This window comes from Camelus ferus, chromosome 9 (genome assembly GCF_009834535.1).
Source record: "Camelus ferus isolate YT-003-E chromosome 9, BCGSAC_Cfer_1.0, whole genome shotgun sequence".
Taxonomy (NCBI): domain Eukaryota; kingdom Metazoa; phylum Chordata; class Mammalia; order Artiodactyla; family Camelidae; genus Camelus; species Camelus ferus.
The window spans coordinates 27,874,830-27,946,918 of record NC_045704.1 but is presented as its reverse complement, the minus strand read 5'-3'; the positions used below and the strand labels follow the sequence as shown (position 1 = coordinate 27,946,918).

At 41.7% G+C, this 72,089-nt stretch overlaps 1 long non-coding RNA gene and 1 pseudogene across 1 annotated transcript; one reads left to right on the top strand and one right to left on the bottom strand.

Annotated features, from left to right (window-relative positions):
• Positions 1-30,850: 30,850 nt before the first annotated feature.
• On the bottom strand, positions 30,851-59,581 carry LOC116665732. Its single transcript, XR_004322382.1, has 4 exons — positions 59,564-59,581; positions 57,314-57,315; positions 43,575-43,589; positions 30,851-30,990 (listed from the first exon to the last, which is right to left on the bottom strand). It is a non-coding gene; the product is annotated as an uncharacterized LOC116665732 (long non-coding RNA).
• Positions 45,724-57,150, top strand: LOC102506984 (annotated as a pseudogene).
• Positions 59,582-72,089: the final 12,508 nt, after the last annotated feature.

Genomic DNA, 72,089 nt, shown 5'->3' with positions numbered 1-72,089 from the left:
GAATTTCTTTAAAAAATATCATGATCATTGTTTTGCTATAAAGAAGGAGCTTTTATAATGAAGATGCTGAATAAAGGGACATAATTAAACAGCAAAATCAGAGAGATTAGATGCATAGAAGAACTCCAAGATTGCCAGCAGGGTTCTGCACTGGGGAAAATTCCCAGGAAGGAAGGCTGTGTAGTCCCCACTGGGTGAAGAAAGCACAGGATGTGGGCTGCAGGGACAGAAGAACGAAGACCATGGCACGATGGTGCTCAGGGCAGCACCTATTCTGGCAGAGGAGAAGCTGGCTAGAGGTAAACTGGCCAAGAAGACAAGCACTTGATGGAAAAGAAAAAGGAGAAATGAGAGAAGGGGAAAGAACGCAAATTGAGCTTATCGTGTTTACCAAACTACTCATCTATGATTAATTATACTTTGAATTTTTATAAGAGGTTGTTTGGCAATAGGGAAAAAGGAATTGCAAATAAATATGTATAATGTGTAAATACATTTAGAATAAGACACCTGTGAGTGTCTAAAGATGCCAGAGGTCTGAGAACACACAGCCCTCTATGAGGTGTGAGTGATAATAGCAACTCAGCCCAACCCTAGGCTAAATAGTTCCTCACTGGTATTGCTTGCTAATTATTTCTGGAGGCGACTCAGGATGGATGGCAATAAAAGTTTTGGGGAATGTATTTTTGATTGACCCCAGAATGATTTTACTGCAAAATTAAAATATGGTGAACATAATGTGGAGTTTATACTCCTCAGGAGAACTCTGTAGATGTTCATATCCCATTTACATCAATAGCAAGATAATTTATCTTGATCACAGAGTGTACTGAAGGAAGTAATTGTCATGTGCTGCTTATTATAGTGCTTCCAAATAAATTAAAAACTCCAAAGATAGAGAGGTTTTAAAACCAGCCACAGGGCATGCTCAATAACGTTGGTTTTGATAATCAATAGTAAATGATCCATGCATTAGAGATGCCTTCTTAGAATGAGCATGATGGTTTTTATTCCTTTCCTTTCCAGCTCATTAACAGTCAGCTTTTAAAAACACATCTGAACCTGGGTGGCACTTTCCCTAGAAGGGGCTGCATCTGTGAGTCTCAGCCCAGGTGCTGACTGCTGGGCTGGTGCATGGCCCTCTTGCTGTCTCAGAAGCTCACAGTGGTGGCCCCTGTCTGTACCAGATCCAGTCCTCGGGTGCAAATGCACCCTTTGCACACAGGTTTTAAAAAATCTGAATTATTTGCCAATATTTAAAACTCAGGAGATTTTACAAGAGAAAACATACTTCTGGTTTCTTTTTAAAAATTGGAAAAACTGGAGACACTGGGTCTGATTCTCCCACAACAGAGTCAGCTAAGGCTGACAGTGACAGTCTCTCTCCTTGATGGAGATGAGTTCTTCACAGAGACTGTTCCCCATCCTGCCTGACCTACTCATGCTGTCTATCTTCCTGGCCTCTGCAGGCATTTGAACTTGGGGTGATTACTCCATCTCCCATCAGCTTTTATCCTTAACATCCCCACATTTATGGGATGAATTGTGTCACCTCCAAAATTCATATGTTGAAGTTCTAACCCCCTAGTATCTGAGGATGGGACTGTATTGGGAGATAAAGCTTTTAAAGAGATAATTAAGGTAAAATGAGGTCATATGGATGGGCCCTAATTCAGTGCGACTGATGTGAAGACCATGTGAAAACATAGAGAGAAGATGGCCACTGAAAGCCAAGGAGCGAGGCCTCAGAGGGAACCAATACTGATGACACCTTGATCTCAGACTTCCAGCCTCCAGAACTGTAAGAGAGTAAATTTCTGTGTTTTAAGCCACCCGTTCTGTGATTCTGTTACAGCAGCCCTAGCAAATAATTACACCTGCTCATCACTGTGCTCGGCAAACTGAAGGCTCCTCCTCGTGGCTTTTTCTGTTAAGAAGCAGAGGGCTGTGGGGAAGAGGCCGTCATCATCATCGTCCTCATTATCCTCATCCTATGTCACCTCCTAACCTGTGTTTAGCCATTTGGTCTTTCCCAAGCTCTTTGCCATATATTTCATCAGAATAGCCGCTGGACAAGCCTGTGAGACTACTGGTATGTTCATGCCTATTTCTTTCTTTCTTTTTCTTTTTTTAACACCTTTTTTGTGGTACGGTTCCTGTACAGTAGACTACACAAATTTCAAGTCTGATGAATTTTGATAGGTGTGTACACCAATGAAACCACGACCTCAGTCGAGGTAGCTAACATTTCCATCACTCCCCAAGAGGTGCAATTTTTGAATTCCCAGTTTATCCCTCCCACCCTGTTTCCCCCTGGTAACTGTAAGTTTGTTTTCTATGTCTGTGAGACTGTTTCTGTTTTGTAGATAAGTTCATTTATGTCCTTTTTTTTTTTTTTTAAGATTCCACATATAAGTGATATCACATGGCATTTTTCTTTCTCTTTCTGACTTACTTCACTTAGAATGATGATCTCCAGGTCCATCCATGTTGCTGCAAATTCACGCCTATTTCTTTAGATGGGAAACCTGAGACCTAGGGAACTGACAGGGCCCAAGCCAGGATGCCTGCCTCTCGCAGTACAGCAACTTCTTGAAGCACTGCCTCCTCCCTTGCTTCTCCTATGTTTAAGAGGAGAGGTTTAGCACTTTCAGATGCCCCAACAGATTGCTCTGTGGTGAGGAGCCCCACAAACCTGGGACGTGGTCAGGAAATCTTCCCCTCTGACATGGATGCCTCTGGGAGACTGCATAATGGCTGAGTGTAGCCCTCTGAGGAGGTCGTGAGACACTTGCAAGTGAAAGGGTATTTGCCAACTCTGCAGCAGGAGGAGAGTGTGTTTCTGGAATGTGTCTGTGTCTGGAGGCTCTAAGTATTATTTGTAGATGACACCCCAGGTGGAAAGAAGTGGCCTGTAGTCCTGATCCTCAAATCCTCACACAGGCTGGACCCGCTGGAAGCGACGCTGCCAGCAGGGCCCCAGCCCTAGATGGACAACTGGTCAGAGCAGCCTGCTGTGTGCCCTTCTCCTCAGCCATACCTGGGTCCTGCAGGCTCTGCCCTTTCTTGGGGGACTCCATCTCATCAGTCCATGAGCATTGGAAGGAGATGGTGCAGAGAGCAGGGAAACATTGCAGTCATTTTGACTTATTATCATTCATGTGCTCGACAGTTCTCGGTCACCTCCTGGGCCCGCATCACCTCCTCTCAGCCTTACCTGGATCCAGCCATGGCTCAGGCCCACGCTTCTATGTGTGTCCACCTACTTCACATGGACAGTACCTCACTTCCAACTTGTGCTCTTCTTCTGAAGGCTTTGAGGGATGAGGGTTCTATTGTGAGGAGTGCCGGGAGGGTTCTGCAGCTGCCCAGTGATGCCCCTTAGTCACCATCACCCCTTAACTACTCCTCAGTTCCCATTTTCAGGGCTCCCTCTCTTTGGCTTCCCTCCAAATCTCTATCTCAGTAAAAGGTGATGGAATAAATGCAGAGGCATAATGCGGAAGTGAACTGAGGTGGCAGAAAGGTGGAAAGGGGAAAAAGGAAGGTACAAAAAGGGAGATAGAGGAGAAAAATCAAAGGGGAGAGACAGTGGGAATGAGAAAGAGAGAGAAAGAGAGGAAATAAGCAATAGAGAGAGAGAGAGAATATTAATGAATGAATGACAGGGAGATAGAACTGTCTTCCATTTATTTGGCTGCTGGTCTCCATAGTGATGGGATGCAGTGATAGGAGGTGGGTAGATGACTACCCTTGTTCTTCCTGAAGGGAAGCAGCTCAGGCCGCAGCAACTGGGACAGAGCCTGGCTTGGTGGACTTCTCTCCACTGGCCCCACCCTTTGGTTGGTTGCCCAAGTGGGATCAGCTTTGAGCGGACTGTCTCTAGCTACCCTGGGAGACACGACTGATGACCCTCCCTGATTAAGCCAAGGTTGCCTCTTCTGTCTTTCCAGAGCTCCTGGACAATGAGACAGGGAGGCTGGGTGGGGCCAGTGGCAGGGGGGCAGAGAGAACCCAGAAGAGAGCCAAAAGAGAGAAGTGAGTATGGGGGTCCAGTCCTCTCCCTCCATCATAATGTCCTCATGATCAGGGAAGGAGTCTGTCCTGCTTCTTTCAAGCAGCATTCACATGATTGAGTCCTGATCTTTCCCTACAATGTTAAAAGCCACGCCAGTGAAATTAAGACAGAAATCTAGTATTCATGAAGTACTGATTACCCACAAATAGGATATGGCATCAGAATTGCAAAGGGCTTTGATAAATATGCATGTTTATGAGCCCATACAGAAGTGAAATAAAGTCTAGTTGCTGAACAATTCCCCATGAAGATGTGAAACAGAGCCTGACACAGTCCATTCGTGACTGGGCGCGCGTTCGGTTGGGTTGTGATTCTTTAACATAAGTACACGTGGTGTGCAACATTCATGAAACGCCACAGCCACCCTGTCAACTCGGGAGAGGGAAGGGCTTTACTTTGAAACTTGGCAAACTCCCGAATTATTATTTAGCTTTTTGTAGTTCTAGTCTGAGCCACTTTTCGTAGGTGCTAATTAGGATATTCAGAGTGCCTGCTGAGGGCTGATTAGGTACCTACTGGAATTCAAAGTTTTTCTCCCAAGCGGCAAATGAACTAGACATTGTTAAATAAAACATTGTGAGCTAGAAATCCGTTATCACTCGTACCTAGCTTGCATTTAGTTTTTCCTTCATATTCCAAATCCTTTGGAGGAAGTACCAAGAAAATGCATTTGAACAAATCTCCGCCCAAAATATTTTCCCCTTGTGAAACCAATTGCATTCTGCCACATTATTTTCCATTCATTAAAAATATATCTTGTATGACTGAAGGAGGATTTAATCCACAAACTCTAGATGAATTTCCTCTCCAGACATCTGTGTGTAATGTTTCTTAAACCAGCGATCTCATCTGCTGTTAAAGATTCCCAGCTCCCAATCTGAGACCAGCAAACAAATCTGAAATCTAGAGATGCTGAGATTCTCTCACTTTTGTTGCAAAGGAACATGGGGAATTTGCAGAGAATGAGGGAGAGGAGGACTCAGCTCTCAGGGGGACACAGAGCAGTCTCTGGGTGCTCCAACCCTCTCCCTGCTCTCCGCCTCCTCACTGGGCTTTCTTTCTCCAGCAGTTTTCTCCTTTCAGGTCACCCGACACAGAACTACTAGATGACTTTTTTTTTTTTTTTTTTATATATAAGTGGAGCTTTTGTCACGTCCCATTCAGGAGTAAAGTCCTTCTCTTTAAGATCCTTGTCCTCCTCTCTATGGCATCTGGCCAAACTTCTGCTTCCTGTGTAGATACAGACCTGGAACCTTCTCCCTCTGTGGCTTTGCTTGGATCCTCCACTGCCCAGAAGTGGAGGGTCATCACCTCTGTGCAGTCCCAGACCCCCAACCCTCCATGGATCTGCCCTGGCTCCTTGCTGTGGAACCCAATTCGCCTCTTCACTGGCAGTGTCCTTCAGTCAGAGGCCACCAGGAACACACCCATAGTTGACAAGCTGGGTTTCTTACTTGAATCAGTAAGGGAGAACGCCCACCGTGGGGAATGCCTGGGGCGGGGACGGCGCAGGGTGTCATAGTAACAGCACATTAGAAAAAACTGTATTAGAGTCTGGCAATTTGAAGGGGGATATAGAAAATGGATGTTCTGGACTGAGTGCTGTCAGAAAACAGGAACAATTTTAGGACTGAGTATCTTCATAACTCATTGATGGGCAGTGTGGATTAGAGCTCCGACAAAGCTGTGACTGGTAAAGAAGTAGCAGTCACTTATCCTAGCCAAGAGAGGGGGACATCGGGTGTCGTGAGGGTTGCACAAGTGACCTTGTTTTTGTCTAATTTGAGCATCTCGGAATGATCTTGTCTGATGCTGGTGTTCTTTGAGATTGTTTCCACCCAGCAGGAGATCAGCATGGTCTAGTGGTGACTGTCAGGCCACTTCCCAGATGCCAGGGTCTGTTTTGTCTTCTCATTTTCCCCAGAACACCCAGTCAACACTGTCTTCTGGCACCCTCCACCTCATGTTTTATGCAAAAGTCCTCTGTGCCATGGCTTTTTTCTTCACCTGATTCTGTGAGCGCCCAAAACCAAGGGCACCTGATCCACGTCTGTCCCTCACAGCCGAGCTGAGGCCTTTCCTCTGCAAAAGCAGATGCAATTGTGCAGGAGGTCAGCGCATGAGTGGGAAACCTTAAGGTGGGTTCTGTGGGGTGAGGACCGGCACAGTCGACCAGATTGCCCCTCTCCACCCTGACGTGGATGGTGGAGGGGTGGATATTCTCTGTTTGCCCCAGCTGACCCACTTGCTGCCCTTCGCTTTGCTGGGGTCCCAGGAAGCTAACTTGTAAGGACTTCATCAATAGGCTGTCCGGCCCTCTGGCTTTTGGTTGGTTTTGGCCAATGGGAAGCAGCTTTAGGAGACTGGAGGGAGGAAGGTGAAGGGGTTGGGGAATTTCTTGCCGAGGTTTCCTCCGAGCCTGGCGACAGGTGGCGTGTTCTGTCCGGTGGGGCGGCCCCCCCAACTGCTCTCTCTCTAGGTTATAGTGAACATACCCTCTCCTGGCCCGTGCCTTAACCCCACACACAGCCTGAAAATGTCCCTTTGTTAAATTCTCCTTGGAAACTCCATTGGAGTACTGTCTGTTTCTGATCAGTATCAGTATGGACTGATACACTTAGATCTTCAAGTTAGCTCATCAGGGAGAAGCCAGGGGCCCCGGTCGCACAGCCAGGAAGCCATGAACCTGGGACTAGAGCCTCAGCCTCATGATTCCTAGTGTCATGAACTTTTCCTGGACTCTGATTCAGAGTGGGGCTAGTTTATCTAGCAGTCAGCTCGTGTTTCTCCTTGTAGTCTAGATTGGTGTTTTTCAAACTGTGGAGTTGTGAAATTGATTTAAAGGGTCATGACTCAGCATTAAGAGAAAACAGGATGGAAACTATTAGACTGCATCCCATGTAGTAAACGTAAGTATTGTTTTATGAAACTTTGGCTTTAGTTGTGAGTGTGTGTGTATGTGTTTGTGTGGTATTTGTATAGAGTTGCAATGTAAAGTGTATTTATTACTGGGGGCCACAGCCTAAGAGTTAGAAAGCCATTGTTCTAAAGACAGCAGCAAAGCCTTCTCAAGACCTAAGCTGGTGATGCAGCTCCAGCCTCTGCAAGTGTAGACCCGCTCTTGTAACTCCATGTTCACTGTGACCCTCTGAAGGTGAGTATATCCTGCAGGTTCTAGGAATGCTTGGGACCAGAGAACACACTTAGTCCAAAATGCATGCTGTGACCTTGCTGTTCAGAGGGCTGCACTTTGGGAAACAGTGCTTCTGGGAGAGATGGATTGAGGAGGAAAACCAGGTCCTGCCCTTTGGGTGACCCTGTGCTGATGGAGGCAACCCAGGGAGGCAGCAGGCTGGGGAGGAGGGCAGGAGCAGAAGGAGGGGCAGTGATGGCCCGTGGGTACCATGTCCATGCACTGCAGGAGGCCCCGGGGCTGCCTTACAGAATCTTGGAATCCCACACACGAAACCAGGCTTTCATTCATCCTTGTGTCCTCAGTACAAGTGTAATGCATTGGCACTCAACACATAAATATGTGTTGAGTGAACAAATGAATCTAGAACACTGTTGTGACCCTCTAAGGAGGCAGCATGTTGTGATGGAAAGAGCATGGGCTTTAAAGCTGCACCTACTTACCAGTTTGCTGCGTTGGGATGTTATTTAACCTCTGTGAACTACAGTTCCTTCACAGGCAAAATGCAGGCAGTGGTATTTTCCTTAGCGTTGTTGTGAAAGGGCCAAGCAGAGTGCCTGACACATGACTGATGCCTTGGCAATATTACTTTCCTTCTCTCCCTTAAAGTCCTTCTCTTACTTAAACTCTTTCTATAGTTTTATCACTTGTTGATTGTCTATTATCTGTTTGCATACTTCCGTGGACAAGAAGATCACTACCTTATGTTATCAACTCCTTCTAGTTTGGGGAGATAAAACTGTCTCCTTGTGGTCCACATTCATTGTTCCTGGTTTTATTTATCTAGGCTTCTTACTGCTCCTTAAGGAGCCTACATATTAGGAAAAGGAGGAGAAGAGTTAAGAGCAGAGAGTGAGTTTTTTCCCTACCCTGCCTCCCCCTCAGACCAAACTGGACTGTTGGTATCTGCAGCATCATTTCCTGCATATCTTTCCATCTCCCTCTCCATTCCTTGGTGGTAACAGGCCGCAGAGAGCCGGCACCATTTTAGAGCAGACTTCTCATTAGAAATGTGCAAGTGTTACACTTTCCACTGATGGTCGTACTGAGAAATTACACTTTCCGTTGATGGTCGTACTGAGAAATGTATCTTTCTGAGAATGTGGGACTTACTTGAGGACAATAGTTAACAGTGACAATCTTTATGCCCACCTTTTTTTTGGAGGAAGCAGAAAAAAATTAAATGTTCAGGGAGCATTAAGGGGGCTTCAGGCCAGTAAAGGAATTTGAGTCATGGTAGTGTGTGGGTTCGTCACCAGTTGTGGGTTCTGGCCATCAGAAGTCCCACTGAGACGGAATGAATTACTCAAGACTCTGTGGAAAAGTCAAGATAGCGAGAGGGAGATGGGAACCAACTCCACGAGCCTCTCAAATCTCTCATATTTATTGAGTACAGTCAAAGGAGGAATGCAGGAATTTAGGGGAGGACAGGGTGGGATCACAATGAGTACAAAGGCTTTGTTTATTGTTGGTGTTTGGCTCAAGGTCAGAAGACCGTTTTTGGTGAATCATGTTAGTGTTGAGCCTTTCAGCTTATCAGGGCGGAACTATGAGAATCAGCTGCTTAACAGCTTGGACTCAGGCGGCTGTGCCTGTCTTAGGTTGCCCCCGTCAGGGGATCTTACCTGTCATTGGCTAACTAGCCTTCTCACCTCTGAGTCTGCAGCTTTTTATAAGCTGTTTACCATTCCAGCCCAAGGCTGTTTTGGGGATAGACGACTAACAGCAGGCATGCCCAGCGTTTATAGCCTGGGGCCTGGGTTGTCGCTTTGCAAGGAGCAGAGTGCTATCTAAAACCTCAACTATGCAAGCAAGGCAGTTACTAAGCACATTTGCTCTTCTTGAAGGAGACAAGCGGCTGGGGTCTGTTACAATTTGTTAACCCAATCATGGGCTCCCACAGTAGTGCACAATGCTCATGAGAATGAATGAAGGGACACAGAGGAGGGAAGAGTCTGTAGGCAAGACAAGTAAGCAGAGTGCCCTGCTGTCCCTGGGCTCACCCTAGTGATTCTCAGGACTCAGGGTCGAGACTGAGCCTGGACCCTCCCACAGTGGGGTCAGAGTCAGGCATGGAGCCCAAGGCAGGGCAGCTTTGCCTGCTAACTCCACGGAAACTTTGCGGTTGTAGTCCTGGCTCAGGGACCTGGGGGCCTCAGGGCCTCTCTGGAAAAGACAAAGGTGTGTCCAGTTCTAAAATTCCATCTCAGCTCATGAAGCAAGATAAGGCTCCTTTGAGCACCTCTGTGCTCCCATACCCCTTGTGCAAACCTCTGCTACTCGATTGGCAGTTAAGGCCCGAACTCTGGTTCTGTGTGATCTTATTCTGTGCCTGGTGGGCAGTGACAGCTGAAAAATGTTCGTTGAAGGACTGACTCTATGAACAAATGAGTGAGTGGAAGGAATCAGGTCTGCGAGCCCCAGGTGGTGCTGGGAGTCTGAGTCTTGGTGGATTCTGTGGTCCACACAGTGGCCATGCAGTGTGGTGTGGTTCCCTAAAAAGCTGACTGGTTTTAGCTCAGCCCCTCTCAGAACAAATGGGTGGAGTTCCCAGGTGGCAGGTTGTATGAAAGGCTGAGGGAGCTCCCTTGATGTCTCCCTTTCAACCAGAGAGATCATCTGTGTCGTGAAATGGCCCTTGGAAAGCTCTCTGTGAAAATCCTTGGTCTGTATGGGATAAAACAAGAGTTGAGGACTTGATCAAGGGCAGTGGTGACTCCTTCCAGTTAACCCTGGTGGAACCCCTCCTGTGTATGGGTGGGTGGATCAGGTGGTGGTCAGCCACACCCAAGCTTGTGAGTTTTCTTCCAGCCCCTCCTGAACTGTTCTCTAACCACGCTCTGTAATCTGGGCTCTCCCGTGGGCTGTGAGCCTCTTGCTGGCTGGGGCCATTTCTAAACCCCTGCAGACCCAGCATGCTTCTCACAAGGCTGGCTTCTTCTCAGTGTTTGCCAGGTGAATGATGCTTTTAAAGGTGAGCAGTTTTCCATCATTTTTGCCTTCTTAGAAAGGCTGGAGCTGGAAATCTTGAGGTCTTTTCCTGCGTTTGATTTCCAGGGGCAAGAAGAGAAAGAACATGTGGTAGTATCCACTGACAGCAAACCAAAGGTCATTATGGTTGTGCTGACGGCAGGCTGTTTTTCGCTTGCCCAAATGACCACTCCCATCATGCCATGCCCATGTTAGATTGTTCAGAGAAACAGATGACACATGTTTTAATACTAAATAAGCTGAAACTGTGCCAGGCTAGAGGCAGAAGGTGTTTGTTTCTTTTTAAGTGAAGCATGGTACTTTGAAATGACTCATTGTAGTGGAGAAAGAGGCATGGAGGGGAAGGCAGCTTGGCTGTAACAGGAGATATGAATTAACTATTTCCCAGACATGAATGGCATCTGACCCCTCAGTTACCTGAAGGGAGACTCAGTAAGTCTGGACAGAGAAGTCTTGGTTTCCAGGTAATATTAGTTTTTCTCCCGAGCCTCTGATGTCTCCATCAAATGTAGCTGTTTAGCAAACTTTTATTTTAGCACCAGCAATATGGCAACATTGAGCTGGCCACATTGCTCAGTGCTACACCCTTCTTTGGCTTCCCATAGCTCTCATGGATTTGCTGTTTGTCCTAACTCATTTGACAGGCCATGTGTCCCTCCCTGTGCCCATTCTCCAGGCCCGCCTCAGGCTCCTCACCCCATTACTCACCAAACTCCTGCCAAGGCCTTTCCTGTAGCTTCACTGATATTCCTTCTCAGAAAGTAACACTGTGCTTCTCAGCCCCACCTGGGCATTAGAATCACTGGAAGAGCTTAAAAAACTCCGAACACCCAAGTTGCATCCCAGGCCAATGAAATCAGACTCTACATGGATAGGACCCAGACACCTTTTTGAAAGCTCTCTGGTGATCCCAGTGTTCAGCTAAGGCTAAGAACCATCCTCTGGACATCATGGTAGAGGTGGTCCACACTTCCTCAAGTGACCTCTTGGAACTGTCCAGGTGGAGTGCAGAGGGGCCAAAGATCATCAGAAGTCACCACGACCTGACCCTGCGGGATTGCTGTGGGAGGACCTCACCTCATCCTGCTGTCCTGTCTCTGCCCTGATTCTGGAAGGTCCCTGTATGGTGCTCTCTTTGTTTATCAGAGAGAGAAACAGCCCATGGATCAGGCATCTCAGGCAGCTGAGGCTTCGTATGTAGGAATGAGGTAAAATGTCTTGTTTAATGTCATCAAGACAGCAGGAGAAGTAGAGGCCAGCACTGAGGCTTTAGGATTTTCTGGTGGGAGTGCGGCAGAGCAGGGAGCAGTATTGGGAACCTGAATTCATTTGGAAATGCTATCACAGGCAGAACATGCACCTCTAATTTCGTTTCAGACTCATTCAAGCATTTACTCCCTTTTTATGAAAACCCCACTTCTCATTAACATTACCAGTTTAAAATTACTATCTTCTGTTGAGCACATCCAAGAAATGACCTTTCTTCATTCTAAATGCTATAAAAATTAAGCTTTCCTAGGCTGTGGGCTGCACTCTTGGGACAGAATTTCTTCTCTCTCTTTTTTAACACACTGGATATTGCTTTCAAAGTTCTCTAATTGCCTAAATTAATAATGGATTTTTTCCCCCTTTGGCTTCTGTAAGAGACAAGTGAATTTGAATCTCTCTATAGAATTGAATCTCCAGCTATCTCATTCTGATTACTTTTTGGATTCATTATAGAATTTGAAATGATCTGCAAGGTCACCTCTTTCTACCCACTCCACACTCCCTTAACTCTACCCCTTCCTTCTGGTCTTCAGCTCAAACAGCTTGGTTGGCAAAAGGAAACAGGAGGAAAGCCCTGGACTTTTCTATCCCAGATTGGCCACAAACCCCAAAGGCCAGACAGTGTTCATTCGTTGGACGTTTGGTTTTATTATAGAAGGAAGCAATACTCTTTAGGGAAGTTACAAACAGGCAAACAAATATGAGCACTTTATATTTATTGTTAAATGAACAAAGTTTTACCATACTTTTAAAGATATACTTTTCAAAAATACCTGGTTCTTTTTTAAAATGTGCATGTCATGACTAGTGGGACCTTAGTAAGAAAACACAGAAATGTTTTAAAAAAACAGAGATGCAGAATATACAACAGCAACAAAACTCTGTCTTCAGTCTCCTCAGGAAAAGGCCCGGTAGTAAGGCTGACAACATTTTTAGATGTGTGAGATGTTCATGTGAAAAGAAATGGAGTCTAGTTATTGACTTTGAGATTTATAGCCATTTACTTAATTCAGAGGTTGAGTCTTTGCTAAAATGGGCAGTTAGGCTGATGAAAGAAATTGACTTGTGCTACTTAGTGAGCAATTTCATCTTTTTAATATAGAAATAACTGGTGCTATGGACAGCCTTTTTGTTCTTTAAGAACCCCATAACTAAGAAAGCTTTTGAATGATCATTATACAATGAATGCCCTGAGGCTTTGAAAAATATTTATTTTTTAAATGATCATAAGCTTACAATAATTCACCAATGCACAGAAGAAAAAAGCAATTAAATGTGAGGCTGTATGCTCTGGCAAATTTTCCCTGCTGAAAATAATTAGACAGATATTTTTTCCTTTTTTTAAGTAATAAAGCCCAAAGAGATTTAATGATCTTATTGCTTATAGATATGGGGCTTAAATATATTTCTTATCTTAAATTTGATGTTAGAGTAACAAGATTATAGCAAATGACATAATGTGATTGGGAGAAGTATAGTTTCATTAACGTATAACATACCAAATTAAGTATCATATAAATTCTCAAAATCAGCACTAGGTTCTGAATTTAAATTTTGTGCTGTGAGAAGGGATATTTGGAGTAAGTTACACAGGTGGAGGTATTTCCTATGTGCTCTGCACATTTCCCACATTCCTTGCATTTGGGGGGTCCCACCGTATGATTAGTTCTGACCAATGGGCTGTAAGCAGAAATACCAAAGCATTGAAGAACTGACCCACAGTCCCCAGTTCTCTACTTTCCTTTTTCGGTGACCTGGAAGTCAACTTTTGAAATGGTACCACAGGTGTGCAGGCGCTGGCTCATTGAGTCACTGCCCAGAGGACAGCTATGCCGCAGAACTGTCTGGTCAGTATCATAATTTACATTAGCAAGAAATCAACTTTTCCCACTACGGTGGAATAGCCTAGGCTCTCCTGACTGGTAATCCCATCAGATTTGTCGAGAGGCGCTGATGGAGTTCAAAGTCCTCTTTGCACAGAGCTTTGTAGTTTTCTGCCTTAAAGAAAGACTTGCTCTTACTGAAAGATCACCAAACCTGCACAGTCAGGCAAAATACCCACTTAATGACTCCTACAGAGAGGCCAGATAGCTAATTCAAGGAGAATCAGTGCACCCTGTGCTGCTTTCAATGGCAGACTTTCACGCTCCCACCTGCCTTGAGTAGGTAGTCTGTTCACTTTGCTGAGGGTCCCTCTGAAGCCCCATGGTGAGCATCACTTTGGCACCAAGACCACCCTTTAAGACTTGAAGGAAGAGGTCCTGGTCTCTTGGTCGTTGCCCCCATGACACTGCTATACGACTATCACAATTTCAGAGGCATGATGAGGTTCCAGGCACTGGGACGGCCCACTAACTTGGAGAGGCCATATGCACATTCTAACCAGAGGCCTTTTTACCACATTCATTCCCAGAATCAACTCTTTTTTTCATGTCTAAACAATTTTGTTTAATACCTCCCCTCCCCCTAGTGAGGAACAGAGAGGCTGGTTGACTTCCCCCTGGGGAGCAGAACATAATATATCTGCCTTCTCTTTGAATTTAAACAGCTTTGATACAACTCTTATGTGACTATATGTCCTTGTCCACCTTCTTCCTATTGAGAGATTTTTAAGGGGGTCTGACTTCAGCCATTAGTAACAATGAGAAAAATTAAAGTTTAGATTTCATAAGTTATTTAAAAATATAACCAGGCTTACCTTATAATTTAATAATCAGCAATGCAGATATAGAGCTTTCTAGAACTGAATGATTCCCTTTGGAAGTAAACCAAAGTGAAAACTACAAGTTACATTTGTTTAAATTTTTCTGCCATGTTATTAATGGCCAGACTTATTTATTTATTAATTTTTTTGCTATATATGAATTGGCTTTTATTATTAATCATAATTACTTGCTGCACAATTTATTGAGGACCTACTAAGCACTGTGACTACAATGACTTTTAAATTGTAATAATAACTACATTCATAATTTTCTTTTTTTTTTAACATTTTTTGAATTGAGTTATAGTCATTTTACAAAGTTGTGTCAAATTCCAGTGTAGAGTACAATTTTTCAGTTATACATGAACGTACATATAGTCGTTGTCACAATGGCCGAACTTGTAACCATTCAATAAACAAAGTATGATGGTGAAGCATGTAAAACCCTGGGCTCACATCTAGTCTCCTCCATTTACTGTGTGATCTTGGCCACATCACGTCACCTCTTTGCATCTTCACCCTCTAACTGTAAAAGGCTGCTAATAAGACAGCCTTCCTCAGAGAGTTGTCAGTTAATCATCATCTTTATTAACATACTCAGAACTGTGCCTTGAATGTGGAAGCATCAGCAGCTGCTCTTATCATTATTATTATGTTGGAAAGATAGAAAAAAAGAGGCTAGGATGGTTTATGGTAAGCTGTTATGAGAAAACTAAGGAAGTAAAATGTCCCCATGGCCATTCTTCTTTCATTTTTCCTTCCTACTCTAATTGTGATATGGAAGGCAAAAGTGTGCAGAAGCTCCCCTGCTCTGCTTGTGTATGTGTGTTGTATATGTGCCCCTGTGTGAGTGCATGTACACACAGAAGGGTGCTCTGTAGGGCCTGGCAGTGGCAGGGGAGGTGCCATCTTTTCCCATAGGTCTGAAGGCTGCTGCTGGTGTAATGAGCAGTGATTGGTTATCGATGCAGTAGCTCCTGGGCTGAAATGGTTGAGGGGCCCAGATAAAATCGGTTATCTCCCTCGTATGTTGATAAGGTGATTGGGGGTAGATAGTGAATAGCAGGCTTGTCAGGAATTATAACAAGGGGGAAAGGCCTCCTGCTAGTGCCAGACAGTGTGAGAGTCTGCGAACAGGAATGGGGATCCCTCCTTGTCAGCTGCATATGCCTTGTCACTCTGGGGAGGCAGCTAAACTGAGATCTACATTCGAAAAGACGTTTCTCAAATCTCGTTTCTAGTCCTTTTGGGGCGTAGGAGATGTGGACTGATTGTTTCAGTGTTGGGGGGACCCTGCCTGGACCTGTGTTGCGAGCAGGGCAAGGAGAGGGTATTTCTCTAGAGCCCTCGCCCTGTATTGCAGTGTTGGAATGCAATTTGCAGAGCCTGGAGGAAAAGTGCAGTGTAACCTCGGTACCCTTGGAATGACAGGAAGTGGTAGAAATCAGGTTGGAGAATCTTGTTTGCTATATGGGGGCAGGAGTGGGACAGGCGTGCCTTTTCTTGTGTGCTAAACTTGACAGGCATAAATGATGTGGTGTGGATGAATGTACAGCTTAGCATCTGCCATCTGGGAGGGAAACATAGTCAGGCATCTTATTAACCACGTGGGGATTAGCCGAGTGGTAGGATAAACTAGGCATGACATTTTCCAATGCTGCTCGTACTGTTGGGGAGAACGTTTTCAGTTGTACAGAGCTGCTGCCGTCAGAAGCTTCAGATGTAGCTGTTGGAAAATTAACTAACCCAATACAGGGTCTATTTACATATTTGAAAGAGACTGGATAATAAACTCTCACATTTGTGTAGGGTGCTACATTTTTGCAAGGGCTTTCCCTTTTAGTTCCTTACATGATTCTTACACAAACTTTTGGGGCCTCCAAGCAGATGTTGCTGCCCAGTTCTCTGGATGTGAAGAGAGTTTTGTGTGGAGTACTGGATTTGCAATTGAACTGTGCAACCACACAGTCGAGTGTGTCACTTACTGCTCTGTGCGTCAGTTTCATGTCCGTAAAGGTCAGGGGTTGGACTATTGACATTCCCAGGCCAGGATAATTCTTTGTTGAGGTACCAGCCTGTGCACTGTAAGATATTTAACAGCGTCCCTGGCCTCTACTCACTAGATGCCAGTAGCATCCCCTCCCCCAGTAATGACAAGAAAAATGTCTCCAGACATTTCCAACTGCCCCCTGGGGAGTAACCTCTGTTATAGACAATGCCATATTAATGCACTAGGTGATCTGGATTTTAATTTTTCTACATATCTGCCACTGGGAGTTACCGGGGACAGGCAATTTGCTATGTCAAAGATTCCAAGCAACCAATTTTACTGAGCATTTTTATAATGATAGCTGACATCGAGTACCTATCATGTCCTTGGCACTTGCTGGGTATGTCTTATACAGATGTAGGCATTCTTTTTTTTTTTTTTTTAATCTCAATTTTAACCTTTCTTAATCTCCATTTTAAAGGTAAGGAACCAAAGGCTCAGAGAGGATGTGCAGTTTTATTGATGTAAACTGGGATTCAAACATGGATCTGTCTGATACTGTAAACTCTCACTCATTTTCATGTTGGCGCGGTTAAAGGTGTGGCAGGAGCCTGGCTGCCTGGGTTCAAATCCTGGCAGATAGCTCTGTGAGCTTAGGTGGGCTATTTAGCTTCCCACCAAGCCTACGAAGTCACTATTACTATTAGCTTGATTTTACTTATGAGGAAATTGAAGCTTTGAGAGGTTAAGTGACTTAGTATTTGTAAAATGTAAATGTGTACAAAATGTGAAACTGTGACTGGCACATAGTAAGTGCTATGTCAGTGTTTATTAAAAAATAAACAAAGGACCTCTCTATCTCTAATTTTGCTAATACCTGGTCGAGTCACAAAGGAAATGAAAGGCCTGATTTCTAGGCTACTTGGAGTAGCCAGAGTGGTTGGCAGGAGTTGGGCCTGGTGCACATGGTCCTGCAGTGGATAGATGGGTGCTTCCCCCGGATCCCTCCCGGTGAGACCACTCTTCGCCATCTGAACTTTTCCACGTCTAATGGCCACACCTGTGTCTCTCTGTGGTGACCCACCGTTGGGCTTTGCTCACAGGTGTGCGGTGCTGGGAGTGAGATTCTTGGGGGTTCTTGTCCCCCAGCCTGGCCTATAGCATTGTCTCTTGTGTTGGACGTGGAAGTTCAGATGCTTTCATTGCCAGTCAGGATATACTCTAAGATGTACGTCATACTTCAGAGTTAGGCCACAGAATCGGGCTGAGAAATCAGGCTCATTCTTGGTTTCTCCCCAGTCTCTGTCCTTCTTCTTCAGCTCCCTTCCTGGTTCTCCTGAGAGCACTTCCCACAAATTTATGGCACAGAAGTCTTGCTTTTGGGGAGCCCAACCTCAGGCAGGCTCCAGGGTCAAAGGGCGGCCATGAACAGAGAGGCTGCTTTTCTACTCTCTCTGGTTCACATGCATCGTTAGTTTATTGTAGCTACTCTCTAGGCTGATGTTTGATAAGCAGGATTCAGTCTGAAGATGAGAGAGCTATAAACTGTGAAGTGTGGCTCCTGGGTGCTTGGGTGTCTGGAGGGAGGCCATTCTGGACCAGGAGATCAGAGGGGCTGGGGCTGGGTGGGGCTTGGCACCAGGTGGAAGCCACAGAAATGACCTCCTCCCTGCTGAGCCAAGGGGCCTCTGGGACTGGTGATCTGGTGATGCAGAAATTCAAAATGTGTGCATCTGATTTTCATCCTTTTTTTCAGGGACATTAATTATGTTTGTTTACTTTATTTATAATGGAGGTACTGGGGATTGAACCCAGGACTTCATGCATGCTAAGCATGTGCTCTACCACGGAGCTCTACCCTCCCCGCCTTGATTTTAGTCCTCTCTTGGCATTTGCGTAAAACCAATTGAGCCTGAAGTAAAATTTTACAGTGCTCTCTCAGAGAGAAGTGGCCGTGGGGGCCGGGCTCTCTGCTGCCACTCTGACAGTCACCCCCAGTGCATCTGCTCTTTGTCAGACTCAAGCCCTCCGATGAGGTGGGGGAGCATCTTGAGGGCGAGCTGAAGGCTGTGCTGAGTTTTTGCCAGGACTGAGAGACCTGGTCTCCTGACTCTGAAACAACAGCTGTTATCGCCACACTTCTGTTTCTATTTATTTATTTATTTATTTAAACTCCTACCTTAGACTTCCTTAAGCTATGGCACCAAAGTTGGTAAATTCATTGTTCTCTTTTCTTTCACTCTCAAATCATCTACTGTGTGCCAGGCCCTGGGTAACGTGGAGAGAGCTATGTAAGGGGGACGCCCCAGGGACTTCCCTGTGAATGTGGTCGTGAGTACCCAGGGAGGTGGGGAGTCACAGGGGGCCTTCTGCAAAATGCTGTGAAGCCAGGCTTTTGACCAGTGGTACTGATGAAATGGTAGTGGCTCATGAAGCATCCCCACTTGAACTTGGCTCGGTAGGGGTCACAGATCTTTTGGAACATTTTGAATTTACTGCCTGGCTTTTATAAGTTGGGAGTTTTCACATTGCATCCAGATTTCCAGTGTGTCTTGGAAAAAAAATGGTAATACTAGGCCTGTATTCCACTCTGTATTCTACTCTGGGTCTAAATAGAAGTTGCTTCCTTTAGGTCAGAGCACATGCATGCCAGTTTGCCCCAGTCCTCACCACTCTCTGTGGCCTTATGCCTGTTCTGTGTCACCCGTTCTGTCTTGCCTGGAGGCTGTAGGCACTGCAGCATCAGGACCAAGAGACATGCTTGGCAATTTGTGTATTTGAGTCCCTGCCTTTCTGCTGCCCTGCCATGTGGCCTTGGGCCAGTTGCTTTATCTTTCTGTGCTATAGGGTTCTCATCTATAAAAGGAGGCTAAAATAGAGCCCACTACAGGTTGTTGAGGGAAGAGAGGAGTTATTATTTACAAACAACTTAGAACTGAGCCTGGCACACTGTCCACACTCAGCATGTGCTCTCCCTCATCCCTCACCCACCCAGGGTCAGACTGTGGCTGCTACTTGGCAGCCACTCTGCACCGTGGTCTCCTTGGGACTTTGGTAGGATCTGGTAGTAATGACTGAGCTTGTTTGAGCTACCTCCTGGGCCTCTGGGAAAAAAAGATAACCTCTCTGAGTCCAGATCCCTTTTTGGGAACTGAGGGGTAGCATATGGATTCATGTCTGGATGCCAAAGGGGACCCGAAAGCATGTAGACTTTCCCCCAAAGGGGACTTGCCATGTAGAAGCTCAGGAAATACCTATAGTGAAGAACCAGGTTAAAAAAAAATAGTTTCTGACTTGCTCTCAGAAGGATCAAATAAAAAGCTGCTTCTAGAAGTGGGCAAATCCATCTCCTTACAAAACTGTCATCTCTCTTGGTTCTGGAAGGAAGAAGGAAGATAAGAAAAGGCAGAGAAGACTGACAGTTTGTTTGTTGCTATTCTGGCGGCGTCCCCTCCTTGGGCAGTCACATCCATTTCATTCCACCCTAGTCAGTCTATTTTCACCAGGCAGTGATGCAAAAATGTCTGCGTACTCCAATTTTATTGTAGTCAGGCAGCATTTACGGATTTGACTTTCAACTGACCATGGCAGGAATTCTGAAAGCAATTATAACCGACACCTGCTCTATCTGTGCTTTGGGCAGCCAATGACTGATTCCAGGCCTCACACACACGAGTGTGTTTCCTATCAGCTCAGAATAATGGCAGTGACACCTCGCTTCCTTGCTCTCTGATGGAACTCACTGCACTTTGCTCTGAAAACCCTCAAATGATTGGCATTTCTTTGGGTGAAGATATCAAATTAGTGACTGGAAGGGAAAAATGTAGAAGATGGTTATTGTTGCTGTTAAAAGACAAGTTTAAACCGCTTCCACTGACCATGTTTCATAAGTGGAAGGTAGATAAAACTATTGACCCAAAATTGAACAGACTCTGAATTTAGACAGGCAATGTTTGTGGTCATGAATGTGCCATGATTGAGGCTGGAGAAAGGACACGGTTTCTGTAGCAGTGATTTCCATCCAGGATGTGTCTTGCTAGTGTGCAAAATGCTTTTTGATTTTGGGCAAATACCTATTTCCACTTGCTGTCAGGCTTTGCTGGAGAGCTGAGGGACTCTGGGAGGATGGGGGCACCTAGGGGCTGGGCTGAGCTCAGGAAATCATGAATAAAGGGCTTTTTTCTCACTTGGGGGCAGGCCAGGTTCACAGCTGTCCTGTGTAATAATAACTCCCAGGCTCTTGCTTCTGAGCCTTGGCAAACCTGAGTCCTAAGGGCAGATGAAGGTGAGAAACACAAGGAGCTCAGGGCACTTCTTGGCTACTGTCCTGCATAGCTCGGTTTTATTTGGGCCCCAGTTTTACTGTCCTTCTGTTTTACAGGAGCCAAAAACAGCTATACAGAGGGCCAGATGGGCCACAGCCTCTAGGTGGACAGCTTGGGCACAGCAGAGGAGAAGAGGGAGAGCAGCAGGACAGAGACTCATGGCTGCGAGGTTAAACACACAAGTTCTGGAGGTAGCTCTGCCTGGGAGCACCCCCACTGCATTTCCCACCCGCCAGGGAACAAGGGCTACCAGGCCCAGAGTGTATCTTACATGTGCTCTTGAATCTCAGAGTAAGAGTTGGGCTGAAAGTGTTTAAGAACAAGGAAGAAACTTGGCCTGTGAGTTCACTCTCTGATTCAGACGTTTCAAAGAGCTTCATGCTCAGACATTTCAATACTCAAAGCCCAGCAGGGAAAGTGAACGACGCCATCTTCCTCCTCGTCCCTTCATGGATTTCCAAGGGGCCACCCTGAGCTGAGGACACTTAGGTCAGGTTTAAAGATGTCCTGGTTCTGAGGGACTTGCTGTGATTCCTTCTCTCGTAGGAAGGCTCCATTTCTCATCTTGTGACAAAAAGCAGTGCACTGAGGTCAGTGAACCCGCACCTTTCCCCATGACCTTTGCCCTCCTCTGGATATCCTACTCACCTGCAAGTACTGAACCACTCGTGTCCTGAGGTTATTCTTCTTTCTAGCAAGAAACATCTGAACATTTTTCAGAACCTTTCTGTGTCCTGGATTCCCGTTTTCTGTTTTTCCAGCTTCAGACATCCTACACACCATGGTGCGCAAACTCCAATGCCAGTAAACCCAGGAAGGGAACATTAGTGAGTACGGTAGTTGTAAGTGGTAATAGGGGGCGGTGAGGACTATGACCGCCTGAGGAGCCCATATGCTGTCTAAATGGGACAACTCCATCTCAATGTTGCCATCTGGGAATAATGGGCCCAGTCTTGCAAGAAATCCTTATTTTAATGCAAAACTTCCCAATTACACATAAAATTAATTCAACATTGCAATAAACACTCAATAAGCCAAAGAAAACCTGTTTTCCAGACATTCAGTGTTTAATTTCTGCTTTGGAAATTGAAGCAATTGTAGGGTGCCTGGGGAAGAAGGGACATAATCCAAATGGCCATGGATGAGATGAAGCAGGGGCAACTAGTTATGAAATGGTGTCTGAATCATTCTAGGGAAAAGATGGTGAGGGCCAGAAAATAATAACAAAGAGGACATGGATTCAAAAAATATTTCTGAAAATTATTGAGCTTGGGGAAGGGTGAAGAGGGATAGGTTGAGAATGGCTCTGATGTACAGTTCTAGATCCATGACCCCTGGCCCTCAATCAGGCCTGCTAATACCCTTCTATGCTGCCTAGTTCTCTTATCCTTGCCTAGTTCCCTTAAGTTATTGTTGCTGCCATTCCGGGAGCAGCCACCAAACCCAGGCACTTTTTGCAAAGACAAGAACATGTCCCTCTACCACAAAGAGCAGGTAGTTTCAGGATGATGGATCTGAGATACCACGGAAAGCAAATTTGTCACATTCTGCAGTGCACAAAACATGCTGTCACAGCTAGGACTCATAATAATCCCTCAGTTTCCTAAACTGCTTTACTGCTGCTTTTTAAATTAAGACCCATTAACTTGTCATATATTGATAACAGGGATGACCCTGAAATAGATGGATAAATTAAAGCTGTCTTTCGTTCCATGCTTTTATATGAATGTGTTAATTATTTTTGTCATTAGGGAGACTGATGGAGGGATGGAGAAGTACCAAACAGATTTTGACAAAGTGTTGGTGTTTGCAGCTGGAAATGCAGTGTGTGTCAGATGTAATCCTTCACCCTTTAATTTCACAGTCAGTGCCAATGGGCCAAGCTAGGATTTCTCGTACTAAGAGTCCCCATTGCAGAGGCAAATGGAGGGCACAGAGGACCCACTATTGTTGTAGTGGTTGCCCACTGGCATTTATGGGAGACCAGATCTGGTGTTCAGATGGGGCTTTGTTTGCATGCACATAGCTTACACAACTAGGTTTTTCTCCTTTTTAAACTTTTTTTTTTTAAAAAAAGAGTTTTATTTACTTATTTATTATTGTATTATTTAATTATTTTATTTTGGTGGGGGAGAGGTAATTAAGTTTATTTATTTTTAGAGGAGGTACTGAGGATTGAACCCAGGACCTCATGCATGCTAAGCATGTGCTCTACCACTGAGCTATACCCACCCTCCTTAGTTTTTTAAATAACATAATTATGAACTAACATCTAAAGACAGAGAGATTTAAAATAAAAACCTGGATTTCTAGCTTCTGAAAAGTGTCTGAAGGTCTAACATTCTTGAGCCTCTACTCCTGGGAGGCAGTGAGAGCCCAAGAGTGGCTGTCCCTTTAAAGGGTCATCTGCTTATGGTTCACCACCCTCCCTATCATTCACTTTTGCCCTTTGGGCACTGAAACTGAGTGTCAGGTGCCCTTTGTCATTATACTTGTGTATTTTTGTTTCTATGGTTGTATTAGGGAAAAAATGAAAAGCTTTTTGGTGTGTATCTCTATAAAAAGCAGAAAAACGGAATATAGACCATGATGGGTCAGGTTTTTTTAAGAGAATTGAGAGAGAGCATATATCTGTAAGGATGTAGAGGCCAAAGCTGGACTACTGTGTGCACATAGCTAAGAGCAGTCATGGATGACACTTGTTGGAGGGAGCTGATCATTTTGGAACCTTTGCTTTCTAGTCATATGTGGTTGTGCCTTCAGGGGTACAGAAATGTAGGACTAGAGCCCAGAAAACAAGTTGAAATGATACTGAGTCAGTTTATCAAATGATGTTTATTTCAATTTACTGGGCATTTCATTTGTGCCTGCTGGGTGTGTAGGACAGAGCTTCTACCCCGCCCACCACGTGAAACTGGGAACAGCCATAATTTTATAAAGCTGAATGGTGAGGTGAGGGGCACCCAGCATGCCAAATGTTTTGGCCAGAAAATAAGCACTTCCAGGGGGAAAGCTCAGGAAGAGCTCCCCTTGCCTGGAAAATCCAGGAAGACTCTTTGGCAGTAACAGGACTAGAAGCTCCTCGTTCCTGCTCAGAAGGGCCCTTGCCTCAGTTTGTTTATCTGGATGATGGGTGTCACCTTTGGGCCAACTACTCCCATGTTTACAAGTGAGCTGCTCATTCCAGGGTCCTGGAGGTACCTCCTAAAACCCTTGGCTTTGGGGTCTTGTAGGCCAATGTGGGACAGGGGGCTCATGAAGACAATGGCGATGGGCAGTCCTGGGTTTGAGACGGTCAGGCACTGCTGCCTTCCTGCTTCCCCAGGGCCGACTGAAGGCCTTGACTGTGCCTCATATAGGACCGCAGGATGGGACTGTTTTCTGTCTCTGGATTTGTTCACAGAGGCCCTCAGTCTGGCCTGTCACGTGCTTGCAGAAGCTTCCTGCCAATTCTCCTTTGTGTGTTTGATCTGGCATCACTCACGACATGTGGAAGCTCGGGCAGCAGCCCTGCAGAGGAGGTGTGGGGTCTGCCTTGCAGGGCTGCGTTCCCTGTCTGTGTGGAGGGCCTCGAGGGTCTCCCTTCCCGCTGGGGTGACCTGGGAGTGACCCTGCCCCCTTGCCCACTGGACTTGCGCTCTAAACCTCACGTCTGACTCAGGAATGAAAGGGTTGAAATGGCAGGAGCCAGCAGCAGTTGTTACTGGCCCAAGCCCAGCCTGAGATTTTCCTTACATCCCCTGTGCCCAGCAGCTCTGAGGGTCAAGAAAACAGTGATGCTGGGCAGAAGGGCAGGGGCAGGACCAAAACACAGGGTGTGCAGGTGGCTCTTATTAACCAGCTGTGGGCCAGCCCTGCATTTGAATTTGTTTCTTCAACTATGAAGCTGAGGGCGGGGGCATGCCCTTGTCCAGCTGGCTGATATCCCTGAGTTACTGGGAGGTGTCTACAGAGAATCTTCAAACAGCTTTGTGAATGGCAAAGACCTTATAGACATGAGATGGTTTTGATGAGCACATGAACAGTGATGTCTGAACTTAGGTTCTCCCATGACAAGAATGCACCAGAGATGGCTTCTTATGAGGATGAGGAGCCCAGCACAGGGCTCTTCTGCACCCAGTGTCTGCCCTGCCATTCCCTGTCGTGTCCTCCCAAAGCCTCCCTCTACCCAGCAGCTCTACTCGAGCCTGCAGTGTGGCCCAGGAGCCAGTGCATTTGGAAAGTGTGTGGCTATTGGGACTAAGGGTGGTGGGCAGCAAGGCATTTGCCATCTTAGCCTCTTGGGAAAAGCTGCTTTTCCTTTGTCTCCAGTCTCCACCACACCTTCCCAGCAAACCATGTGATGTGAGTTATCTATAGAAGCAGCCCTGTGTGCCCTGTCTTGGGAGGACAGCGTGTTCCAGGCTCATTGTTGGGTCACACTGCTGCCAGGATGTCTGGGAGTTGGTACAAGTGGTCCTCACTGCATTGCTAAGGGTCACCCATCCCCAATTGCATCCTTACCTCTAATTTCCTGACTCCTGTTCTGGGCGAGCCTAGGTTTGCATCATTCTCCTCCTGAACCAGCCTGGGTAGGGACTTTGCCACTGCAGTCAACCCTTCCTCCTGGAACACAGCCCACACTGCCTCATTTCTCACTGTCACTCTTTGTCCCCAGCTGGTCTGGAGCTGGTATACTCACCTGATCCTCTCCCTTGGGAAGGCTTTCCATTTACTTTCACATCTGCTGCCTCTATCAGACTCAGACCGCTGGGTCAGGGGGCAAGAACCTGATGAAACTATTTATTCTGAGAATTCCAATCCTAGCTCCACCTCTTAATAGCTGAGTGGCTTTGAGAAAGTGACTTAATCTTCTGGGTCTCAGTGTATCCAGTCAAGGATAGACTAGATCAGAAAGAATCCCCAACTCTCCATTTAAAACAACATAGACTTCTTTTTCTTTCTTTTTTTTTTTTTTTAATTGAGGTATAGTCAGTTTACAATGTTGTGTCAATTTCTGGTATACAGCACAATGCTTCAGTCATACAGAGATATACATGTATTCATTTTCATGTTCTTTTTCACCATAAGCTACTACAAGATATTGAATATATTTCCCTGTGCTATACAATATAAACTTATTTATCTCTTTTATATATATCAGTCAGTATGTGCAAATCTCAAACTCCCAGTTTATACCTTGCCACCCCGCTTCCCCAGCAGCCACAAATCAGTATTCTATGTCTGTGAGTCTGTTTCTATTTTATATGTAAGTTCATTTGTCTTTTTTTTTTTTAAGATTCCATATATGAATGATATTATATGGTATTTGTCTTTCTCTTTCTGGCTTACTTCACTTAGAATAACATTCTCCAGGTCCATCCATGTTGCTGCAAATGGCATTATTTAATCATTTTTTATGGCTGAGTAGTATTCTATTGCATAAATCTATTACAACTTCTTTATCTAGTCATCTGTCGTTGGACATTTAGGCTGTTTCCATGTCTTGGCTATTGTAAATAGGGCTGCTATGAACATTGGGGTGCAGGTGTCATTTTGAAGTAGGGTACCTTTTGGATATATGTGCAGGAGCAGGATTCCTGGGTCATATGGTAAGTCTATTTCTAGTCTTTTGAGGAATCTCCATACTGTTTTCCACAGTGGCTGCACCAAACTGCATTCCCACCAGCAGTGTAGGAGGGTTCCCTTTTCTCCACAGCCTCTTCAGCATTTATCATTTGTGGAGTTTTGAATGATGGCCATTCTGATTGGTGTGAAGTTATACCTCATTGTAGTTTTGATCAGCCTTACTTTTCAAGCATGTGGAAGTCCAGTGTGGATCTGGGGTGGGGATGTGGGACTGTTCCATAAAGATGACAGTCAGGGACCCAGATTGACAGAAGCTACTGCCAATATCAGCATGCAGCTCCAGGGTTTGCTACAGCATGGTAGGTGAAGGGGGTAGGGAGGGTTGGTACACCAAGCACGTGAAGTTAAAGCTTTGGTCTGGATGTGACACACATCACTTCTGCTCTTCTTTTACTGGTCACGACCAACCATGTGGTGGTGCCTAAATTCTCTCTCTCTCTCTCTTTTTTTTTCTTCTGGAGCCTAAATTCAGGAAGCTGGGGGTTGCAATTCTTCAGGGACCAGGAAGTAGAGGAGAATCATATATTAGTGACTATTAATAATGTTTGCTGTACTTCTTTTCACCTGTAAAACAGGAATGTTACTAATAGAAGTTACTTCTTGTACTTACATATGCTGTTGTGGAACATATATATTTGCTATTATTGTTATTGTTATCATTATATTGTGGTCTTAATGACCTTCTAGGATGTATACTCAGAGCGGAAGTTCCCTGAGAGGTCATCTAGCTCATCTTCTCAGGAAGAATATGGTGTTTACAGTGAAACCACTGAGTGTTTGACTCCTCGTCCTGCTGTTTAGTGGCTGTGTGATTTTGAGACATTTATTTACCATTGTGTGACTCAGTGCCCTTATTTATAAGTTGAGACTATACATTGTACGTGCTCGTAGGGTTTGGGAAGATTAAAGGAGACCAGGGAAGTGGAACCAGTGGTCTCAGTCTTCACTGATGATGAGTGAAATGTAAACAATTTACTAGGAGAGTCCAGCTCTTAGCCACCCATTTCCTCACCAGTAGGCAGCCCAGGGCCCCCTCCCCAGCAATGCCTGACAGGAATCCTGGAAGGGGGACAGTGTCCACACATCTAATCATGGCTGTCCCAAAGTCTTCCTTTCACAGCCTCACTCTTGTTCTCATGACTCTGCTGCCCAGGGTGGGTGGCTGTCTGCATCTGCGACCCCCTGCAAAGCACTCAGACCCACACCCACCAGCTACCTCCTACCCCTCTGTTGGTCTCCTCCAGCCATCTCGATTCCTATGTCTGTCTTTCTAGGAGATGGTTCCCTTAACTCTGCAGTGGACAGTGATTGGCAGGTCTTTGTCCAACAGTGCTCTGCATCCCAAAGAATCTAGGGCAGGCGATGGGGATGTAGTCTGAGGATGGCCAACACAGCATTCACCTTTGCTGACCACAGTGCTCTGTCAAGCCCCAGGGATGGCTGCCTTCTTCCCTGAGAGGCTCCATTGTCTACTCTTGAATGGACCTGCTCTGGGGAGCCCTAGTCTGTCAGTTACGTCTGCGTATTTATGAAATCCAGTGATCACTTGGTTCAGGTCACTCCCACAGATCTCCTGGGTCCTGGTGAGTGAGGGAATGTGCCTGGGAGAATCCTGGGAAGGTGGCCAGCTGCTCCACCCAGAGCTCACAGCCGGCCCCCACAGGTCCTGTCTATTCTTCTCAGCCTGTCAGAGTGTCAACTCTTGCTCAGACAAACACTGTCAAGATACTTAGCTGTGTAAAATGCTGAGCCCCATGCAGGCCCCATGTCTCGCTCAGTTAAGTAAGTAGAGTGAAGAGGGTCTGGGCTGTGGGTCAGACCCTCTGGGTTTGCATCCTGACTCCACCACGTACTAACTGGGAATCCTAGGACAACGTCAGGTCTAGCATGGAGGTCACAAAAGTTTCCATTGTATAGAGTTGATGAAAAGTGTTTAGAATCATGCTTGCTGCAAAATAAGTACTCAATAATTGTTATAATTGTTTTATTCTCTGGTCAGTATGCTTACCAAATGATGATCTAGCTGTGGCTTCACTTTCTATGACAGTCTATTCTACATAGAACTTGATGTTGTCACTCCTCCTATCCAGGCTTCAGTGGGGACGGATGAGGAAATGTGGACTCACGAACACTTGTGCTTGACAGAAGGACTCCTGTATCCCTCTCACTCACTCTCAAGCCCTTCCCAGGGGATCTTTGTTCTTTCTGATCCCCCAGACCCCACCCTAATCCCCTCCTGGATAGAGCTCTGAGGACTGGGTTCCTCTGCCCCTAGTTCCTGCTGACTTCATTTGGAGCTGGTATTCTTCACTGCCATGTCATTTGTTTAGCACAAAGCTGCCAGGGGTGTTAGTGGTCCTTTGCTCCTGGGGGTTGTCCTGCAGCTATGTTCATGAGGTAGAAAGAATGTAGACTCCCTGAATCCGCTTCCCCCACCCCTCACCTTCATTGAGGCCTTTCTTGAATGGACTCCCAGACATTCTTAGAAACTTGGAAGACTCCATTTCTAGTATCTACATATAGACCATTCATTCCCAAGCCCACACCACTGCCCTCTAATGAGTAAGTTTTTTATGCTAATTTCAGAATGTAGGCAAATTCCTTTGGCTTTCTCCCATATGGTATTTCTCTTCTGGCCAGTTCTACCCATCAGTTGTTACCAAGTTCTTGCTCACTCTTACCTCAGTCCACCTCTTGTAACAGCCAGAAGTCTGATCCCTCCATCATAAGCTGTTTCTTTTGACAAGGAGCTCTTCTCTAGATGAGGTCCAAGATCCCTCCTCACCTGGGTGGTGGCAGGGGAGGCATAGTTTTGGTTGAGAAATGCTGCTTTAGGTTCTGTTCACTGTGAGGGTTGTCCTCTGCAGCGCAAACGTCTTCTGCTTCTAAAGTCACCCCCAGAATGCAGGGCTAGGGGTTAGACCCATTCCCCATGCTGGCCCCCAGCAGGTATCTGTACTCTCTCTGAAAGGGGCTGCCCAGCCCTGCGGGGGGATGGTCTCCTTAGAAATGTTTACATTTTAAAGGAGGATCTCTGGGAAAGGGTAGTTTCCAGGAAGGAAAAGTAATCCAAATGAATAACTCTGATAGTGGGAGCTCAGGCACCTTTTGGGAACATGGGGATCCTCTTGGTGTCCCTCAGATTATATCAGGAAGGGGGCCTCCTGTCCACCCACAAGGAAGCAGGTAGAGAGGTCACAGGCAGGTTGTGTAAATCGTTTCTGACTGGTGCAATTGCTTCCCCTCCAGGAGTCTATGAATTTGAAATAGAATTTCTATCTTTTATTCAGAGCCTTGAGTGAGAGCTGCTTGCCTCCTTTTTGATGTTCCTTTGCATTCTTGGGAAGATTCTTTCCTTAAATTGGGGTGTGTACTTTATAAATAACAGTGAATTGAGGTCTGTGAGGGGGACAAAGGGAGGACCCTCACATGCTTTGAATTATATATATATATATATATACACACACACACACACACACATATATATATATACACACATATATACATACACACACACACACACACACACACACACACACACACATATATATATATATATATGCTGTGTTCACTCTCTTAGAGGAAACTTTTATCTGATGATCAGTGCCAGCGGTGTCACCATTAAAGACTGTGCCTTCAGCTGATGATGGGTGCCCTTGGACGAACACTTTCTCCATTCCCAGTCTCATTAACTTGTCTGTAAAATGAGGGAGCTAGACTAGATGAGCTCTGAGATGCCTTTGTGCTCTGACATTTTAGTATTAATTTCTTTGACTTTTAGTCTAAAGCAGCCTATAAAAATTGCGACTCCCCTTGGAGGACAGTTCAAGTTTTCACTTATTTCTTTATGTATTTGTTTTCATTTTTTCCTACATGTGTATTTATGTGTGTGCATGTGTGTAAGTCTGTGTGGGTATGCTTGGTGTATGTATGTGTGTAATTGTGTGTGCCTCTGTGTGTGTACATGTGTGTCTATGCATGCATGTGTATGCTGTGCGTGTTGTGTGTATGTGTGCATGTGAGTGTGTGTTTATTCTTTCTGAGCTAACTTTCCTTTCACTCCAGCCCATCAGTCACCCCAGATGGCTGGGGAAGGGGTGGGGGGCTGTGGCAGAGGGTAGGTTGCTCCCCCCGCTGGTCCCTGCCTTCTGGGATGAGACAGCCAACCTGCAGGATTCCTGCACCCAGCACCACCTTCACCCCTCTGCCAGCCCTGCATTGTCTCCCCTCCTCCTGCTGCTCCTCTTCCTCTCCCTTTGGGGAGCGGCAGCAGCACATCCTGGAGGGAATGCAAGCTGCCTCCTGCTTGGAGAGGAGCTGGATGCTGAGCTGTGGAGCTCTGGAGGAGCACAGGTGAGCACAGGTTACTCCTCTCCATGTGCAGAAGAACAGTGAGTGCCCCACCCTCCAGAAGCTAGGCAGGGAAGTCTCCCCAGGCACCAGCTGTGTGTGAGAGAGTGCACGTGTTCCATCTCGGAGCAGGGCCACATTATGATTTTTGTGGGCCTGAGACACTTGGCCTTCATGGACCTCTTCCTTCGTAAAAAATATTACAAATTATACTTTACAACTGTGTTCAGATAAAGATGAATATAATCTAGGTTGGATTCATTATTATACATTTATTATTTTATATTTCCTTCTGATTTTATTTATTTTTATTTTTAATTTGTTAACACTTTTGTTGTGGTATAATTCCTGTACAGTGAACTACATGTATTTCAGATGGACAATTTGATGAATTTTGATAGATGTATATACCTATGAAGCCACCACTGCAACCAAGATAGCTAACATTTCCATCATTCCCCACTAGGTGCAAAAATTTCTTATGACTTTAAAAGAAAATTAAAATATTCTTGTAGGCCTTAAAAAAGCCCATGGCCCTAGGCCCTGTGCCTTCTGGGCCTTGTAGGGAGAGAGGCCCTGCCCGGGGAGGCCTTCATGCCGCCCAGATCCCTTCCAGCCCTGGGAATCTAAGGCCAGCTCAGCTTCTCCAGCACCCTGAGAACTGCTCCAGAAGCTCCAGGACCTGCAGAGGAGATAAGCCAAAGCTAAGAGAGGTGATCCTTGCTTTTTATTCAGTTTCAAATTTTCTACTCCTTTATCCATCACCCCTGGATTAAGCACACACCTGGAGGAGGCAGCGTTGCCTCTCGGTTAGGGCTCTACCCCTTGGCTGCGCAGTTGTGAAGCTGGCCTCAGGACTCTCTGCTGCATGGTCTTGGCCAGGTTCTTCTCTCCATCTACCCTCAGTTTTCTCATTGGTAAGGTAAGAATAGTTGAAACTCTTATAGGCCTGTCGTGAAGAGGAACAGAGCACCTAGAATACAATCATTGCCAGATGTAGCAAATAAAAACATAGACTGTCCAGTTAAACTTGGAACATTTCTCTTACTGCTGAATTTTCATAATTTATTAAAAAAAATAAAGTGGAATGTAGACATTCAGGCCATCTTGACGAAGTCAAGGCAGTCAGCAGGACAAATATCATTAGATATGGGTCAGGATGTCTGGAAACCTTACGGATTCTATGATGATGTTCAAAGGCCAGGGAGAAGGGAACCCAGCTGTTGGAGACTGTAATACCAAGGACATCTGCCCTCATCAGCCAGTGATCTACATTTTCTGCTAAGGCAGAAATCCACGTAGCAGAAAGAGCACTGAGTAAGGAGTCAGGAGTATTAGATTTTATTTTTGTCACAGCATAATTTCTTTGCATCTTTTCTGTTCTTTTCTTTATTGAGGTATAGTTGACATACAATACTATGTGTTTCAGGTGTACGACATCATGATTCACAATTTTTAAAGGCTATATTCCATTTATGGATATTATAAAATCCTGACTACATTCCCTGTGTTGTACTCCATATTCCTTAGCTTCTTTATTTTATACATAGCAGTTTGTACCTCTTGGTCTCCTGCCCCTTCCCCCCTCTCTCTCCTTGGTAACCAGTGGTAACCTCTAGTTTGTTTTCTATATCTGTGTTTCTTTTCTGTTATATTCATTAGTTTATTTTTTGATTCCACATAGTGATATCATATAGTATTTGTCTTTATGTGACTTATTTCACTTAGCATAATACCCTCCAAGTCCATCCATATTGCTACGTATGGCAAAATTCCATTCTTTTCATGGCTGAGTAGTATTCTAGTGTGTGTGTGTGTGTGTGTGTGTGTGTGTATACACACACCACATCTTCTTTCTCCATTCATCTGTTGATAGACACTTAGGTTTCCTTCTTATCTTGGCAATTGTAAATAATGTTGCTATGATCATTTGGGTGCATGTATCTTTTTAAAATAGTGTTTCCATTTTCTTTAGATAAATACCTGGGAGTGGAATTGCTGGATCATACAGTGGTTCTGTTTTGAATTTTTGAGAAACCTCCATACTGGTTTCCACAGTGACTGCACTTTAGTTGCCATCTACTATACCTTTGAGTCTAAGTACCTCTCTTTAGTGAACCATTTTTCTGTCTTTGGCCATGTGGGTTTCCCATACAAAATGTGGAGCTTTAAATGAGAAAGGTCTTTGGCAATGTAGTCCATTCCCCTCTCTTTTTTGGAAGCTAAGGTTCAGAAGGATAAAAGCACTGCATGGGGCCAAACAGCCCCCATGGCCAAGCCCTTTCCCGCAGCATCTCTTCCTCAAACCACTCCCTCTTCCATGAATACTTCCATGGATGCATTGTTTATTTCCATCCAGAACTCCGTGGGGGGGTTGTTTTCTGTCAAATGACTTGCTTGCCCTCATGCTCGGCCCTGCAAATATTTGCTACTTGCACTAGTAGGGGCCTTGGGAACAGGAATCTTTGGGGCTCAGTCTCATCAGGGAGGCCTAGAGGATTTGGGCAAGAAAAGGTTCCTCTTTGCTTATAAATAGTTAAATGATTTTAAAATAAATTGTTTTTGTTTGGGTTGAATACATGTGTTGGAAATCAGGAAAAGCAGGATAAGATGACTTCCAATTCCGTCCCTCATTCCTGTTGCAGAATTGAGAGACCTCAAGTTCTTCCTGGGGCATTCTATCTCTTACACATATCTTCACTGTGCTGAAACCTGTGGTAGAAACACGTGCTCAAGGGCCCTTTTCTTTTTACATAAAAAGTATTTTTCAAGCACAGTGTCAAGGATATATGATTTGTTTGGAAACTTGAATTATTCAAGGACTATTTACTGACATTTCAAGTTTCTTTCTTTTTTTAATCTTTGTCTTTTCTCTCTATCCCCCTTTCCCCTTTTGTTTTTCTCCCCTCTTTCTTGTTTTTAAGAACATTCTTGCCGATCACCCTGGCCACACGGCTTCCCTTGGGAGGATTCTTCCCTGAGCTTGGCCAGCCCTGTAGCGTGGGATGCTCAGGGCACAGTTCCTGCCTCGGGAGCCAGCCCTGGGCTGGTCTTCACATTGCTCGGCTTGAATGCACAGTCACAGGTCTGAAAAGCTTGGTCAGAACTGGCTGCAGCTCCTGGGACAGAAGCCAGTGAAGGATGAGGTGCTTATGAGATCCTGATGTTCTGGAAGAAGAACCAGTCATTTGCATGAATTAGAATAGACAGAATAGGTGTTGGTCTCAGGGGACAGGGAGCTTTGGGTTCCGTCACTCTCCCTGGAGGAAGGCAGGGCAGGGCATTCATTTCTTGGGGACCTTGGGCTGGAGGAGGACAGACTGGGTGTAGTACCACAGGGACCTAGCCGTCTGGGCTTGGAGGGCAGTGGGCAGGGAGGACTGGTGCAGAAGCCTTTGATTCTTATTTATCTCTCAGGAGCCACAGACAAGCCCAGATACTAGCCATCAGCGGCCCTGCCCTAGCAAAGGCAGGCCTGCCCTGTCCCATCGTGTCAGGGGAAGGGCCAGTGAGGTAGTCCCTGCAGTTAAAAGGAGAGTGACACCTGAAATAATCCTTTATTCCCAAGTGGAATCATGGTGACTCCAAAAAACAACTGTATTGGAAGAAAACAGCCAACATTTAAATAACATCTTGGAAAGGGAGCAAGGAGAATTATAATTACTAGCTAGTTAATTGGCCTCATTCTTCTGGGGTGGGAATTCCTGTATGTTATCTCCACTGCTGTTAACACAGAGGAAAAGGAGATCCTCAGAAAAAAGCCAGTCTGTGTGTGTGTGTGTGTGTGTGTGTGTGTGTGTGTGTGTGTGTGTGTGTGTGTGTAGGGGGCATGGTCTGGGGTAGCATGGAGACTTAACTAGTGCTGCATATCTGCTAGGGGATTTCCACAGTATCTCGAGTCACCTCCAAGCAGGAGTCTGCCTCATTTATAAAACAAAATAAAACAAATGGCCTAGGAAACCCAGTTTTTGTTTTTCTTTTTGTTTTGGAAGTCATCAGTTTTATTTTATTTTATTTTATTTTATTTTATTTTATTTTATTTTATTTTATTTTTCATTTTTATTAGGTTAAATTTACACAGTTAGACTGCACATATATAATAAATTGCATATAAATACATGTATACAATATACTGCTCATACTTTTAAATAATTTACATATATATACTGTTCATTGTTTCTAAGAACAGTTTGGAGCTTTAGCTTTATAAACTTACATAATTATCAAAGGAATAAAGCCAACCACAAAATAAGAATCAACAGAATGCAGTAATGCAATCATAAAGGACAGTCAAATGTGCTTAATATATTCAAGAAATCAATCATCTAAGTTATAAATAATAAGTAGTTCACTTGTGTCCTTGTTTTTTAGATTCCACATATAAGTAATAGCATATGGCACTCATCTTTCTCTGTCTCTTACTTCACTTAGAATGACAATCTCCAGGTCTATCCTTGTTGCTGCAATGGCATTATTTTACTCCTTTTTGTGGCTGAGTGGTATTCCACTGCATATATATACACACACACACACACACCACAATATCCTCCCCATCCAGTCATCTGTTGCTGAACATTTACATTGTTTCCATGTTTTGGCTATTGTAAATAGTGCTGCTATGAACACTAGGGAGCATGTGTCTTTTTGAATTATATTTTTCTCTGGGTATATGCCCAAAAGTAGGATTGCTGGATCATATAGACTTCCCTATGATCCAGCAAATCATTTTTTTGAGTACATGTTCTGTGTGAGACTCTCTGCTAGGCACTGGTGTGGTGGGGACTTAGAAAGAGGTAAAGGAGGAGACAAACTCTACAGCTCCCAGGCTAAGGTGATGTTGTGTACGATCCTTGGGACATGGCTAACAGTTCTCTCTGAAGCAGTTTTCCTTTCCAGGCTGTTCAGACTCTTAGTAATTTTGATCCTGAAATGTTCAGGGCTGAGAGTTCTGAGGGAGTAGAGTTACCTATACTCAGGGCAGCCAGGATATGTGGGACAGGCCTGTGCTGGCTGTAAGGGACAGAGATCTAGGAAGGTAGAATTCCCTCCCAGACTGACCAACGTTCAGTCACAACCTCCACTTGGAGCTGAGAAGGAGGACTGAGCCCCACCCAGACTGCAAGGATGGTGGCTGGAGGAGAGATGAGGGTCCAAGAAAAATCAGATACTGAACAAGACAAAGGAGAGGGAATGGTGCTGGAGGAGGAAAAATCAGAGCTGTGTACTTCAGAGGGAAGCTCCCTAAAAAGGGTGGGGCTTGGGTGGTTTTGAGGATGGCTAGGATTCATCTAGAATGGAGAGGGCTTTCCAGGAAGGGGGTCTGGAATGAGAAAATATGTGACATGGGAATGTGAGTGGTATATTTGGATCACAGAAAGGGAATGATTTGATGCAGTGGCGTGTTTGTGAGAGGTCACTGGAGGTTGGATGTATTGGCTGGATCTAAGCCATGGAAAGACAGGGTGTGGAGAAGATGGGATTTTGAAGGAAAGTGGCATGGTGGGGGCTGATCTTTAAGGAGATCAACTTAGCAAATGATGGCCTGGATGTGAGAATGAGAGAGGAGTGAGGTAGACAGGGGTGGGACAGGTGGGGATAACAGGGAAGGAGGAAAGGAAGAAGTATCGTTTAGCTGTTGCCACAGTAATGCTGTGCGATGACCACTCCAGAGCTCAGTGACTGCAAATAGCAGTCATTTATTCTCACTCGTCGGCAGGTTGGCTGGGAATTGGCTGATGAAGTTGGGGTCAGGTTGGGACCAGGCCTGTTCCATGTATCTCTCATGTTCCTTGAACCCACAGGCTAGCTGGGGGATGTTCTCATGGTGCTATCAGAAGCGTAAGAGCAGATAAGAGCCCAACTGTGCAACACGTTTCAAGTCCCTGCTTGTGACACATCTGCTAATGTACCATTTGGCAAGTCAATGGTCCAGCCCAAAGTCAAAGGGAAAGGAAGAACACTCCACTTCTAGTGAGAAACATGGCAAAGTCACTGTATTCCCCTGAACACAGACAAAGATAAAGGATTGGGGACACTGGTCTGTCACTGACAAGGCAAAAAATTATAGGCCATTTATTTTTCAAAATATATTTTCTCTGTAGTGGGATTAATCACAGGGTTCTCCTCTCCCTGTAACATTGTGATTTTTAGCTTTAATTTTATTTTTAATTACAAAATGTTGCCAAAAATGCATAATAAAATATAACATGGTAAAAATAGAACAGATCCCTGTGAACCCAGCTTTCTGATTCTACAGATGTTAGTATTTGCTTTACATTTGCTTTCCTCTCTTCCCTCAAGAAATAAAATATTGATTCTACCCGGGGGTTCATCCCAGCATTTCTCACCTCTCTCTATTCATGTTTTTATACCTGTTTTAGTTTCTTTAAACATGATTTTTTTTTTTTTTTTGCATTTTGACTTTTATTTTTTAATTGAAGCATAGTCCGTTTACAATGTTGTGTCAGTTTCCGGTGTACAGCATAATAGTTCAGTCATACATAAACATTGATTAAACGTGTTTTTCCTAAAGAAAAAAAGTTTTTGGTGGTTTTCATGTGTATCTCAGGGAAAAGGCAACAGGCTTTCGTGACTTTATCAGAAGAGTCCACCAGAGGGCAGTAAGACCACAGGAAACAATATGGGGTCCAGGGAGGGAACAAACATTTCTTTCCCTGTCTCTCTGCCTGCTGTCTCTGTTTCTCTGTATCTCAGGCTGGATGTGAGGCTATGAGAGTGTGCACATGGGCCAGCTCCCCACTGTGGGTGACTGTGTGTGAGGACTCCCCTGCTGCCTGTCCCTGCCTCCCAGCCCCTCCCTCTGTCCCTCCACCCAACCTGACATTTAGTCTCTGTCTTGATCTCACTGCCCTTCTCCATCTCTGTGTCTGGTATTTGTAGTGGTTAGACCTGAATTTCCGCTCCCAGTTTGTAAGCTGCGCACTGAATTCTGCAGGATTCAAGAGGCTGGGAAGCTCCTGCCTGGCCGTGGGGAGGGCAAGATCTGTTTTCCCTGCTCTCAAAAAATCTGCACCAAGTAAAACTCTACACTGAGCAGATTTATTTGTAACTATTTATTAATTGGTATTAATTGGTTTTGTTTGGAGGCTAAGAATCTTGAATGAGAAGAGGTCCCGGCTCTGTTGTAAAGGCCTGTGTTGATTTACTCTGTGTGTGTGTGTGTGTGTGTGTGTGTGTGTGTGTGTTTGTGTGTGTGTTTGTGTGTGTGTGTGTGTGTGCGCGTAGGTGTGTGGCTCTGTGTGTAGGAGAGTGTGAGTGTCAGCCTGTGTATAAACGTCCATGGCTCTGTGTCTTGCTGTGAGTGTGTGGACCAGTGTCCACATTTGGTGGAGGGCAGGAATGTCAGTTTTGTGTTTGTTCTCTGAGTGGAAGTGTATAAACCGGAGCTGGAATTGAGGATCCTACTGCCAGGTTATCTCTTGGAGCAGCCCGGGCTGTAGGACAGCTGGTGATAACAGGTGATAGATTGATAGACCACATGGAATTGAATTCTGACCTCCCAGGGATAGTATTTCAGTGCTTCTGTAGGAACATTAAGGCACAGAATGCTGTCACTTGGTAGAATTGGGGAATCTCAGAGAAGGATGAGCCCTTGGGGACCTCTGGGCCAGCCTTCCCCTCACATTCATTGCAGGCTTTTCAGTCTCAGGACCCCCAGTCTCTCTGGTGATTAGGTGGCCTCTTTTGATCTGTTATTTTGCAAGTTGGGTGCACGGTGAGGGGCTCAGCGGCACTAGTTAGTCCAATTCTGGTTCAAAGCCTTTCAGAGCCCACTGGCAACAGCAGGTAGAGCGGTCTGGAGCCTGCCCTTCTGCTGCGAGGCCCACCCAGCTGGACTGGAGGTGGGGCCCTTGCCAGGCTGTCCACGGTGTCCTCCCTGAGAGACCACCTCCCGGGAGGCAGGAGGGCCCGCTTGACCTGACCTCACTCACTTGCACCGTTACTTACACCCTTTGTGGCCAGTCCTTCTGGTGCAGTTGTGGGCAGGGTGTGAGTGCAGGTGTGGGACCTGGCTGGTTGATTGAGGAGTCTGTCCGAGGTGAAAGGACAACCTTATCGTATGAGTTTGCCAGGGCTCTATGACAAAGTACCACAGACTGGATGGCTTCAAACTTGAGAAATTTATCTCATCACTGGAGGCTGTTAGTCCCAAATCAGGGTGTTAGCAGGGCCATTCTCCCTGTGAAATCTGTGGGAGAATCCTTCCTTGCCCCTTTCTTGCTTCTGGAGGTTTGCAGGCGTCACTGGTGCTCCTTAGCTCACAGCTAGCTATATAACTCCCATCTCTGCCCTCATCCTTGGGTGGCATTCTCCCAATGTTTGGCTTCACACAGCCAGCTCTTTGTAAGGACACCAGTTGTACTGGCCTGAAGGACCACCTAGTCCAGTACTACCTCATCTTCACTAATGGTATCTGCAATGACCTTATTTCCAAATGAGCTCACGTTCTGAGGTCCTGGTGGTTAAGACTTCAACCCACGATGTGAATCATCTCACTAATTGTCTCATGATTCTTTCAGGACCCAGGCTTTCAGATAAATACACAAACATATTTCAGAACAGTGGAGCCCTATTGGTCCCTCCCCCATTCTTCCATCTCTCTCCTCCCTGTATTAACACAGTTGCCAGCAACACAATCCCAGCTTTGCTAGTATCTCCACATGAGAGCAAACAAAGTGTTATGAAACTGCAGAGGACTGAGATATTGCTGGTAGCACTGCATGTCTTCCCTGGTGATCTGTGCCCCCACAAAGCACTGTGACAGCCCATCGATCCCAATGGTGGTGAGGGGACAACCACTACAGCACAAGGGTCACTTGAGACAAAAGGACTTCCTGCCCCCTTATGCCAGGACAAGCTCAGATTTCAAGGTTCCTTCTTCCTCTCAGGAAGTGAACTGTCTCATTTTTAAAGGTGCTGTTAACCTGTTCTTTTCCATTGCATTTCTTTTTTTTTTTGAATTCTTATTTCAAGATGGTTTTTATTTATTTATTTTTTTATTGCGGTATAGTCAATTTATAATGTTGTGTCAATTTCTGGTGTACAGCACAATTTTTCAGTCATACATGAACATACCTATATTCATTTTCATATTCTTTTTCACTGTGAGCTGCTACAAGATCTTGTATATATTTCCCTGTGCTGTACAGTATAAACTTGTTTATCTATTCTATATATACCTGTCAGTATCTACAGATCTTGAACTCCCAGTCTGTCCCTTCCCACCATTCTCCTCCCTGGCAACCACAAGTTTGTATTCTATGTCTGTGAGTCTGTTCCTGTTTCATTTTTAAATTCATTTGTTTTCTTCTTCTTCTTCTTTTTTATTTTTTTTTGATCCCACATATGAATGATATGATATAGTGTTTTTCTTTCTCTTTCTGGAAGCATCAATATTGTTAAAATGGTCACACTGCCCAAGGAAATCTACAGGTTTAATGCAATCCCTATCAAATTACCCAGGGCATATTTCACAGAACTAGAACAAATCATAATAAAATTTATACGGAACCATCAAAGACCTAGAATTGTCAAAGCATTACTGAAGAGAAAGAAAGAGGTTGCAGGAATAACTCTCCCAGATTTCAGACAATACTATAGAGCTACAGTCATCCAGACAGCATGGTATTGGTACAAAAACAGACATATAGACCAATGGAACAGAATAGAGAGCCCAGAAATGAACCCACAAACTTTTGGTCAACTAATCTTTGACAAAGGAGGCAAGAACATACAATGGAATAAAGAGAGTCTCTTCAGCAAGTGGTGTTGGGAAAACTGGACAGCAGCATGTAAAACAATGAAGCTAGAACACTCCCTTACACCATATACAAAAATCAACTCAAAATGGATCAAAGACTTAAACATAAGACAAGATACAATAAATCTCCTAGAGGAAAACATAGGCAAAACATTATCTGACATACATTTCAAAAATTTTCTGCTAGAAGAAATAAAAGCAAGAATAAACAAATGGGACCTAATGAAACTTACAATCTTCTGCACAGCAAAGGAAACCATAAGTAAAACAAGAAGGCAACCTATGGAATGGGAGAAAATTTTTGCAAATGAAACCAACAAAGGCTTGATCTCCAGAATATATAAGCAGCTCATACGACTCAATAAGAAAAAAATAAACAACCCAATCCAAAAATGGGCAGAAGACCTAAACAAGCAGTTCTCCAAGGAAGACATACAAATGATCAAGAGGCACATGAAAAAATGCTCAATGTCACTAATTATCAGAGAAATGCAAATCAAAACTACCATGAGGTATCACCTCACCCCAGTCAGAATGGCCGTCATTCAAAAATCCACAAATGACAAATGCTGGAGAGGCTGTGGAGAAAGGGGAACCCTCCTACACTGCTGGTGGGAATGCAGTTTGGTGAAGCCACTGTGGAAAACAGTATGGAGATTCCTCAAAAGACTAGGAATAGACTCACCGTATGACCCAGGAATCCCACTCTTGGGCTTGTATCCAGAAGGAGCCCTACTTCAGGATGACACCTGCACCCCAATGTTCACAGCAGCACTATTTACAAGAGCCAAAACATGGAAACAGCCTAAATGTCCATCAACGGATGACTGGATAAAGAAGATTTGGTATATTTATACAATGGAATACTACTCAGCCATAAAAACCGACAACATAACGCCATTTGCAGCAACATGGATGCTCCTGGAGAATGTCATTCTAAGTGAAGTAAGCCAGGAAGAGAAGGAAAAATACCATATGAGATCGCTCATATGTGGAATCCAAAAAACAAAAACAAAAACAAACAAACAAACAAACAAAAACAAAGTGTAAATACAGGACAGAAATAGACACATAGACAGAGAATACAGACTTGTGGTTGCCAGGGGGGCGGAGGGTGGGAATGGATAGACTGGGATTTCAGAATTGTAGAATGGATAAACAAGATTATACTGTATAGCACAGGGAAATATACACGAAATGTTATGGTAGCTCATAGAGAAAAAAATGACAATGAGTGTGTATATGTCCATGTATGACTGAAAAATTGTGCTGAACACTGGAATTTGACACAACATTGTAAAATGATTATAAATCAATAAAAATGTTAAAAAAAAAAAAGAATGACAGTCTCCAGAGACATCTATGTTGCTGTAAATGGCATTATTTTATTCTTTTTTATGGCTGAGTAGTATTCCATTGAATAAATATACCACATATTCTTTATCCAGTCATCTATCAACGGACATTTAGGTTGTTTCCATGTCTTGCCTATTATAAATAGTGCTGCTATGAACATTGGGGTGATATATCTTTTGAATTAAGATTTCCTCTGGATATATGCCCAGGAGTGGGATTTCTAGATCATATGGTAAGTCTGTTTTAAGTCTTTTGAGGAATCTCCTTACTGTTTTCCATAATGGCTGCACCCAACTACATTCCCGCCAGCAGTGTAGGAGGGTTTCCTTTTCTCCACAGCCTCTCAAGCATTTATTGTTGTGGGCTTTTGAATGATGACCATTCTGACTGGTGTGAGATGATACCTCATTGTAGTTTTGATTTGTATTTCTCTAATAATTAGGGATATTGAGCATTTTTTCATGTGCCTATTGATCATTTGTATGTCTTCACTGGAGAAATGCTTGTTTAGGTCTTCTGCCCATTTTTGGATGGGGTTGTTTGTTTTTTTCTTATTAAGTTGTACAAGCTGTTTATATATTCTGGCAATAAAACCCTTATCATTTTCATCTTTTGCAAATATTTTCTCCCATTCTGTAGTTTGTCTTTTTGTTTTGCTTATGGTGGAATTGATATAATTTTATATTCTACGCTTTTATGTAACATTATACCATATGTATTTTTCAGTTTGGCATAATCTTTTATCTTTCTATTACAATGATTAATAATAATAATAACAACAACAACAACAACAACAACAACAACAACAACAATAATAATAATAATAATAATTTTAATTATTCTCCTCCCTTTGGGTAACCAGTATGAATAGCCTGGTGGGGAATGCTGATGCTGTATGTCATCTTGCTTGTTTGTGGTAAATCAGTCTTTCCTGTGCCTTTCAGCAAACTGGCAATGCTGAGTGTGGGCGTCAGAGGGAGGGTTGTAAATGCTGGAAGAGGCTTAGAGAAATCTAGTCCCAGTTCTGCATTGTTGGCTGAGGAATTGGAGCCCAGGGAGGGGGACTGACTTGAGCAGCTAACTCACTCAGAAAGCTGGTTTTGGGGAAAGGACCAAATCCAAGCCAGCCAGCTCCTGTGCCAGAGACAAGTTTCTGTCATGACTGTAAGCCTACTATGGAGTGTTGTTAAACTTCATGCTCTTATCAGGTACTTGAGAGTGAGAATGAGGTGGGGAGCAAATGGTATGAGGTCTGTAATGTTGGTGCTTAGATTATTGTCCAGACTTCTAAGAATATAGTTATAGCTTGTAATAACCTTTAATGAAAACAGATATATGTGTGTGTATATACATATATATATATACACACATACACACACACACGACTAGGACATAATGCTGTACACCAGAAATTGACACATTGTACCTGACTGTACTTCAATTAAAAAAGAAAACTCTAAGAATAAGGTTTAGTTTTTATTTTTTTTAAACTTTTTAAATTGGTTTATAATAATTTTCCAATGTTGTGTCAAATTCCAGTGGAGAGCCCAATTTTTCAATTATACATGAACATATATATATTCATTGTCACATTTTTTTTCTCTGTGAGCTACCATAAGATCTTGTATATATTCCCTGTGCTATACAGTATAATCTTGCTTTCTATAAAAATTATTCAAGGACCGACATAGTGCCTGCTCTGTACTAGGCACTCGATTAATCTATGTGGAGTGATTGAAAGATGGAAATGCTAGGCTGTTCATACTTAATGTTATTTCTAAGATGGCTAACCTTATATATTGTGAGTATAATAGTGGACCTGTTAGTAGCAGGGATGTGTAAGTAATAGGGATGTGTTAGTAGTAAAGAAAATCAGCATAGTCTGAAAGCATGAATTTGATTCTCCCACAGGTGTAGTCTTCAGCTGAGTGAAATTTCATGGCCCTGTCTCTGCTGTATGGGACACCTGGAATGAAAGGCAGTAGTAATTTAGGTATTCTCTAGCTTTGCGGTTCTCTCCTGAAACATAGATGGTCCATCTGCAGTTGCACAGGGTCCCTGAAAGTACTCTCACCCCAAAGGCAGGCAGTCAGCTTTCCAGTGTTTATGAAGTACTATTTACATGGCAGGCTTTGTGTGAAGGAATTGGGTGAGCAAAACAGGCATGGTCTCTGCCCTCAAGGAATTTGTAGTCTTATGTGGGAGACAAGAATTAAAAGAGTCAAATTTTTAAAACAAGTGATGACTGTTTTTTGAGGGCTAGGAAGAGAAAGCCCAAATGCTATGAGAAAGTAGCAAAGATGTCCATTTTGGGGGGATCAGGGAAGACTTCTCTGATGATGTTGCTTTTAGGAAGTTGTCTCTGAAATTTGAATGAGAGTGAATGGAAGTTTTTGACCATCTTAATTTTACAAGTGAGAAATCATCCCCAGAATGTCTTTCATGTAATAAACACTCAATATAATATGTAATAATGATTACAATAATAAACACTTTAACATCCATTATCTCCTGCACTTTTCACGATGCTGTAGGCCCATGAGTAGACTTGATGAGTATTGTTATTCCCATTGTACAACTGAAGCTTCATCTTAGGCTCAAGTGGTTATATGATTAAGTGAAATGGGTCATTTTGCCAGTCAAAGACACATCTGAGATTGAAAGCTGTTTTTCCTTACTGCTACATCAATACTCATTTCTCCAAAGCTATTTTGGAAAAGAGCATGAAGTGATTCATGTTTATACATCATCTTCGTGAACATGTAAATTGCTTGAGGGAGCTTCTCCCACAGTTCTGTAAAGCAGTCAAGCCCTTGTGCTGAGCTCTGGGACATCTCTTGTGCATCTTGTTAAATTCAAATATGGTATGGCCTGTTTGGAAAGCAGATGGAGTTGGGCACAATATGCCTCTTCCTTTCCCCTTGTGATTCTGTCATTTCTTAAAGATTCTCATAAAACTAATGACAGGCTAAGGCAAGAAGTCACATTACACTTTATAATGGGCTAATTAGGTAAATATATTAAAAAGTGTTCCCCATAGAGCTATTTCATTGTTGCACTGTTGGTAATCAGCACTTGTCTTCGAAGTGTTAGAATATCAAAAGCAAAGCTGCTTGTGTTGCTGAGTTATGTCATACCAGTGAAATGAGTTAAGTGGAGCAGTGGGAATGCTCTGCTTCTATTATTGCTCAAGTCCTTTGAAGGGGTACTTTGAGGCTAGTACTTTGGTTGTGGCTGATCTTTTCAGCGTTGGAGTGAACATAAAACTCCCTCCAGCCCACAGCATAGAGTTTCTTTACCTAGAGGAGATATTTATGGGCCAGTGCTGGAAGGTGGGGTCTAGATGAGAAGCTTTTGGAGGTCAAGGTGGGTTTCCCTGTGGTTCTGAATCAACACATCCATCCATGAACACCAAACCCCTAGGGAGACATCAGGTACGCTAAGATTAGAGGTTGACAGCTCTGCTTCACAGAAATTGAGAAAATTCTGTGGCACTGTTTGCCTTTGATATGCTTCAAGCTGCAAATGTAAGTAGAAGTTAGTTTCTGGGTGACTGGACCATAACAAGGGAAGAAAGGAAATGAAGGAGCACTTGGAGCACATCCTGGGTTCAGGATACCCAGGGAAGACTCTCAGATTCACTGCTAGCTCATCTTTATGACCTGGTAGGACTCCTGATTTTTAAACAACAGTGTCTAATTTATGCAAAAAGGAATGTGTGGGAGGTATGATGAAGGTTGAAGAATCAGTTTTGGTAACGATAAGGACTGTGGGCATTTGAGATATCCAACAGGTGGAAATCATAGTCCTTGCCATGTGGCCATCAACATCTGATGAGCTGCTGCCACTGCAATGGACAACCTAAATTAATGTGGATTCTAAATATTTCAAGTCCTAGTAGGAACCATCTGATTAGGTGGGACTGGACTGTGTGTCCATTCCCTTGGTGTGCCCTTTTACTCTCTCTTGTGGGAGGCAAGATCCTGGTTGTGGCTGGTGAGCCAGATGCAGTCCTTGCCCTCTCAACTCTCTAGTAATTGAGGTTCTTATCCTTTAAGATGATTGAAGAAGTGCACCGTGGAGACGAGGAGGTGGAGACTTTCACTTTCCAGGCAGAAATTGCCCTTTTCTTGTTTGTTTATTTATTTATTTATTTATTTATTTATTTATTTATTAACATTTTTTATTGATTTATAATCATTTTACAATGTTGTGTCAAATTCCAGTGTAGAGCACATTTTTCAGTTATACATGAACATATACATATTCATTGTCACATTTTTTTCTCTGTGAGCTACTATAAGATCTTGTGTATATTTCCCTGTGCTATACAGTATAATCTTGTTTATCTATTCTACAATTTTGAAATCCCGTCTATCCCTTCCCACCCTCTGCCCCCTTGGCAACCACAAGTTTGTATTCTATGTCTATGAGTCTATTTCTGTCCTGTATTTACACTTTGTTTTTTTGTTTTTGTTTTTTAGATTCCACATATGAGCGATCTCATATGGTATTTTTCTTTCTCTTTCTGTCTTACTTCACATAGAATGACATTCTCCAGGAAGATCCATAATGCTGCAAATGGTGTTATGTTGTTGGTTTTTATGGCTGAGTAGTATTCCATTGTATAAATATACCACATCTTCTTTATCCAGTCATCCATTGATGGACATTTAGGCTGTTTCCATGTCTTGGCTATTGCAAATAATGCTTCTATGATCATTGGGGTGCAGGTGTCATCCTGAAGTAGGGTTCCTTCTGGATATATGCCCAGGGGTGGGATTGCTGGGTCATATGGTAAGTCTATTCCTAGTCTTTTGAGGAATCTCCGTACTGTTTTCCACAGTGGCTGCACCAAACTGCATTCCCACCAGCAGTGTAGGAGGGTTCCCTTTTCTCCACAGCCTCTCCAGCATTTGTCATTTGTGGACTTTTGAATGACGGCCATTCTGACTGGTGTGAGGTGATATCTCATTGTAGTTTTGTTTGTTTGTTTGTTTGTTTTTAAACATTTTTTATTGATTTATAATCATTTTACAATGTTGTGTCAAATTCCAATGTTCAGCACAATTTTTCAGTCATACATGGACATATACACACTCATTGTTACATTTTTTTCTCTGTGAGCTACCATAACATTTTGTGTATATTTCCCTGTTCAATACAGTATAATCTTGATTATCTATTCTACAGTTTTGAAATCACAGTCTATCCCTTCCCACCCTCCACCCCCCTGGCAACCACAACTGTATTCTATGTCTATGGGTCTATTTCTGTCCTGTATTTATGCTTTTTTTTAATATTTTTTATTGATTTATAATCATTTTACAATGTTGTGTCAAATTCCAGTGTTCAGCACAATTTTTCAGTTATTCATGGACATATACACACTCATTGTCACACTTTTTCTCTGTGAGTTATCATAACATTTTGTGTATATTTCCCTGTGCTATACAGTGTAGTCTATTCTACAATTTTGAAATCCCAGTCTATCCCTTCCCACCCTCCAGCCCCTGGTAACCACAAGTCTGTATGCTCTGTCTGTGAGTCTATTTCTGTCCTTTATTTATGCTTTGTTTTTGTTTGTTTGTTTTTGTTTCTGTTTTTGTTTTTTAGATTCCACATATGAGCGATCTCATATGGTATTTTTCTTTCTCTTTCTGGCTTACTTCACTTGGAATGACATTCTCCAGGAGCATCCATGTTGCTGCAAATGGCGTTATGTTGTCGGTTTTTATGGCTGAGTAGTATTCCATTGTATAAATATACCACATCTTCTTTATCCAGTCATCCGTTGATGGACATTTAGGCTGTTTCCATGTTTTGACTATTGTAAAACATTGGGGTGTTATGAAAATTGGGGTGCAGGTGGCATCCTGAAGTAGGGTTCCTTCTGAATATAGCCCAGGAGTGGGATTCCTGGGTCATACAGTAAGTCTATTCCTAGTCTTTGGAGGAATCTCCACACTGCTTTCCATAGTGGCTGCACCAAACTGCATTCCCACCAGCAGTGTAGGAGGGTTCCCCTTTCTCCACAGCCTCTCCAGCATTTGTCATTTGTGGACTTTTGAATGACGGCCATTCTGACTGGGGTGAGGTGATACCTCATGGTAGTTTTGATTTGCATTTCTCTGATAATTAGTGATATTGAGCATTTTTTCATGTGCCTCTTGATCATTTGTATGTCTTCCTTGGAGAACTGCTCTTTTAGGTCTTCTGCCCATTTTTGGATTGGGTTGTTTATTTTTTTCTTATTGAGTCATATGAGCTGCTTATATATTCTGGAGATCAAGCCTTTGTTGGTTTCATTTGCAAAAATTTTCTCCCATTCTGTAGGTTGTCTTTGTGTTTTACTTATGGTTTCCTTTGCTGTGCAGAAGCTTGTAGGTTTCATTAGGTCCCATTTGTTTATTCTTGCTTTTATTTCTTCTAGCAGAAAATTTTTGAAATGTATGTCAGATAATGTTTTGCCTATGTTTTCCTCTAGGAGGTTTATTGTATCTTGTCTTATGTTTAAGTCTTTGATCCATTTTGAGTTGATTTTTGTATATGGTGTAAGGGAGTGTTCTAGCTTCATTGTTTTACATGCTGCTGTCCAGTTTTCCCAACACCACTTGCTGAAGAGACTCTCTTTATTTCATTGTATATTCTTGCCTCCTTTGTCAAAGATTATTTGACCAAAAGTTTGTGGGTTCATTTCTGGGCTCTCTATTCTGTTCCATTGGTCTATATGTCTGTTTTTGTACCAATACTGTGCTGTCTTGATGACCGTAGCTCTATAGTATTGTCTGAAATCTGGGAGAGTTATTCCTCCAGCCTCTTTCTTTCTCTTCAGTAATGTTTTGACAATTCTTGGTCTTTGATGGTTCCGTATAAATTTTATTATGATTTGTTCTAGTTCTGTGAAATATGCCCTGGGTAATTTGTTAGGGATTGCATTAAATCTGTAGATTTCCTTGGGCAGTGTGACCATTTTGACAATATTGATTCTTCCAATCCAAGAGCATGGAATATCTTTCCATTTTTTAAATTCTTCTCTAATTTCCTTCATCAATGGTTTATAGTTTTCTGTGTATAATACTTTCACCTCCTTAGTTAGGTTTATTCCCAGATATTTTATAACTTTGGGTGCTATTTTAAAGGGGATTGTTTCTTTACTTTCTTTTTCTGTTGATTCATTGTTAGTGTAAAGAAATGTAACTGATTTCTGAATGTTAATCTTGTCACTTGCTACCTTGCTGAATTCTTCAATCAGCTGTAGTAGTTTTTATGTGGACCTTTTAGGGTTTTCTATATATAGTAACATGTCGTCGGCATATAGTGACACTTTTACCTCTTCTTTTCCAATTTGGATCCCTTTTAATTCTCTCTCTTGCCTGATTGCTGTGGCTAGGACTTCCAAGACTATGTTGAATAGGAGTGGTGATAGTGGGCATCCTTGTCTTGTCCCAGATTTTAGTGGGAAGCTTTTGAGTTTTTCACCGTTGAGTACTATGGTGGCTGTAGGTTTGTCATATATAGCTTTTATTATGTTCAGATATGTCCCCTCTATACCCACTTAGGCGAGAGTTTTTATCATAAATGGATGTTGAGTTTTATCAATTCCCTTTTCTGCATCTATTGAGATGATCATATAGTTTTTGTCCTTTCTCTTGCTGATGTGATGTATTACATTGATTGATTTGCATATGTTGAACCACCCTTGTGTCCCTGGGATGAACCCCACTTGGTCATGATGTGTAATCTTTTTTATGTGTTGTTGGATTCTATTTGCTAATATTTTGGTGAGAATTTTGGCGTCTATGTTCATCAGTGATATTGGCCTATAATTCTCTTTTTTTGTAGTGTCTTTGCCTGGTTTTGGTATCAGGGTGATGGTGGCTTCATAGAATGAGTTTGGGAGTATTCCCTCCTTTTCAATCATCTGGAAGAGTTTGAGAAGGACTGGTATGAGTTCTTATTTGTATATTTGGTAGAATTCCCCAGTGAAGTCGTCCAGTCCTGGACTTTTATTTGTAGGGAGGTTTTTTTTTTTATTGCTATTTCTATTTCCTTTCTAGTGATCAGATTGTTCAAGTGGTCAGTTTCTTCTTGATTCAGTCTTGGTGGACAGTATGTTTCCAGAAACTTGTTCATCTCCTCTAGGTTATCCAGTCTGGTTCCATATAGTTTTTCATAATATTCTCATATGATATTCTGTATTTCTACTTTATTTGTTGTAATGTCTCCATTTTCCTTTCTTATTTTGCTAATTTCTGCTCTCTCTTTTTTCTTCTTTATGAGTTTGGCCAGAGGTTTGTCGATTTTATTTAGTTTTTCAGAAAACCTGCCTTTGGTTTGGTTGATTTTTTCTGTGGTCTTGTTAATCTCTATTGTATTTATTTCCTCCCTGATCTTTATAATTTCCTTCCTTCTGCTGCCTTTTGGGGCTTTTTGTTCTTCTATTCTAATTCATTCAGCTGGTGTGTTAAATTGTTTATTTGAGATTGTTCTTCTTTTTTGAGGAAGGCCTGTATCACTATAAACTTCCCTCTTAGCACTGCCTTTGCTGTGTCCCATAGATTTTGAGTGGTTGTGCTTTCATTGTCATTTGTCTCAAGGTATTTTTTAATTTCAGCTTTGATTTCCTCATTGACCCATTGTTTTTTCAATAACATATTGTTTAATCTCCATACTTTCCTTTTTTTCTCCTTTGTTTCTCTGTTGTTGATTTCTAGTTTCATGGCATTGTGGTTAGTAAAGATGCTTGAGATAATTTCTATCTTCTTAAAATTGTTGAGGTTTCTTTTGTGCCCAAGTACATGATCAATCCTGGAAAATATTCCATGTGCACTTGAAAAGTATGTGTATCCTATTTTTTGGGGGTGTAATGCTCTGAAAATACCCACCAAATCTAATTTTTCTATTGTATTGTTTAATTTCTCTGTTGCCTTATTTATTTTGCCTTTATATATTGCCTTATTCTGGAAGAGCTGTCTAGTGATGTTATAGTGGTGTTAAAATCTCCAACTATGATTGTACTCCCATCAATATCCCCCTTTATCTCTGTCAGTAATTGTTTTATGTACTTAGGTGCTCCTATATTGGGTGCATATATATTAATGAGTGTAATATCCTCATCTTCTATCACTCCTTTAATCATTATAAAATGTCCTTCTTTATGGCCTTTGTTTTAAACTCTATTTTGTCTGAAATCAGTACTGCAACACCTGCTTTTTTGGCTTTTCCATTTGCATGGAATATCCTTTTCCATCCTTTCACTCTCAATTTATATGTGTCCTTCTCCCTCAGGTGAGTCTCTTGTATGCAGCATATTGAAGGTTCTTGCTTTATTATCCAGTCTGCCACTCTATGTCTTTTGACTGGAGCATTTAGTCCATTAACATTTACAGTAATTAATGATAGATGTGTGTTTATTGCCATTTTGAACTTACCTGTGCAATTGAACTTACCTGTGCAATAAACAACAAAAATTGTTTATTGCCATTTTGAACTTACCTGTGCAATTGATTTATTGCCATTTTGAACTTACCTGTGCAACCTGTTTGTTCCTTTCTTTTTCCTTTTGTGGTTTGGTAATCTTCCTTTGTATTATCATGGATTTTATTTTGTTTTTGTGACTCCCTTGTAAGTTTTTGGCTTGTGGTTATCCTTTTCTGTAAGTCTATTAGCCCATTACTATATCTCAAACGCATCCTACCAAAACCAAAAAATTTTAAAAAAGAAAGAAAGAAAGAAAAGAAAATACTGTATATTTTCTTGCTTCCCTTTCCCACTCTTAATGATTTAAATGTTTTCTTTTACAATTTTGTGTTTATTTTATTTGTAATTCATGAGTTATTACCTTTCAAGTTTTGAGTTTCTCATTTCTGTAGCATCCTGCTTCTTTTCTATTTAGAGTAGACCTTTCAATATTTCTTTTAGCACGAGTTTAGTGTTGCTAAACTCTTTCAGTTTTTGCTTCTCTGTGAAATTCTTTCTCTCCCCTTGTATCCTAAAGGATAGCCTTTCTGGATATAGTATCCAAGGCTGCATCATTTTTTCATTCAGGACTTTGAATATATCTTCCCACTCCCTTCTGGCCTGTAGTGTTTGTGTAGAGAAATCAGCTAAGAGTCTAATGGGGATTCCCTTGTAACTCACTCTTTCCTTTCCTCTTGCTGCCCTTAGGATCATTTCTTTATCTGTGACTCTGGCCATCTTGATTCTGATATGTCTTGGTGTTTGTCTGTTTGGGTCCTTGCTGTTTGGGACCCTTTGAGCTTTCTGTACTTGGATATCTGATTCCTTCTTTAAGTTTGGGAAGTTTTCAGTCATGATTTCTTCAAAAACCTTTTCAATCCCCTTTGATCTTCTTCCCCTTCTGGGACCCCTATTATGCAAAGATTGGCATGCTTTATGTTATCCCATAGGTCCCTTATGCTGCTTTCATTTGTTTTTATTTGTTTGTCTTACAGTTGTTCTGATTGTGTGCTTTCTGTTGTCCTGTCTTCTAGGTCACTAAGTTGTTCCTCTGCATTATCTAGTCTGGTTTGCACAGCCTTTTGATCTGTTCTCATCTCAGCCAGTGAGTTTAGCAATTCTGCTTGGTTCATCTTTATAGCTTCAATTTCACTTTTGACATATTTTATATCTCCAGACACTACCTCTTTTAGTTCCTTTAGTACTTTGATCACTCCTTTTCTGAAATCTTGATCTAGTAGGCTATTGATGTCTATTTCATTGATCATTCTTTCAGGGGATTTCTCTTGTTCTTTTAATTTGGGGTGGTTTCTCTGCTTCTTCATCTTGCTCATATGACTCTGGTACTGTGGCTTATGGAGTATCAGTTATCTATTATAGTCCTTGAGGGAGTTTATTTATTTATCTATCTAATGTCTATATAGGAATTAAACGTAAAAAATAAAAAAAAGGAGAGAGAGAGAGAAAGAATTTTAAAAGGAGGGAGAATAAAATGTTTGAAAACAGTATGTAATCAATTACAGAAGCACAATTTGAATTGGACTGGCTTTCGAGTTGAGAATTTTTTTCCCCTAAAAACCCTTAAAAAGAAAAAAAGGAAAAAAGATCCAAAAATGATATTTGAATCCTATTTATAATCTATAACAGGAGGTCAAAACCAAAATAAATGAAAATGAAATCAGGTGGATTTTGTTTTTAAAAAAATGATAATAATATAACTATTTTAACAGAAAAATTTAGAAAGAAATTAAAACTAGAAGCACATACAATTGTTTAGAAAGTAGAAATTAAAATGGTAATAGAAAATAGAACAGATTAAAAAAAGATAAAGAGATAATTTTAAGAGAAGGGTGGGAAAAAAAGGCCTGAAAATAGTGTATACTCAATTATAGAAGATCAATTTGAATTAGAGTAGCATTCGAGTTGAGATCTTTTTTAAATCCCTCAAAAAAAAAAAAAAACAGAAAAAAAGATCAAAAAATGACACCTGGTGCCCATTTACAATCAACAATACGAGATCAAACCCAAAAGAAGTGAAAATGCAATCAAGTGGATTCTCTTTAAAAAACAATATAACTACTTTAAGAGAAAAACCCAAAAGGAACCAAAACTAGAAGCATACACAACCGTCCAGAAATTAGAAATCAAAAATGTAATAAAAAATAGGACAAAAAAAAAAAAAAAAAGAAGATATGATAAAGAGAGAATTCCGAAGAAGGGGAGGGAAAAAAAAAGGCCTGAAAACAGCATACAATGAACAACTGAAGAGTAAGTTGAAGCAGAACAGCAATCGGCTTGAGACGTCTCCCAAAAAGCTCCAAAATAGGACAAAAGAGGAAAAAACACATTTGAAACCTGTGTACAATCAACAACAGGCGATCCAAACCAAGAGAGAGAAAAATGACATGACGTGGATCTTTCAAAATAACAACCATACCATTTTAAAAGAAAAATTCAAAAGGGACTATAACTGGGAGAATATACAACTGTTTAAAAAGCAAAAATCAAAAAGGTAACAGAAAATACAACAGGCAAAAACAGATAAAAAAAAAGGGGGGGTGGGGTGGGGGTGTTGTCCTGGAGACTGTGTGCTCTTAATGAGAAGTCTGTCTTTGCCCTGTTTCGCGAGCTCGGCTTGTTGTTTCCCGAGGTCCTCCATTGGTGTCCTTGTCTGTGCTGCTCCCAGTGCCTGTTGGCAAGAAGATCGCGCCCCCTTCCAGCACAGCATTCCTGCCAGAAAAGCGGGGAGCCACCCACCGTCTCCTGGCGCGGGTTGCTCCGCGGCTCAGTGCCGCTCCGCAGGCGGGCCCCGGGAAGACTGCGGAACAGCCCCGCCCCTGCTCCGTGTCCAAACTCAGCTCCTTGTTTGTTCTGACGGCGGGAACTTTGCAGGCACCAGGGCTTAAGGATCCTATCTGATTGGGCTGCAAACAAGTCACTGGCCTCCGAGGCCAGGCCGCCAGGCGCAGACTCAGGTTTCACTCCCGCCCCCACCTGGGTGCCAAGCGCCGGAGGATATGGCAGCTGCGCTTGAGCCCTGCCTCTCTTCACCGAAAACCTTCCCTGGGTTTATATATCCTGAGATGGGGATATGCACCCTTCCCCCCAGGGCACATCAGCCCTGCTGTTTCATGGAGGGCCCAGGTAGTTCTGCCCTGTGCACCCACTCATCCACGTTGTGTAGCCCCCTGCTGTCCCCTGGGGCTGCCTCAGTGCAGCCATACCCGTCCTCCGCCTGGCTCGGGCAGCCTGTCCCAGCCCCCAGCTCCTGGCTCGGATCTTGGGCTGGGTGTCGCAGGGACCCTCTATGTCCATTCAACCCAGTTCTGTCAGTCAAGGGCTGCTCCATACAGATCCGAACCTCAGAGGCTCCCCCTCCATTCTGCTGGCCTCTCTGTTGAAGAGGGGGAGACCCAACGAACGGGCGCCAGTCCTCCTTTGCCGCTCCCTCCCCGCGGGACCGATCCTGCACTGTTTTGCCTTTTCATCTTCCTTTTTTTCCCCCCTTTTTCCTACCAGATTTTTGGTGTCTTTGTCTTTTGAAGAGGACAATGTTCTGTCAGAGTTCTGCAGGTGCTCTGGTTGGCTGAGTGGGCCTGTAGATGTAATTCTTGGTGTATCTGTGGGAGAAAGTGAGCTACGTGCTTCCTACTATTCCACCATCTTGACCTCGTCCTCTTCATGTCTCTTATTATCAATACCTTCTATTCCAGCAAGGAAATTTTTCTATGGGAGTTGATAAGTAGTGCTTCTGATGCCTTGGACAAGATTTGTTATGAAAGCCTGACAGACCCTTCCAAACTGGACAGTGGTAAACAGCTAAAAATTGACATCATCTCCAACCCCCAGGAGTGCACCCTGACTATAATAGACATGGACATTGGCATGACCAAAGCTGATCTCATAAATAACTTGGCAAGAATTGCCAAGTCTGGTACTAAAGCATTTATGGAAGCTCTCCAGGCTGGTGCAGACATCTCCATGATTGGGCAGTTTGGTGTTGGCTTCTATTCTGCCTACCTAGTGGCAGAGAAAGTGGTTGTGATCACGAAACACAATGATGATGAACAGTATGCCTGGGAGTCTTCTGGGAGTTCCTTCACTGTATGTGCTGACCACGGTGAGCCTGTTCGCCGGGGTACCAAAGTGATTCTCCACCTTAAGGAAGACCAGAAAGAGTACTTAGAAGAGAGGTGGGTCAAAGAAATGGTGAAGAAACACTCACAGTTCGTAGGCTATCCTATCACACTCTATCTGGAGAAGGAACATGAGAAGGAAATCAGTGACAATGAGGCAGAGGAAGAGAAAGGTGGGAAAGAAGAAGGTAAAGATTATTTGGAGAAGCCCAAGACTGAAGAGGTTGGCTCAGATGAGGAGGAGGATAGTGGCAAGGATAAGAAAAAGAAAACAAAGAAGTTTAAGGAGAAATACATTGATCAGGAAGAACTGAACAAGACCAAACCCATTTGGACCAGAAACCCTGATAGCATCTGACCCAGGAAGAATACAGGGAGTTCTATAAGAGGCTTACCAGTGACTGAGAAGATCACTTGGCAGTCAAGCCTTCTCTGTGGGAGGTCAGTTGGAGTTCAGAGCACTGCTATTCATCCCCCATCAGGCTCCTTTTGACCTCTTTGAGAACAAGAAGAAAAAGAACAACATCAAACTCTATGTCCGCCACGTGTTCATCATGGACAGCTGTGATGAGTTAATACCCGAGTACCTCAATTTCATCTGTGATGTGGTTGACTCTGAAGACCTTCCCCTGAACATCTCCCAAGAAATGCTCCAGCAGAGCAAAATCTTGATGGTTATTCATAAAAACATTGTTAAGAAGTGTCTTGAGCTCTTCTCTGAGCTGGCAGAAAATAAGAAGAACTATAAGAAATTCTATGAGGCATTCTCTAAAAATCTGAAGCTTGGAATCCATGAGGACTCCACTAATCAGTGATGCCTTTCTGAGCTGCTGCACTATCACACCTCCCAGTCTGGAGACAAGATGACTTCTCTTTCAGAGTACATCTCTAGCATGAAGGAGACCTGGAAGTCCATCTATTATATCACTGGTGAGAGCAAAGAGCAAGTTGCCAACTCTGCTTTTGTGGAGTGAGTACAGAAGTGGGGCTTCAAAGTGGTGTACATGATGGAGCCTACTGATGAGCTACTGTGTGCAGCAGCTGGAGTTTGATGGGAAGAACCTGATCTCTGTTACCAAGGAGGGTCTGGAACTACATGAGGATGAAGAGAAGAAGAAAATGGAGGAGAGTGAGGTCAAGTTTGAGAACCTTTGCAAACTTATGAAAGAAATCTTGGATAAGAAGGTGGAGAAGGTGACAATCTCAAATAGGCTCATGTCTTCACCCTGCTGCATTGTGACTAGCACCTATGGCTGGACTGCCAACATGCATCATGAAAGCCCAGGCACTTCAGGACAGCTTGACCTTGGGCTATATGATGGCCAAAAAACACCTGGAGATCAGCCTCAACTACCCCATCATGGACACCCTGAGGCAGAAGGTGGAGGTGGACAAGAATGCCAAGGCCATCAAGGACCTAGTGGTGCTGCTATTTGAAACTGCCCTACTCTCTTCTAGCTTCTCACTTGAGGATCCACAAACCCACTCAAATTGCATCTACCTCATGATCAAGCTAGTCCTGGGCATTGATGAAGACGAAGTGACAGCAGAGAAACCCAGTGCTGCTGTTCCTGATGAGATTTCCCCCCGTTGAGGGTGATGAGGATGTCTCTCATATGGAAGAAGTAGATTAGGAGTTTTTAGCTGCAGATTTTGTCCCATCTCTGGATAGTGTCTCCATGGCTCCCCCAGCTGCAACCTTGCGTGGCTCTGGCCCATCTGGTTCCCTTTGCTGATGTTTAGTGGTTTTATTTCTGTCTTCTAAGGCAGGATACATGGGCCTCAAGCCCTGTCCCTTCCCGATTTGACATAGGGTTTGGATGTTGTGTTGTGTTTGTTTTTGTTATGAAATCAAAGTATGCAAAATAAAGAAGATGCAGTTTTATACAGTTAAAAGTAATGTTTTTTCTTTTCATTATTACTACTTAAAATGTTTTTTTTAATTGAGGTATAATTTGACATACAACATTACATCAGTTTTGGGTGTACAACATAATGATTCAATATTTGTACATATTGCAAAATGATCACCATAATAAGTCTAGTTAACATCTGCCACCATACATAGTTACAGATTTTTTTTTAATGATTGTGACTTAAGATTTACTCTGTTAGCAACTTTCAAATGTGCCTTACAGTATTATTAACTAGAGTTGCCATGCAGTACATTATATCCCCATGAGCTATTTATTTTATAACTGGAAGTTTTTACCTTTTAACTCTCTTCACCAATTTTGCCCACCCCCACCCCTTGCCTTTGGCAACAGCCAATCTATATTTATGAGTATTTTGTTTTTTAGATTTCACAGATAAGAGAGATCTATCGTATTTGTCTTTCTTTGTCTGACATTTCAATTAGCATAATGCCCTCTAGATCTATCAATGTTGTTGCAAATGATAAGATTTCATTCTTTTTTATGGCTGAGTATTGTTTCATCTATATCTATATCTATATCTATCTATCTCTATATATCTATGTGTATGTCTATCTATCACATTTTCTTTATCCATTAATCCATCAGTGGACACCTAGGTTATTTCCATATCTTGGTTGTTGTAAATAATGCTGCAGTGAACATGGTAGTGCATGTGTCTTTTCAAGTTAATGTTGTCTTTATGTTTCAGATAAATACCCAGAAATGGAATAGCAGGGTCATATGGTAGTTCTATTTTACATTTGTGAGGAAACTTCATACTTCTTTCCATACTGGCTGCATCAATTCACATTCCCACCAACAGTGAGCAAATGTCTTCATTTCTCCATATCCTCACCTGTACTTGTTATTTCTTGTCTTCTTGGTAATAGTCATTCTAAAGAGTGAGGTTTTGATTTGCATTTCCCTGATGATTAGTGATGTTGAGTATCTTTTCATGTACCCTTTGGCTTTCCGAATGTGTTCTTGGAAGAATGTCTATTCAGATCCTCTGTTCATGGATCAGATTGTTTGTTTGTTTGTTTGTTTGTTTGTTTGTTTCTTTCTGTTTTGCTTTTGAATTATATGAGTTCTTTATATATTTTATATATTAACTTATCAAATATGTGATTTTTCAATATTTTTTCCTATTAAGATTATCTTTTCCTTTTTTTAATGATTTCCTTTGCCATGTAGAAGCATTTTAGTGTGATATAGTCCCAGTTGAATTTTTGCTTTTGTTGCCTTTGTTTTCAAAAAAAAAAAAAATCACTAAAGTATGCCAATACCATACTCTTTTAATTCCTATAATTTTGTAATATAGTTTGAAATCAGGGAGTGTGATGCCTCCAGTTTTGTTCTTTCTCAAGATTACTTTGAGTATTTGAGATCTTTTGCAGTTTTATATAAATTTTAGACTGTTCTATTTCTGTGAAAAGTGCCTTTAGAAGTTTTATTTTTTGATAGAGAATGCACTGAATCTGTAGATTGCTTTGGGTAGAATGGAAATTTTAACAATATTAATTTCTCCAATCCATGAGTATGGGATATCTTTCAATTTATTTGTATCTTCTTCAGTTCTTTTCATCAGTGTCTTATGGTTCAGTGTACAGGTCTTTCACCTCCTTGGTTAAATTTATTCCTAAGTATTTTATTTTGATGCTATTATGAATGGGATTCTTTTCTTAAATTCTCTTTCTGATAGTTTGTTAGTAATATATAGAAACTCAGCAGATTTTTGTATATTGATTTTATATCCTGCAACTCTAATGAAATAATTTGTTAGTTCTAATGTTTGTGTGTGTGTGTGTGTGTGTGTGTAATCTTTAGGGTTTTCCATATATAATATCATGTCACCTGAAAATAGTGACAGTTTTACTTCTTTTCCAATTTGGATGCCTTTTACTTCTTTTTCTTGCCTAAATGTTCTGGTTAGGACTTCCACTACCATACTGAATAAAAGTGATGAGAGAGGACAACATTGTCTTATTCAGCTTTCAGCTTCACCATTGAGTATGATGTTAGCTGTGGATTTGTCATATATGGGCTTTATTATCATTAAAGTATGTTTCCTCTATATCTACTTTGTTGAGAGTTTTTTCTTAATCATAAATGGTAGTTGAATTTCATCAAATACTTTCTCTGCATCTATTGAGGTGATAATATGATTTTTATTTTTTTATTGAAGTATAGTCCGTTTACAATGTTGCATCAATTTTAGTATACAGCACAATGTTTCAGTCATATAGGAACATACATATATTCATTTTCATATTCTTTTTACCATAAGTTACTATAAGATATGAATATAGTTTCCTGTGCTATACAGTATAAACTTATTTTTTATCCATTTTATGTATATTAGTTAGTATCTGCAAATCTAGAACTCCCAATTTATCCCTTCCCATTCCCTTCCCCACTGGTAAAAATAAGTTTGTTTTCTATGTTTGTGCATCTGTTTTGGTTTTGTAATTAGTTCACTTGTCTCTCTCTGTCTCTCTCTTTTTTTCAGTTTACACATATAAATGATATCATATGATATTTTTCTTTCACTTTCTGGCTAACTTCACTTAGAATGACATTCTCCAGGAGGATCCATGTTGCTGCAAATGGTGTTATGTTGTCGATTTTTATGGCTGAGTAGTATTCCATTATATAAATATACCACATCTTCTTTATCCAGTCACCTGTTGATGGACATTTAGGCTGTTTCCATGTCTTGGCTATTGTAAATAGTGCTGTTGTGAACATTGGGGTGCATATATCTTTTTGAATTAAGGTTCCCTCTGGATATATGCCCAGGGGTGGGATTGCTGGGTCATATGGTAAGTCTATTTTAGTTTTTTGAGGAATCTCCATACATTTTCCATAATGACTGCACCAAACTGCATTCCCACCAACAGTGTAGAAAGATTCCCATTTCTCCACACCCACCCCAGCATTTATCATTTGTGGGCTTTTGAATCATGGCCATTCTGTCGGGTGTGAGGTGATACCTCATTGTAGTTTTGATTTGTACTTCTCTGATAATTAGTGATATTGAGCATTTTTTCATGTGCCTATTGGCCATTCATATGTCTTCATTGGAAAAACGCTTGTTTAGCATTTTTGGATTGGGTCTTATCTTCCATTTTGTTAATGTGGTGTATCACATTGTTTTGTGGATTTTGAATCACCCTTGGATCCTGGAATAAATCCCACTAGATCTTAGTATATGATCCTTTTAATGTATTCTTTTTTTAAATTATATTTTATTGAGTTATTGTCAGTTAACAATGTTGTGTCAATTTCTAGTGTAGAGCACAGTTTTTCAGTCATACATGAACATATATATATTCATTGTCACATTCTTTTCACCATAAGCTACCACAAGATCTTGCATATATTTCCTTGTGCTATACAGTATAATTTTTAAAATCTATTCTATATATACCTGTAAGTATCTACAAATTTTGAACTCCCAGTCTGTCCCTTCCCACCCCTCTCCCCTCTGGCAACCAGAAGTTTGTATTCTATGTCTATGAGTCTGCTTCTGTTTTGTATATATATTCATTTGTCTTTTTCTTTTTCTTCTCCTTCCCCTTCCCTTTCCCCTCCTTCTCCTTCCCCTTCTCCTTCCTCTCCTTCCTCTACTCCTCCTTCTCCTTCAACTTCCCCTTCCCCACCTCCTCCTCCTCCACCTCCTCCTACTTCTATTCCACATATGAGTAATCTCATATGGTATTTTTCTTTCTCCTTCTGGCTTACTTTACTTAGAATAACATTCTCCAGGAACATCCATGTTGCTGAAAATGGCATTATGTTGTCGGTTTTTATGGCAGAATAGTATTCCATTGTATAAATATACCATAACTTCTTTAGCCAGTCATCTGTTGATGGACATTTAGGCTGTTTCCATGTTTTGGCTATTGTAAATAGTGCTGCTATGAACATTGGGGTGCAGGTTTCTCTTTGAAGTAGGATTCCTTCTGGATATATGCCCAGGAGTAGGATTACTGGGTCATATGTTAAGTCTATTCCTAGTCTTTTGAGGAATCTCCACACTGTTTTCCACAGTGGCTGAACCAAACTATATTTCCACCAACAGTGTAGGAGGGTTCCCTTTTCTTCACAGCATTTGTGATCTGAGGACTTTTGAATGATGGCCATTCTGACTGGTGTGAGGTGATACTTCATTGTAGTTTTGATTTCCATTTCTCTGATAATTAGTGATATTGAGCATTTTTTCATGTGCCTATTGATCATTCGTATTTATTCCTTGGAGAATTGCTTGTTTAGGCCTTCTGCCCATTTTTGGATTGGGTTGTTTGTTTTTTCCTATTAAGTCATATGACCTGCTTATATATTCTGGAGATCAAGCCTTTTTCAGCTTCATCGTTTGCAAAAATTTTCTCCCATTCCATAGGCTGTCATTTTATTTTGCTTATGGTTTCCTTTGCTGTGCAGAAGCTTGTAAGTTTAATTACATCCGATTTGTTTATTCTTGTTTTTATTTCTGTTTCTTGGGTAGACTGTCCTAGGAGAATATTTTGAGATGTATGTGAGATAATGTTTTGCCTCCTTTTAGGAGGTTTATTGTTTTTTGCCTTATGTTTGTCTTTGATCCATTTTGAGTTTATTTTTGTGTATAGTGTAAGGGAGTGTTCTAGCTTCATCGCTTTACATGCTGCTGTCCAGTTTTCCCAATACTATTTGCTGAAGAGACTGTCTTTATTCCATTGCATATTCTTGCCTCCTTTGTCAAAGATTAATTGACCAAAGTTTGTGGGTTCATCTCTGGGCTCTCTATTCTGTTCCATTGGTCTATATGTCTGTCTGTTTTTGTACCAATACCATGCTGTCTTGATGACTGTAGCTCTATAGTATTGTCTGAAGTCTGGGAGAGTTATTCCTCCAGCCTCTTTCTTTTTCTTCAGTAATGCTTTGGGAATTCTAGGTATTTTGTTCTTCCATATAAATTTTATTATGGTTTGTTCTAGTTCTGTGAAACATGTACCGGGTATTTTGATAGGGATTGAATTAAATCTGTAGAATGCCTTGGGCAGTGTGACTATTTTAACACTATTGATTCTTCCAATCCAGGAGCATTTTTCCATTTTAAAAATTCTTTAATTTCCTTCATCAATGGTTTATAGTTCTCCATGTATAAGTCTTTCATATCTTTGGTTAGATTTATTCCTAGGTATTTTATTACTTTGGGTGCTATTTTAAAGGGAATTGTTTCTTTACTTTATTTTCCTATTGATTCATTATTAGTGAAAAGAAATATAACTGATTTCTGAACATTAATCTTGTAACCTGCTACCTTGCTGAATTCTTTGATTAGTTCTAGTAGTTTTTGCGTGGACCTTTTAGGGTTCTCTATGTATAGTATCATGTCATCTGAATATAGTGACATTTATACTCTTGTTTTCCAGTTTGAATCCCTTTTGTTTCTCTCTCTTGCCTGATTGCTGTGGCTGGGACTTCCAAGACTATGTTGAATAGGAGTGGTGAGAGTGGACAGCCCTGTCTTGTCCCATATTTTAGTGGGAAGGTTTTCTGTTTTTCACCATTGAGTACTATGCTGGCTGTAGGTTTGTCATATATAGCTTTTATTATGTTGAGATATGTTCCCTCTATATCCACTTTGGTGAGAGTTTTTATCATAAATGGGTGTTGAATTTTATCAAATGCTTTTCCTGAATCTATTGAGATGATTATGTGGTTTTTGTCCTTTCTCTTGTTGATGTGATGTACTACCTTGATTGATTTGCATATGTTGACACTTCCTTGTTTCCCTGGAATGAACCCAACTTTATCATGGTGTATAACCTTTTTAATGTGCTACTGGAATCTATTTGCTGATATTTTGGTAAGGATTTTTGTATCTATGTTCATCAGTGATTTGGTCTGTAATTCTCTTTTTTGGTAGTGTCTTTGCCTGGTTTTGGTATTAGGGTGATGCTGTATTTATAGTATAAGTTTGGGAGTATTCCTTCCTTTTAAATCCTCTGGAAGAGTTTGGGAAGGTCCAGTATGAGTTCTTCTTTGTATGTTTGGTAGAATTCCCCAGTGAAGCCATCCAGTCCTGGAATTTTATTTGTAGGGAGTTTTTTTAAATTCCTAATTCGATTTCATTTCTAGTGATCCATTTGTTCAAGTGATCAGTTTCTTCTTGATTCAGACTTGGTGGACTTATATTTCCAGAAACTTGTCCATCCTCTCTAGGTTATACATTCTGTTTCCATATAGTTGTTCATAATATTCTTGTATGATATTTTGTATTTCTGTGTTAATGGTTGTAATCTCTTCATTTTCCTTTCTTATTTTGCTTATTTGCACTGTCTCTTTTCTCTTCTTCATGAGCTTGGCCAGAGATTTGTCAATTTTGTTTATCCTTTCAAAAAACCAGCTCTTTGGTTGATTGATTTTTCTACTGTTTTAAAATCTCTATTTTATTTATTTCCTCCCTGATCTTTATTATTTCCCCCCTTCTGCTGCCTTTTGGGTTTTTTTGCTCTTCTTTTTCTAATTCTTTTAGCTGGTGAGTTAGATTGTTTATTTGAGATTATTCTTCTTTTTTTCAGGAAGGCCTGTATCTCTATAAACTTTCTTCTTAGCACTGCCTTTGCTGTGTCCCATAGGTTTTGAGTGGTTGTGCATTCATTATCATTTGTCTCAAGGTATTTTTTAATTTCAACTTTGATTTCATCATTGAACCATTGGTTTCTTAATAGCCTGTTGTTTAATCTCCATGTTTCCTTTTTTTCTCTGTAGTTGATTTCTGGTTTCATGGCATTGTGGTCAGTAAAGATGCTTGAGATAATTTCTATCTTCTCAAAAATTTTGAGGCTTCTTTTGTGCCCAATTATATGATCATTCCTAGAAAATGTTCCATGTGCACTTGAAAAGAATGTATATTCTATTTTGGGGGGTTTTAATGTTCTGAAAATACCAACCAATTCTAGTTGTTCTATTGTATCACTTAATTTCTCTGTTGCCTTATTTATTTTCTGTCTGGAAGATCTGTCCAGTGATGTTTATGGGGTGTTAATGCCTCCGACAATGATTGTATTCCCATCAATGTTCCCCTTTTCTCTGTTAGTATTTCCTTTATGTAGTTAGCTGCTTCTATATTGGGTACATATATATTAATGAGTGTAATATTCTCATCTTGTATTACTCCTCTAAGCATTATGACATGTCCTTCTTTATCTTTCTTTATGGCCTTTGTTTTAAAGTCTATTTTGTCTGAAATCAGTATTGCTACTCATGTTTTCGTGTCATTTCCATTTGCATGGAATATCCTTTTCCATCCTTTCACTCTCAATCTGTGTCCTTTCCCTTAAGTGGTCTCTAGTGTGCAGTGTATTGAAGGTTCTTTCTTTATTATCTAGTCTGTCACTCTATGTCTTTTGACTGGAGCATTTAGTCCATTGACATTTACAGTAATTAATGATAGATGTGTGTTTATTGCCATTTTGAACTTAGTTTTACAGTTTATTTGTTATTTCCTGTTGTGTTCCTTTCTTCTTCCTTTTGTGGTTTGATAATTTTCCTTTGTATTATCTTGGATTCTATTTAGTTTTTGTGACTCAATTGTATGTTTGTGTCTTGTGGTTATCCTTTGTTGTATAACTGTTTGTATTAAACAGATAATAATAAAAGCTCAAACCCATCCTACGAGAACAAAAAAATTAAGAGTAAAAAGACCTGCATTTTCTTGCTTCCCTCTCCCACTCTTAATGATTTAGATGTCTTATTTTACAATTTTGTGTTTATTCTCTTGTAATTCATGGTAGTTATCACCTTTCTAGTTATGGTTTTCTCAATTCTGTAGCATCCTGCTTCTTTTCTATTTAGAGTAGACCTTACAATATTTCTCTTAACATGGATTTAGTGTTGGTTAACTCTTCTAGTTTTTCCTTGTCTGTGAAGTTCTTCATCTCTCCTTGTATTCTAAATGATAACCTTTCTGAATAAAGTATCCTAGGCTGCAAATTTTTTCATTCATGACTTTGAGTATATCTTGCCACCCTCTTCTGGCCTGTAGTGTTTGTGTAAAGAAATCAGCTGAAAGCCTTATGGGGATTCCCTTGTAGCTCACATTTTGTTTTTCTTTTGCTGCCTTTAGAATCATTTCTTTATCCTTATCCCTGGCCATCCTGATTACAATATGTCTTGTTGTGGGTCTGTTTGGGTTCTTCCTGTTTGGGACCCTCTGAACTTCCTGTATTTGGATATCTGATTCCTTCTTTAGGTTTGGGAAGTTTTCAGTCATGATTTCTTCAAATACCATTTCAATCCCTCTTGCTCTTTCTTCTCCTTCAGAACCCCTGTTATACATAGATAGGCATACTTTATATTATCCCATAGGTCCCTTATATTGTTTTCATTGGTTTTTATTTGTTTTTCTCAGCGGTTCTAATTAGGTGATTTCTGTTGTCCTGTCTTCTTGGTCACTTATTCATTCCTCTGCATTATCTAGCCTCCTTCTTACAGCCTTTAGATCAGCTCTCATCTCAGCAAATGAGTTTTCCAATTTTAATTGGCTCCTCTTTATAGCTTCAATTTCATTTTTGATATATTTTCTGTCTCTAAACACAGTATCTTTTAGTTATTTTGGTACTTTGATCACTACTTTTTTGAAATCTTGATTTAGTAGGCTACCAATATCTATTTCATTGATTGTTCTTTCAGGGGATTTCTCTTGTTCTTTTAATTGGGAGTCATTCCTCTACTTCTACATCTTGCTCATCTCTCTCCAACACTGTGGCTTATGGAGTATTAGTTATCTACTGTTGTCCTTAAGGGGTATATTTATCTATCTAAAGCATATGTGGAAATAAAAGTAAGAAAAAGGGAGAATTTTAAAAGAAGAGAAAAATAGTTTGAAAACATTATAATCAATAACAGAAGAACAAGTTGGAGCAAAATAAAAATGGAGTTGGGATGTACTTTACAAATCTTAAAAGAGGAAAAAAGAAAAAATATTTTAAAACTGACTGTAATCAATAATAGAAATATCTTAAAAGAAAAAAATTAAAGGTATTAAAAACAGAGACATATACAATTTTTTTAAGTAAACAAAGTATTTATTGAGTACCTATCATCTGTTAGGTACTTTATAGCCATTACAGCATTTAATATGTGAGATATATATATATATATATATATATGCACACATTTGTTTACAATTGTTTAAAAATAAAAAAAATTTAAAAAGTAAAAGAAAAAGAACAGAGAATAAAAGAAGAAAAATATTGAATGTGTTTCTGTGGAGACTGTACACTCTTAATGGTTTTGTAGAGAGGTCTTCCTTAAGTGTGGGTGGTTGTCAAGTCTTATTCCACTTTGGTTAAGGGTGTGGCCATTGACCTGATAGTCAGAGCCTGTCCTTGTTATTTAATGGGACCTCTTTTTGTTTTGTGGTTGTTGCTGTTGCTGTCCTCACCCTGCTGTGCGAACTCAGCTCGCTGCTTCCAGAGGCCCTTCATTTGTGCCTCTGGTCTGTGATGCTCCCAGTGCTGGTCAGCAAGTAGATTGTACCCCCTCCCAATACTGCAGTCAGGTGCTGCACTCCTGCACAGTCGGGCTCAGGGAAGATGATGGAATGAAACTCGCCCCTGTTCTGTGCCAGAACTCAGCTCCTTGTTTGTTTGTATTGGAAGGGCCAGTTCTCAGAGGCACCAGGGCAGAATGACCCTATCTCCCTGGGCTGTAAACAAGTCTCTGAATTACCTATGAGGCTGCTAAGCCCTTAGGTGTGGATTCAGGTTTCACTCCTTCCCTGTCTGGGAGCTAAGCACTGGAAGATATGGTGGCTGTGGCTGAGGCTCTCCTCTCTTCTCTTGAGAACTAGTTCAGTGGGTTTTCAGAGATAGAGGCTATGGCACCCTTTCCCCCAGGGCACATCAACTGTGTTGTTTATTTTTTTCTCTCATATTTTATGGAGGACCCAGGTTGTTCTGTTCTGTATTTCCTCCCAGCCATGGTACACAGCACCCTGAAGTCCCCTGGAGTTGCCTCTGTACAGCCTGCCCCAGTCTTCCATCTGGCTTGGGCAGCCTGACCCATCCCCAACCTGCCACTTTGTGTCTAGGGCTGGAGGTTGCAGAGAACCCCTGTACCCATTTAATTTATCCTATCAGTCAAGGGCTAATCTGCAAAGATCCAAGCCTCAGAGATTCCCCCTCTGTCCCACTGAACTCTCCGTTGGATAGGGGGAGACTCAGTGAATGAGTGCTATTCTTCCTTTGTCTCTCCCTCCCTGCAGGACTGGTCCTGCACTGTTTTGCTTTTTCTTCTTTCTTTTTTCCATTTCTCCTACTAGATTCATGGCATCTTTGTCTCTTGAAGAAGGTAATGTTCTGTGAGAGTTCAGCAGAGACTCTGATTGGCTGGGTGGGTCCGTGGATGTGAATCTTGGGGTATTTGTGGGGGGTGGTTAGCTATGAGCGTCCTTATACTCTGCCAGCTTGGCCAATCCTCCCTTTTATTGTATTCTTATATTTATTTTGCTAAATATTTTGTTGAAGATTTTTTTTTCATCTATGTTCCTGAGTGATATTGGCTTGTAATTTTCTTTCTTTCTTCTTCCTATTTTCTTTCTTTCTTTCTTCTTCTTCTTCTTCTTCTTTTTTTTTTTTTTTTTTTTTTTGTGGTGTTCTTATCCAGTTTTGGTATCAGGGTAATTCTGGCCTCATGAAATGAGTTAAGAAGTGTTCCTTACACTTCTGTTTTTTGGACGGGCTTGAGGACTTGTATTAATTCTTCTCTGAATGTTCAGTAGAATTCACCAGTGAAGCTGTCTGGTCCTGGACTCTTGTTGTTCAGAGCTTTTAAATTACAGTTTAAGTCTCCTTACAAGTAATAATTCTGTTTATATTTTTAAATTCTTCCTGATTCAGTCTTAGAAGGTTGTATGTTTCTAGGAATTTATTCATTTCTCCTATGTTACTCAATTTGTTGTTGTCTGTACATAGTAGTCTCTTATGATCCTTTGTACTTCCATGGTATCAGTAGTAACATCTCATCTTTCATTTCTGATTTAATCTACTTCAGTCCTCACTCTTCTTTCTTTGTGAGTCTAGGTAAAGTTTTGCCATTAAAAAAAATCTTTTCAAAGTTTCAGCCCTTGGTTTCATTGATTTTTTCTATTGACTTTTTAATCTCTATTTCATTTATTTCCATTCTGTTATTTTCCCTCTTCTATTAACTTTGGGATTTATTTATTCTTCTTTTCTAGTTCCTTGATGTATAAAATTAGGTTGTTTGAGAACTTTCTTGTTTCTTGAGGTAAGGTATTTATCACTATGAATTTCCCTCTTAGAACTGCGTTAGCTGCATCCCACAAGTTTTGGTACATTGTATTGCTATGTTCATTTGTCTAAAGGTACTGTTGCTTTCACTTTTGGTTTCTTTGTTACACATTTGTTATTCAGTAGCTTGTTGTTTAATCTCTGCTTATTTTTAAATTTTTCAGTTTTCTTTTTGTTGTTGATGGTTAGTCTCATACTATAATGGTTGGAAAGATGCTTGATATGATTTCAGTCTTCCTAAATTTGATAAGACTTATTTTGTGGCCTAACATATGATCCATGCTGGAGAGTGTACCATGTGTACTTAAGAAAAATGTGCCTTCTTTTGCTTTTGGACGAATTGTTATGTATATATTTGTTAAAGTCCATCTCTTCTAATGTGGCATTTAAGGTCAACATTTTCTAATTGATTTTTGATCTGTATGCTCAAATGTATTGATATAAATGGGGTATTAATGTCTTCTACTATTATTGTATTGCTGTCGATTTCTCTCTTTGGTTTTGTTAATATTTGCTTTATTATTTTGGTGCTCCTATATTGAAGGCATAGATATTTACAAATGTTATATCCCCTTGGATCGATCCCTTTATCATTATGTTATATTCTTCTTTGTGTCTTATTACAGTCTTTGATTTAAAGGCTATTTTGTATGATGTAGGTGTAGCTACCCTAGATTTCCATGGAATATTTTTTCTTTTCCTTCATTTATAGTCTGTGTAATATCCTTGTGTCAGAAGTGAGTCTCTTGTGGGCAGCATACAGTTGAGTCTTGTTTTTAATCCATTCAGCTATTCTGTGTCTTTTGATTGGAGAATTTAGTCCATTTTCATTTAAAGTAATTATTGATAGGTTTATACTTACTGTCATTTTGTTTATTGTTTTCTGGCTATTTTGTAGTTTTTCTCTGTTCCTTTCTTCTTGTTTTGCTCTTTTCCTTTGTGTTTTGATGACTTTCCTTATTGGTATGTGTAGATTCCTTTCTCATCTTTTGAGTATCTACTATAGGTTTTTGCTTTGTGGTTACCAAGAGGCTTTCATATAATAACTTACATTCATAATGGTCTGTTTTAAGTTGATATCAACTTAAGTTTCAATGCATTCTAATGCTGTACATTTTAATTCCTCCCACCACATTTTATGGTTTTGATGTCACATTTTACATCTTTTGTCTTTTTATCTTGTGTATCCCTTAACTAATTACAGTAGTTACAGTTTTTTTTTACTACTTTTGTCCTTTCACTATCAAACTAGCTGTATAAGTGATTAATCCACTACCTTTACTATATATTTACCTTTAATAATGAGATTTATATTTTTATATACTTCTTCATTACTAATTAGTGCTCTTTTTTTTTAGTTTAAAGAAGTCTCTTTCTTGTAAGGCCAGTTAGTGGTGATGAACTCCTTTAGCTTTTGCTTGCCTGGAAAGGTTTGTCTCTCCTTCAGTTCTGAATGATAACTTTGCTGAATAGAGTATTCTTGGTTGAAATTTTTTTCTTTCAACACTTTGAATATATTGTTCCACTCTCTTCTGCCCTTCAAAATATCTACTGGAAAAATATGCTGATACTCTTATGGTGGTTCTCTTGTACATAACAAGTTGTTATTCTATTGTTGCTATTAAGATTTTTTCCTTGTCTTTAAGTTTTGACATTTTAATTATAAGGTGTGTTGTTGTCAGTCTCTTTGGGTTCATCTGTTTTGGAACTCTCTATGCTTCCTGAATCTGGATGTCTGTGTCTTTCCTTAGATTAGGGAAGTTTTCAGTTATTATCTCTTCATATAAGTTTTCTGCTCCTTTCACTCTCTCTTCTATAATGCAAATGTAGGTCTAGTTGATGTTGTCCTCTTAGTCCCTTAAGCTATTTTTCTCTTTTTCTCCTCTGATTGGGTGACATCTTCTATGCTGTCTTTGAGCTCAATGACTCAGGAATGCAAGCTCCCTGGCCACCAGAGCCAGACAATCAAGGGATACCACCTGGGTGGCAGCCATAAAACCCAGGGCACCAGATATAAAACCTGGGGCATCAGACACATATAAGAGCTCCCATCTGAGGGATGTTGGGACTCTGGAGTGCAGCTGATGGAGAGCATAAATGTAGTCCCTATCTTCTGAAGTTTCAGGAAAGGGAAATCCCTTAGATATGTGTTTAATTTGAAGACTTTCCCTCAGGCTGTTGCTGTGACATAAACTATTGGCTTCTTTCACAGAAGGATTGAGCTTTCGGAGTCTGTTGTCTCTTGCTGTGCCCTCGGTATGGTAGCTGTTTAAGAACTCTTTCTCCATTTGTTTCAGTCCTGTGGGACCTGTGAACATAAGCCCCACTGGCCACCAGAGCTAGGTGATGTAGAGGTGTCCCTTGGCAGCTGCCACCAAGACCAGGGCACCAGAAAAGGGTATAAACTCATGTTTTGAAGACATTGTTGAGCTGAAGCAAGGCAGAGGGAGAACACAAAGACTGCATCCACCAGCCTCCATTCCCTGGAAGCATCCTCTATAAATGTGTTAAACCAGAAGCCTGCCCCTTAGACCAAAGCTCCTAGACAAGCAACTAGGCCTCTTTCTTAGAAAAAGGGGTGTGTTTCAGTTTGCAGTCATGCAGCATCCTAAGAGCTGAATCTGATTCTTATAGTCTCATGGGAACCAGGAATGCAAGGCTCCTGGTCTCTAGAGCCAGGTGGTCAAGATCATCCCCTGTGTGGCAGCTGTAAAACCAGGTAACTAGACATAAAAACTGAGGCTCCAGATGTGTGTGGAAGCCTCCCTCTTGGAGATTGGGTGCTCTTGAGCAGGACAGAGGGTGTGTAAGGATGGAGCCCACTGGCTGGAGGAAGGCAGATGGCAGGAGCAAAGATAGTACTGCTGAAGAAAGAGAAAAAAAGAAAAGAAAAGAAAAAAGAGAGAAAAATGGAAATAGGAAGAAAAAATAAAAGAAGAAGAAAAAAGGAAAAGAGAGAAAATAATGGGGCTCCCAGTTTTGGCAAGACTGAAGGAAATGAAAGAGGAGACACCCACCAGCCTCCAACTCTAAGAGAATCCCAGCAGGCCCCTGTCCCTCAGACCCACACTTTAAAATTAGGAAATGAGTCACTTTCACATGAAATCTGGGCTCTTTTCAAAGGGTTTCTCCTGCTCTTGGCCCTGGGGTGGCCGAGTCCACTTGGGAGCCCTTTAAGAGCTGTTCCTGAGTTCCTCACAGCCCTGTGACCCTGGAAGCATGAGCTATGCTTGTCTTCAAAGCCAGATGCTGTGAAGACTTGCTTTCAGGTGCTAGTCTTAAAAATTGGGGTACCTAGTGTGGGATATGAGCCCTTCACTCATCCAAGAAAAGCTACTCTTTGTCAATTTCCTCCCATTGTGGGTTGCTGCACTGGGGGTGGGGTTTATGGTGAGATTGTGTCTCAGCCTTGCTTAACTCCTTAGATGTGGTTTCCTTTTTGCTTGCCTGATGTGAAGTTTTAGGTTCCCCCCCACCACTGAGGAAATTGTTCATATATAGTTGTAGTTTCCCATGTGTCTGTGGGAGCAAGTGAGTTCAGGATCTGCTTACATCACCATCTTGAACTGGAACACTTTATTATTACTATTAAAATGGTTGAGTCTTAAAT